The sequence below is a fragment of the Dama dama genome, chromosome 1, assembly GCF_033118175.1.
Source record: "Dama dama isolate Ldn47 chromosome 1, ASM3311817v1, whole genome shotgun sequence".
Lineage (NCBI taxonomy): Eukaryota > Metazoa > Chordata > Mammalia > Artiodactyla > Cervidae > Dama > Dama dama.
In genome coordinates, this window is record NC_083681.1 from 54,334,387 (window position 1) to 54,405,389 (window position 71,003).

Here is a 71,003-nt window from a genome sequence, read left to right on the forward strand (position 1 = left end):
AGAGGACATGATAGTCCAGAGTTGGCCACAGACTGAGCAAAGGTCACATGGCAAACAGGCCTACCCTTCCCTTCTCGGGTAAGTATTTTATAACCTGGCCTACTAGATTATCTTACTAAAATAAATGTGTAAATATTTCATATTGTCCCAAATAGATCCATATTGTTCAAATAGTATTGGAAGGAAACTTAGAGACTATCAAGAGTAATAGTAATGCTACTCTGGGTACAGTATCTCCACGACTACTGCTATTACTACTTTGCTCTACAGGTGATGATAATAGCTAATATCCTGTTCCAGGCATCATGATGCAAGTTTTATATGAGTTCATTAGTCTTCACATCATTCCTGTGAGGTAGGTTTATCATTATCCACATTGGACAGACGAGATAACTGAGGCATATAGACTTTGAGTAACTTGCCGAGGGTCACGCTGTCACATCGGGGAATCTGATCTGGAGCCCCCATCCTCACCCTTCTATGGGTCGCCCTGCACATCAGAGAGACTGAAGGAGTTGGTTCAAGGTCATAGAGGAGGAGTACCTGACTCAGGCCCTGACATTTAGCCCTGCAATCAGGAGTAAGCCACCATGGAACACCACTCACTTCTGCTCTACACGTGAGGCTTGAGGTCATCTGCTGGGACTTCATGTGCAAACTCTCCCAGAGAAGACACAGGAATGAGATCACCTCATCAGTGCCTAGAAGAAAGATGCCATTGTAGCAGTGGAAGAGAGGAAATCAGATTGTACTCAGTGAAGTCTTAAAGGTCTACTGGGCTCAGCATGTCAGGTGGGAGGAATTGAGAACTTCAGCTATGGGGGGAGTCACACTGACCTCAAGTTCTTTGCCACAGGCCTCCACCATTACTCCCTCCCAGGAAGATTGTATGGGGCACCACAGAGACCTGCTCTCCACCATTTTGCACAGTCAAAAAGCCCCAATCTTGACTTCCCTGGTGCTCTAATGGTTAAGAATTCTCCTGCCAATGCAGAGGACACAGGTTCAATACCTGTTCCAGGAAGATCCCACATGCCTGAGAGCAACTAAGCCCGTGTGCCACAGCTAGTGAGCCCAACCACTCTAGAGACTCTGCTCCACAAGAGAAACCATCTCATTGAGAAGCCTGTGGACCATAACTAGAGAGTAGCCCCACCTCGTTGCACCTAAAGAAAGCCTGTGAGCAGCAATGAAGACCTAGTGCACTCAAAAATAAATTATTTTTTTAAAAGCCCAATCTCTTGTTCTCACCCTTTCTACAAAGCAAAATCTTAAGCTTTTGGTGACAGACAGAAAAAAACTTTGTTCCAAGGACCTAGGCTAAATTACCTCGCCTCTGAGAGAGGAGTAAAAGCAAAATCATCTACTTCTTGGGAGAGAAGTAGGAAACTTTCTCACTGCCCCAGGACACAGTCCAAGACCCACTGTTGTCACAGAAAGGATAGAAAACCCTTCTCTCCCCTTGGGGTGGGGGGCTCAGGAAACTGTCTCCTGCCCAAGCAGCACCCACCAAGCAGAGATGGGTACTACTGGGGGAGGGGCAGGAAATTCTTTCCCACTCCAGACCAATCACAGATGTGTGTGAGTGCTCAATCACTGTTGTGTCCGACTCTTTGAGACCCCATGAACTGCAGCCCACCAGACTCCTCTGTCCTGGCATTTTTCAGGCAAGAATACTGGAGGGGGTTGTTATGCCCTCCTCCAGGGCATCTTCCCAGCCCAGGGATTAAAGCTGCACTTTGGCATCTCCTGCATTGGCAGGTGGATTCTTTACCACCGAGTCACCTAGGAAGCCCCAACCATAGACAGAAGATAGAAAATAGTTGCCACAGGAAAGAGGTTGAGGAAACTGAGAAACCCCTATGTACATGACCAAGATGTATAGGGCCCACCCAAGACTCAGCTAAACCCACAAACTGAGGATCCACTGTGCCTGCCATGACCCTATTACAGTATAATAAGCCAGCAACAGTCTACCACCCAGGGGAGAGACAACTATGTAGAGAGATGTCCCCTGTGACATAGAAGTACAGGGACTATGGAAAACTGAGAGAGTTGGGCAAAAGCCCTGGGAAAGACTTCATCAAAATTTTAAAATTTATGCTTGAAAGGACACTATCAAGAAATTGAAAAGACAACCCACAGAATATGAGAAAATATTTACAGAGCATATATCTGATAACAGGCTCATGTCTATATATGAATATAATATATATAAAGAATCTTACAACTCAGTAACAAAAAGAAAATACAATTAAAAGTGGGCCAAGAAGCAAAAGAGACATTTCTCCAAATAAGGTACAAAAATGGCCAATATGCATATTAAAATATGCCCAACATTATTAGTCATCAGGGAAATACAAATCAAAATCACAGTGACATAATACTTCACACCCACTAAAACAGGCACCCACTAAAATAAAAAAGTCGGAATGTAACAAGTGTTGACAAGGATGTAAAGAAACGAACTGTCAGAGACTGCTGGCAGGAATATAAAACGGTGCAGGCACTTTGAAAAACAGTCTGGCAGTACTTCAAAAAGTTAAACATAGAGTTACCATTTCACTTAGCAATTCCACTCCTAGATATAGACCAAAAGAAATGAAAACAAATGTTTATGTACAAAATTATACGTGAATGCTGATAATAGCATTATTTTTTATTTTATTTTTTTAAATAAGGGCATTTATTTAAAGCGGCTGCAGGTTGGTGATTCAGACCAAGCTCAAAACAAAGTTCAGTATCTAGAATGACTAACCTGCTGGGTCCCCACAAGTTTTGAGTAGTGTCCCAGACTGGGTGGCTTCTCGGGGGCCCCTCCACCCTGATTATTTTTTCCTTTTATTTTTATTAGTTGTAGGCTAATTACAATATTGTAGTGGTTTTTGTCATACATTGACATGAATCAGCCATGGAGTTACACGTATTCCCCATCCCGATCCCCCCTCCCACCTCCCTCTCCACCAGATTCCTCTGGGTCTTCCCAGTGCACCAGGCCTGAGCACTTGTCTCATGCATCCAGCCTGGGCTGGTGATCTGTTTCACCCTTGATAATACACATGTTTTGATGCTGTTCTCTTGAAACATCCCACCCTCGCCTTCTCCCATAGAGTCCAAAAGTCTGTTCTGTACATCTGTGTCTCTTTTTCTGTTTTGCATATAGGGTTATCATTACCATCTTTCTAAATTCCATATACATGCGTTAGTATACTGTAATGTTCTTTATCTTTCTGGCTTACTTCACTCTGTATAAGGGGCTCCAGTTTCATCCATCTCATTAGAACTGATTCAAATGAATTCTTTTTAATGGCTGAGTAATATTCCATGGTGTATATGTACCACAGCTTCCTTATCCATTCGTCTGCTGATGGGCATCTAGGTTGCTTCCATGTCCTGGCTATTATAAACAGTGCTGCGATGAACATTGGGGTACACTTGTCTCTTTCAGATCTGGTTTCCTTGGTGTGTATGATCAGGAGTGGGATTGCTGGGTCATATGGCAGTTCTATTTCCAGCTTTTAAGGAATCTCCACATTGTTCTCCATAGTGGCTGTCCTAGTTTGCATTCCCACCAACAGTGTAAGAGTGTTCCCTTTTATCCACACCCTCTCCAGCATTTATTGCTTGTAGACTTGGATAGCAGCCGTCCTGACTGGCATGTAATGGTACCTCATTGTGGTTTTGATTTGCATTTCTCTGATAATGAGTGATGTTGAGCATCTTTTCATGTGTTTGTTTGCCATCTGTATGTCTTCTTTGGAGAAATGTCTGTTCTTTGGCCCATTTTTTGATTGGGTCATTTATTTTTCTGGAATTGAGCTGCAGGAGTTGCTTGTATATTTTTGAGATTAATCCTTTGTCTGTTGCTTCGTTTGCTATTATTTTCTCCCAATCTGAGGGCAAAAATTATATTTTGGAAGAACTCACTAATAAGGTGACAGAATTCCAAAATCAAATTACATGAAAATACATCACAATTTCTTTGTCCAATAGGTGAGAAAACTCTGCAGTATTAGAAGAATAGAGGCAAAGAAATATGAAGGACCAAGGAGAAGGGATGAGGATAAACAGCATTTTTAATAGCAAACCCAGAAATTAAGTAGAAAGCCTGTATGCTTTATTCATCCATCCTTCACATTAGGCAACTGAGGGCAAAAAATAAAACCAAATCAGAGTTTTGTGTTGTTGGGAATAAATTTCAATCGTTTTAAATCTGAATTGAATTCAGAACTAACTCTTTTTAGTTCCTAGGGATGATGACTGAATTCAAGAGCTCGTAACGACAAAAAAAAAAAAAAAAAAAAATGTTATTGCTGTATCCAATCTGAGAGATGGGTGCAGGTACAATACAAAGGGACAAAGCATCTAGTGATACCCACTCCTCTGATGTCATCATTAAAAATCAAGTAGTTGCTTATTGAGTACTTTGGTATTTGAACTAAATGATTTGAAAACTTCCTGGCAGACAGAAGAGATAAAAGTAAAGGGGAGTGTGTGAAAACAAAGAAGATATAAAAGTTTAGTAAGTGGAAAGAGTTTAATGAAGCCTCAATGGTTTAAAGGAAATTAAATGGAAACTGTTAATCCTAATTGCTTTTTATCTGACATGCTTTTAAACCTGAAAAGAAACAATAATAGGGAAAGAAAATCTGCTTAAATTTTTTAGAATTTACACGATTCTTATTCCACTGCAGGAAAGTGTTATTTGGTATGAGGTGTATTTGTAGGTGTACGTGAACAGTATATATACTATCCGGATCATGCTGTGCTATGTACAGGTCTTTATAATTCTTCCCAAAGGGTTAAACAGTTCAAAATGCATAATCATCTGTAAGCTGGCATTTGTTAGGCTCTTGCCAGCATTGATACTGGCATGTTTTATTACAGTCCAGTTCCAGCCAGTGCTTGCCAGCTTGTTACAACAGAAGTCCAGAAATAGGTGGGTAGAGTGCAGGAAAAAGTGCCATGTTTCTCAATTGGAGACCCTAAAATAAGCGAAGTTACAGCTGTTGAATAAATGTCACTCAAAAGCAGGCTTTTGGCTTTTTCTTACACAGTGGGCAACTTTCCTCTTGACTTCTCCATTTCTGTCTTCCCTCTATTCCTTTGCAGCATCAACATTAGCAGGTGAGTCTCCATTGGGGTTTGCCAGCATAGAAATGACACTAATCATGATGATTTCCACTGTGTGAATAGGCAACCAGCATTCCTCTGGCTTTTCATAACCATATTTATCTTCCCCAGGTTCGTGAAGAATAGATAAGCATACACCACCATGTTTATTACCATTTGGATACTAGAGTTCAGTAATGAATTTCATTTTAGGAGGCCAAAGGCAATAATCTTTTGGGAAAGTGAGATGAGCTTTAAAAATACCACCTTTGTAAAGTGTATCTGGAAGAGCAATAATAAGAACTTTCCATTGGTAGAGATCATTTTCATCTATTAAACCTTCTGAAAATCCTTCCACTGGGTTTTTGTTGAGTTCTGCCAGGTGTCTTCACAATAGCAGTGCCAACTGCAGCTCAGTTATCCTTCCCCAGCAAGGGCCCAGGCTGGCACCAGGGCTTCCAAAGGACTGCACACAGGCTCCAGAGCTGGGGAAGCTGGGTGTGCTGGGGAACCCAGATCCCCACGATGGGAGCACTGAAGCCGAGGGAGGCTGGGCTGTGGCGGTGGCAGCGGTGCCTCACCACCAGTGCGAGTCCACTTGCCTTGATAATAGCATTATTCATGATAGCCAAGAGGTGGAAATAATCCATGTGCCCATCAATTGATGAATGGATAAACGAAATACAGTACCCATACAATGAAATGTTATTTGATCATAAAATCATACTGATACAAGACAATCCAACAAGGATTGTCTTAGTCTATTCAGGATGATATTAAAAATAAAAAAAAGAATCACAGACTGAGTAGCTTCTACACAACAGAAACTTATTTCTCATGGCTCTGGAGGCTGAAAATCCAAGATCAAGGTCCCAGCATGGTCAGGTTCTGGTGAGGGCCGTCTTCCAGGTTCCAGACTGCTGACTTCTTGCTGCATCCTCACAGCAAAGAACTCGTTCTCTGGGGTCTCTTTTATAAGGATGGGTTCAAAGGATGAACTAGTTCTCTGGGGTCTCTTTTATAAAGACACTAATCCCAATCATTAGTGTCAAGCTACCCTCTTGACCTAAGCATTTCCCAAAGGGAGCACCTTCTAACACTATCATCTTGGGCATATGAATCTTCAGCATATGAATTTTGAGAGTATACAAACATTCAATTTATAGCAAGAATGATCCCTATAAAGAAGCTAAGTGAAAGAAGCCAAACACAAAATGTCATGTAATATAAGATTCCATTCACATGAAATATGCAGAATAGGCACAAATATACATGTGAAAAGTAGAAAAGTGGCTACTTAGGGATTGGGGGGATAAGGTGGTTTGGGGAGGTACCGAGTTCCTTTAAAAGTTTTAATTGTGGTAAAAAATCAATAATAAAATTTACTATTGTTAACACTTTTAAGGTGCACAGTTCAGTGACATTAAATGCATTCATAATGTTGCACAACCAATACCAGTTCCTAGTTCCAGAAGTTCATTATCCCCCAAATAGAAATAGAATCTCTATAACTATTCCCTGGCAACCACAAGGCTTTTGTTTTTGAGGTGATGACATGTTCTAAAATGGACTGCGGTGATGGTTGTGAACTCTGTAAATAAACTAAAATCGGTTGAATTGTATACATTAAATGGTGAATTTTATGGTATAGGAATTATATATCAATAAAGCTATAGAAGTAAAGAAAGAAAAAGAAAGAAAGGAATGAAGGAAGGAGAGAAAGGAAGGGAGGGAGGAGACCGAGAAGAACCCTCTGACACTGTAGACTCCACTTGAGGCACAAACTAACACAAGTCAACTAACTGTCTAAGAGAAAAGGAGACAAGCCTACTTTCAGGCATAAATTCTATTTACTACATTTTCTTCTCTTTTTCTACACATAATGATTGGCATTCCACCAACAAATAGGAGAAGTTTATGAAAACCCTAGATCAACCACTAAAAATAGTTCAAAGAGGTATAATCAATAACCAAGTAATAGAATAAAATGGAACAATAATAAAATATTAAATCAATTCCAAATAAGGCATAAAAAGAGGAAAAAAAGGATAAAATATCAGATGGCAAAAAAGTTGCAAGTATAAGAGTAGTTTCAAATCCAGTCACATCTATGATTATATTAGCTGTGAAAGATCCAAGTTCAGTTCAGATCAGTCACTCAGTCACGCTCGACTCTTTGCAACCCCATGGACTGCAGCACACCAGGCCTCCCTATCCATCACTAACTCCTGGAGTTTACTCAAATTCATGCCCATTGAGTCAGTGATGCCATCCAACCATCTCATCCTTTGCTGTCCCCAAATTAAAAAAAAAAGATCCAAACCCCCAATTAAAAGACAGATTGTCAAACTAAAATTTTTAAAAACTAAGACCTATACACTGTCCATGAGAACCTCACTTTAAATATAAAAATATATGTATGTTGAAACAGAATGGAAAAAATTATATCACACAAACACTAATCAAAAGGAAGTTCGGGACTTCCCTGGTGGTCCACTGGCTAGGAATCTGCCTGCCAAGGCAGAGGACACAGGTTCGATCCCTTGTCTGGGAAGATCCCACATGCTGTAGGGGCAACTAAGCCCATGTGACACAACTGCTGAGCCCACAGTTTAGAGCCCATGAGCTGCAGCTAGAGGAAGCCAGTTCATGGCAGCGAAGAACCAGCACAGCCAAATAAATAAATAAATAAATAAATTAAAAAAAAAAAAAAAGGAAGTTCGGGTAGCCATATTAATATCAGACAAAATAGATTTAAGAACAAGGAATATTACCAAGAATAGGGAGAGATATTATATAATGATAAGGGAGAATTTATCAAAAATTTATCAAAAATACAAAATAATCTTAAATACATACACTAAGCTTATAGAATAATAGTTCATCAAAATATATGAAGCAAAATCTGCTATAATTGAAAGGAAAAATAGATGAATCCACAGTTATAATTGGAGATTTCTAATTTCTTCTCTTCATTCAGTAATTGATAAGACAAGTAGCCAGAAAATTGTAAGAAACAAGAAAACCCAAATAACAATATCAAAAGACCTACTCTAACTAACATTTCTAAAACACTGTACACAACGTCAACAGAATAAACAGTCTTTTCAAGTTCAGTTCAGTCCATATTAAATATTACATATAAATATATTTGCCAAGACAGACATATTACCACATTCTGCCCATGAAATAAACCTCAACAAATTTTTAAAAATTAAAATCACAAAATATATTTTTTAAACAAAATGGAATCAACTAGAAATTCCTAACAAAAAGATATCTGAAAAAAAAACCAAATATTTGGAAACAACACACTTCTAAAAAAAACTGAGTCAAAGAAATTGCAAATGAAATTTTTAAATATTTTGAACTCAGTGAAATTAAAAACACAATATATCAAATTTCATGGGATGCAGGTAGAGCAGTTTGTAGATGAAAATTTATACCATTAAAATGTTTATATTAGAAAATACAAACTTCCTCGGTGGCACTAGTGGTACAGAATCCACTTTCCAAGGCAGATGTAAGAGACAGGGAGGGATTTGATCCCTGGGTCAGGAAGATCTCCTGGAGAAGGAAATGGTACCCCACTCCAATATTCTTGTCTGGAGATCCCATGGACAGAGGGGCCTGGTGGTATGCAGTTCATGGAGTCACAACGAGTCAGACACAACTGAGCATCTGAACCTTAGAAAATAAGAAAGGCTATCTATAATAGAAATGAACACATCACTGCGAAGTAACTACACTCCAATAAAAATTACTTTTTAAAAAAGTGGAAGAAAAATGCGATGACAAAGGACTATTTATACTGTGATCCAGATTTTAAAAAATAAGATGTGTGTGAGTAGATACATACACAAAGGAAAAAAACAGTTATATATACATAAAGGAAAAAAAATCACTTTCACATGGGAGTGAAATAATGTGTGATTTTTTTTTCCTTTGTGCCTATCCATAGTTTTCTTTTTTTTTAATCCATTGTTTTCTAAACTCTGTCTTTTCTTATACTTTCTACCATAACTTTTGTAGTTAAAAAAATTAAAAAATAAACTTGTTGCTGCATGAAGGAAAAAAATAAGATGGTCTTACCCAATGCTCTAAGCTTAAGAAAAAGAACAGATTATAACTGACACAAACCAGTGAATGGAAATAACAAACATAACAGAAATAAATAAAATTATAAACAGAGAAAATCATTGAAACTAAAAATTGCTATTAGAAAAACAATAAAATTAATAAACCTCTAGTCAGACTGGTCAAGAGACTTGGGCAGACAAGAGGGAAAGCTTGGGTCACAGAGTGTTCAAACTGCTATAAAAAACAAGCCTTCAGACTCAAGGAGGTTGGCCCAAGAGAGGCCACGCTGGGCTAGTTGCTTGGCTTCAAATTCCTCTAAGTTTATTTCAGGTCTGAGTCTCTTTCCCAATAAGAGGTAGACAAGATGTAACAACTTTTACTGAATTCTGGGGATTGACCAATGGCAGTGTTGGAAAATTTTTAGATTTAGGTTTTCCTTCCTGCCCAAGGTACTGCCAGAGCATCATCCCAATACAGAACTGAAAGGGTGGTTAAAAAAAAAAAACAAAAACCTGTGTTCAGGTTCTCTTTCTCTCTCTCCCTCCCTCTCCCTCCCTCCCTCCTTTCCAACCAGACCCAGGTGAATCAGAACAAGCAAGGGCCTGGGCAGCAGACCAACTCGGATTCCAGTCCCAGCTCTTCCTCTAACTAGATATCATCGCTCCAAGCCTCAGTTTCTTCACACATATTTTAAGGTTGTTGTGAACTCATACCTCCAGGGTTATGAAGGTAAATAACAGGATGCATGTACCGTGTTGGGAGCAAGGTCAGTTAAATTTACATCAGTCTCTGGTCTCGTCCCTAAAGGAATGTGCTTCCTCTTCTCAATTTGACCTTGAACTACAAAAGCCGCAGAATGGCAGGAGCTGGGTCTCCTCACAGTTGTATCCCCAGTACTTACATAAGTTTTGGCAAAGAACATGTATGTGGTAAATGTACTGAATGAGTAGATGAATGAATGAATGATGACAACAATTATACTGGGTAACATGAGATGTAATACTGAATCCCACAATATATTTATCAAGTGCACATGACTGTAGGGGCAGGGAGTATACAGTGAAATGAATAAGATCCAGTCCTTGCCCTTGGGGAAATCAATACATTCTTTGTGATGTCTTCCCTGGTATCATGCTAGGTACTGGAACTTTTGGATCAGCCTTATCTCTGCCTGAGACAAGAGGATGAATCTAGATAGATAAACTACTCTATAAACTGTTTCTCCAAAATGTATGCTTCTCCAAACTATGTATTTCACAAGTTATAAACTTCTAGAAGGCAGGATCTGGCCCTATATACCTCCAAAATCCCAACTCAGGTCCGAGTGCTAGAGTTTAAGTGAAAGCTTTTTAAAAGTGGGTTTGTGGAACTTTTCTGCTGGTCCAGTTGTTAAGAATTCACCTTGCAATGCAGGAGACACAGGTTCGAACCCTAGTCAGGGAACTAAGATCCCACATGCCGTACAGCAACTAAATCCATGCACTACAACTAGAGAAATCCCAAGCATCACAACTACTGAGCTTGAACATCACAACTAGAGAGTATGTGCTCCCTAAGGAAAGATCCCGCATGCTGCAACTAAGATCAGATGCAGCCAAATAATCATAAACAAAATCTTTAAAAAATAAATAAATAAGAAGCAGGTTGGTAAAGACGGCATAGATAGGGAAGATGGGCAGGGTGTGGAAAAAGAGAGGCTGGGGGAAAGATACTTCGGCTCCAGAGCACAGTGTGAGCAAAGACACAGAGGTGGAAAAGTACATTCAAGGACACAGCAAGTGACCTGATGTAACCAGAGAGCTGGATCCATATCAGAGAGGGGCAGGGATAGGGGCGGGAGGAGAGAGGAGGGAGGCTAGAGACAGTGTCAAGGGCGGGAACATGTGAGGCCTTGCATACCAAGTTAAGGAGCTTGGGCCACATCCTAAGAGCTATGGGAGACAAAGGAGAGAATGGTTGGACAGTGTTTCCCAAAGATCATTTCAGGGGTTGATGTGGAGCTCAAGGCTGGAGGTGCAGGACCAGTGAAGAGTTCAATGTGGCCTAGGGCAGCAGGGAATGGAGAGAAAGGTGTCCTTTGTTTGTTGAGGATACAGGCATCTGTGTGTAGGATTCTAAACATGCTCATGAATATGTGCATCATTCCACACAGGGTCAGCCTAATCAGAAATCCCAACCCTACTCAGTTTCATGACCCACCAAACCCAAAAACCTGGGGAAGGCCATGAATACCAAAGAAAGAAGCTGAGATGCATTCAGCCAGTGCCTGACTATATTTCTTCCTCTTCAACATCATCCTGTCAGATTCAACCCTCTTCTGCTGGCTTTCAGGGTCTTCTAATATTGCTTTTCTTGTTTAGTCACCAAGTCGTGTCCCACTCTTTTGCAACCCTATGGATTGTAGCCCACCAAGCTCCTCTGTCCATGGGTTGTCTCAGGCAAGAATACTGGAGTGGGGTGCCCTTTCCTTCTCTAGGGAATCTTCCCGACCTACAGATTGAACCCACATCTCCTGAATTGGCAGGTGAATTCTTTACTACTGAGCCACCAGAGAAGCTGCTTATACCCTTCCTTGTCTCTTGCATGCTGTGTCAAAATCTTTGCACAGGTTGCTGATTTTAAAACCCCACAAGGCCAGCATGAGAGTGGAACTTGGAGCTTCCAGGAAACCTTGCCCAAGGCCTAGCTCTCATCTGGAACAGCTATTCCTGCCTGATCAGGCCCATGCTGGCATGCAAGTCATCCTGTGCTCATGAACTAGGCTGACACCCAAGGACCCAGGCCTAGGCCAACTTGGGACTCTAGTGAAGTCATCAGAGAGGAAACTGATGCAAATAATATCACTCCTTTTTGATGACTCAACCTCAGCACCTGATAACCAATGTTTCCTTCTCTCAAGGGTCACCCTTTAAAGTATGCAGTTTATACCACTGACCTCAGAACCAGTCGGGAATTGCACCTATTAAAGAACATGGGCTCTGAAGCCAGAACACCTGGACTTAAATCCTGGCTCTGCCACTAGCTTTGTGATTCTGGGCAAGTTTTTAAACCCTTTTGGCCTCCATTTCTTCAACTGTAAAATGGGACAAATTATAGTACTGTCTATTCCATAGGGTTGTTGTGAGGCTTTAATAAATCCACACATGTAATGTATCTAGAATCAGAACTGGCAGACAATAAAAACTCACTGAAGTTTAGCACATGTTACTATCTGTTATTTTCAGGAAATCAACCTTGAATATTCATTGCAAGGACTGATGCTGAAGCTGAAGCTCCAATACTTTGGCCACCTGATGTGAAGAGCTGATTCACTGGGAAAGACCCTGAGGCTGGGAAAGATTGAAGACAAAAGGAGAAGGGGGCAGCAGAGGATGAGATGGTTGGATGGCATCACCAACTCAACAGACATGAGTCTGAGCAAATTCCGGGAGACAGTGAAGGACAAGGAAAACTGGCGTGCTGCAGACATGTGGTCGCAAAGAGTCAGACACGACTTAGCAACTGAACAACAACAACTATGTGCTGTAGTTCATGAAATCTGCTGCTGCTTCTTTTGGAAAAATAAGGACTGGTCCACCTTACCTCCAGTCTCCTACTGCTTTCTCAGCTGAACATCACTTCCCATCACCTGCCAGAGAAGACAGATTCCTCCTGCAGTTTCTCTGAGATGCAGTCATCTCCTCAGTACAAAGTAGTTCAACAGGGATTCTGAGAGCAGGCTTCAAAGCAGCAGTGTTAGCATCTACTCAGGAACTTGATAGCAATGCAAACTCTACTGAATCAGGGCTCTGGGGGAGGTACCCAGCAAGCTGTGTTTGACCAAATCCTCCAGGTGATCCTGCTACACAGGCAAGTTTGAGAATCCCTGCAGCAGAATGTAGCATAGTGGTGTATTTAGGCAGATCCAGCCCAGTGCAACCACACCCTCCTCCAGGAAGTGTTCCTGATTCACCCAAACCCCCTTTCATTGATCCTCCAACTTCCTCCTTGGATTGCAGCTGTTTGTGCCAGAGTGACTTCCTAGATTACAGGTTCCCTGAGAGTGGGGTTGAGTCTCAACCATCTCTATGCCTGCACTGGGCTTTGCTTAGAAAAGTAAGTCACGCACTAGCTAAGTAAGTGAAGTGAAGTCGCCAGCTAAGTAAAGCACACCACATTTCCAGGCTTCTCTGACTAAGGCTGCTGTTACTGGGCCTCTGCCATCTGGGACTCTTGGTCACATTGTGGTTTTCCTCTGGAGGTGTTTTCATCTCCATGCTGGGATGCCTGTCTCTTTGTCATTCCTCGAGTCCTCATCCAGATCCACTGGTTTCTCAGGGCATTTTACACTTTACCCCTCCAGTATGTTTGCTCAAAGCCTTTTGGACAGATTGCTCCATCTCCAGGCAAATCTGTCCTCCCAATCCATGTTTTCAATCATAACACTTCTATTTGATAACATTTGTAAAATACTAGATGCTTGACCCTGTGCTGGGCACTGTGTTCATTCTTTCAGTCCTTACAACAACCCCAGGAAGGAGATACTTTGCTTATTCCCATCTGGATGGACCACAGGGAAACTGAAGCCTGAACACAATATGTAACAATCACATGTCATCTGTGTCACCTTCGGAACAAGGCTGCATTTGAAGAAAGGATTTCACTGCTATGGAAAGCTGGGAAAACTACTGCTGAGAAGCAATTGCCTTTTAAAAAAATATAATTGACATATAACATACTTGTTTCAGGTACACAACACGATTCGATAATAAATATGTGTATACTGTGAAATAATCACCACAGTGAGTCTAGTTATCATCCATCACTACGCAGGGTAATTGTCTTTTAATGTGTCTATTTCTTCCCTAAGAACGCATGCTCCCAGAGAGCAAGGACTGTACCTCCCAGATCAGCACAAGGCCTAGGAGGGTCTCCAGAAAGGTGGACCAGACAAAGGGATGGATGGAAAAGCATTCACGAGGAACTCTCAGTGTGGGGGAAGATTTACCTCCCGCCCCTTCCCTGCAGGGGAAAAATGGTCCTGGGAGAGTTGAGTAAGGAACTTACAGACAGAATGATGCAAGGGGCATTTCTGTACATATTGCAACAAGCGTGCTAAAATGGGGCAGGAGCTATTCTGAAGGCTGGTTCCCAAGGGTCTCAGGCCTATTCCTCTCTAGTTGGCTAGACTTGTCCCACAAGACAGGGCCAAAGGCCACTCCTGAGCCCCCTCCACCAGGCCTTCCATTAGAGTGGAGGTCAGTGTTCCCAGGATCTGGTCTGAAACCTAAAGTTATCGTCAAGCATCTCTTTGTGCTTTGGCCCTACCTCCATGTCACCAAGCCCTAGAGATTCTAAGGGCTCACCATCTCCCCAGCCTTCCCTTCTAACAGCTCATCCACCACTACTTTAGCTCTGCCTGCATCCCTATCACCTCTCCATTCCCCTCCCTCTCTCCTTTCCTCCCTTCTTCCTTCCAACCTTAGTCAAGTCTCTCCTGTGGGCCAGGACACAGAGAGCCCACCAATTCCATCTTTTCCCTCAAGTAGCATCTCCTGGGCAGGACAGGTATGTAGACACTAAGAGTTACAGATGCTCTGAGAGAAAGAAGCTAGGGGCCTGATGGGGACACATGTGGAGAGGGTCCTCCTAGGGCCAGTAAACTCCAGACCAAGCCTCCACCTTTCTCTACTCTGAACTCTGCCCAGATTCTCTGCATAGACTGCATCATTGGGCTCATTCACCTTCTGCCCATTAGGAAGTCCTGGCAGCAGATGGGAGGGAGGAAGGGACAGAGAGTGACCTTGCTAGATCACTATGGGTTGTCTATGCTGCAGCTTCCATCAGGAAGCCCTCTTCACCTGGCCTCCCCACCTTTGCCCTTCAGGCCACATGCTCCCACAACATCACTGACCTTGGGGTGCCTCACAACGCCTGGATTTTTCCCTATATCTTGGCTACATCTTTGAAAACAGTTTTTGTATTAAAATTTCCTCAAATTGCCCAATTACAGATATGCTGTTTCCCATGGGGACCCTGACCGATACAGGGCAGAGGTAATCAGGAAGGGTACCATGGAGGTTACACAGTGGGTGTTCTTACCCAAACACTGATCCTTCTAAAGCCCAAACTGACCATATGTCATCCCTGCTAAAACACTTTATGGCTCCCCATTTCTCTGAGTACAAAGTGCAGACTCCTTAGCCTGGTACCAGAGACTGTACACCATCTGGCCCCTGAAGACCAAGCAGCATGTGGTGAAAATCACACAGATGGGGCATGATAGGGGTTTAGAAGGGGAAGGAGAGAGTCCCAGGAGGGAAGGAGCTCCATGCCCCAAAGCAGTCTTGCCTGGAAAATTCCTGGATGGGGAAGGAGGAGGAGGGTGGCATGTGGCACAGACCACAGGGCCATGCCAGGCCCCCTCCCCTTGCCATCACCTCTGTCCTTCAACCTTCCAAGTGAGCCCAGCACTGGAAATGAGTTTGACCCAGACAAGCGCTAGCCTTGGGCTATGAGAACTGGCACAAATCCCAGCCCCAGCTCTGACATTGGTATACTCTTGGAGTCTCTGAGCCTGAGTTTTCCCAACTGTAAAATGGAGTCAACCTCACAGGGCTATGAGAGCTTTAAGGAGGAAAAATTTGGGAATTTCCTTTCATCAAACAGTTCCGGGGTTAGGGGTAGTTCCTCGCCACCTCCCCCACCCCACCCGAGCCTTGTGAAGCCGAGAAAGCACGTGGGCTTGCAGATCAGGAAGTCTTGGATGTGAATCCCAGCTTTGCTATTTACTCTCTGTCTCATCCTGGAAAAGTCCCTTTACCTCCCTGCACCTCATTCACAAAGTGGGGTGATAATCACCCCTGGCAGGGATGCTCCTCACATGGACTGGGTGAACTCCCACAGGCTAGGGCCTGCCTGGAGCAGAGCGCTTATAAGCATTTGTTTCTGCCTTTCGCCCTGTGCCTCTCTTAGGACAGGTGTCCTCTCTGCCTTACAGACCAGCCACTCACCTCCTCTGTGCAATGGAGGGGCTGAGGCTGCCATCACCGCTAAGGGTCTCAGAGGTGCCCATATCCATCCCCTCACAAACCATAAAGCTGCATCCATAATTTCTAATGGCAGCACAGCCTTGGTGACTGAAGAGGGTGGTGGGACTTATTACCTTTGGGGAAGCCCACCCTGGTCACATGGTTCGATAGCATCACTGACTCAATGGACATGAATCTGCACAAATTCTGGGGGAGAGAGTGAACAGAGGAGCCTGGCATGCTGCAGTGCAAAGAGTTGGACGTGACTTAGCGACTGAAGAACAACAACAACCCTCGTCAAACTGGGATCTGTGGCTTGATTTGACCTCTCCATCTGGGGTTTGGCCAAAGCGCCAAGGGAAAATCACTGGGATGGGAAATGGTGAAGGAAAGGTGACCCCGGTCCTGGAGCCACCCTGCCCACACATCGGCAGGAGAAGCAGGGCAGGCCATGAAGACAGGACTGGAGGGAGGCTAGGATGTGTGGGGAGGGGATGGGGGAAGTCAGTGCCTGGTACGAGGCCCCCATACTCACCTGGTGCAGCAAAGATTAGTCCCAGGACACAGAAAGCTGCCAAGAAACATCCTCTCTGGCTACTCTAATGCTGGGTCTGGTTTTCTATCCAAGTCAAAGTGGACCAAGCTGCTTACGCAGATGCCTTGGGCATGGCAGTTGGGGGCCATTGGGAAGGAGTTGTCACTCTGTGAGATGACCCAGAAGGAAGCGACTGCCCCTCTCGGCCCTCAGACTTGCCTTAACATCCTTTGGTGAACATTCCCATGTGTGCGAAGGGCCCAAACTGGACCTGGTTTTATTGCCTCATCTCAAGCCCCCACACCATCCACCTACCTGATCTTCCTAACCTTCCAGTCTAATCCAGGTGGCTCTGCTCATAGCCCTCCTTTGATCTGGTCCCAAGGATGAAGTCCAGGTGGGATTATAAGACCCCTCAAATCTGGTCCAGTCAATCTCTCCAGCCTTATCTCCTACTCCTCCCTGCCTGCATCCCCTTTCCAGCATCCTTCCTCCAGCCAATCAGGATGCTCATGATTCCCACCTCCAGGCCTCTGTCAAGGCTGCAGCCTCTGCCTGAAGACCTTCTCCTTCCTCTCCGCTAGGCAGAATTGTCCTCCTCAACTCAGGTCCAGCACCAAATGTCATCTCTCAACATTCTTAATTACCATTCCCTCCTTCGACACAACCCCCACCCCACTCATAGCACTTCATCTATGACTCTGTTGTACTCACTCCCTGGCCAGTCCACTGCTGACTGAGCCACAAACCTGAGCCAGGCCTGCACTGGGCGCAGAGTGATGATACTCCTGATGACCCTGGGAAAGCTCCTGGCTCAAGGAGATGGTGACAGCGCAGGAGAAAGGAGTGAACATGGCACAGCCTCCCACCTGTCCCTGCACCACAGCCTGGCCATCTTGCTGCAACCATTGGTTTTGGGACATATCTCTGGGCTAGGGCTCCTCGAAGGCAAGGACTGTGTCTGATTACCTTCTGTGTCCCAGTGACAGCCAGGCCCAGGAAAGTGCATAGGAAAAAATGTGCTGAAGCAGATGAACTTGGGATCTGAAGGAGCTTTCATCTTGATCCAAAGTCTTGCCACTTCAGTAAGCTTACTTTCATAACATAGTGGTGACACCATTTTACATGCTGTGATTTCATTTGATCCTCAAATACTCAAGGGCAGTCAGCCAGCTAAGAAACGCCACCTCCATTTCAGGATGTAGAAACTACCGGGGCTGACAAGGTGACTTGCCCAAGGAATTGCTGCCAGTTGGTGGGACAAGAAAGGCCAGCATGCATGCCTCCTTCCTCCCAGCCCATGCTCTGCACCTCAGACTATACTATGAGGGAGCTGGTTGGGCCATGTGTTCCAGCCCAACGCCTCCTCCACAGGAGACTTTTCTGGAGCACGCACAAGCCACACACTGACTTGGGGTACCTCCAGGCCAGTAGGAGTCTTGCCTCCAAGGGGACCCAAAACACCACTGGGGAGAGGACTGAAGGATTCATAGCACCTTCAGCATCCACCTCGCTGCACTGCTGTTTCCCCAGAAATCCATCACATCTGATCCAACATCCCAGACTTTGCTGACCCCTATGTCTCCCACAAACCTGAAAACTGCTAGCATTCCCTCATCTCCCCAAAAGGCACCAAGCTCTTCTCAGCATCAGAGCCTCACCACCTGCTTGCTCTACCTGGGATGCTTTTCCTTCTATTCTTAGCCAACTCAAGCCTTAGCGTTCCATGACTTTTTTCTCAGGGTTTACTCCTGTAACCTTGAATAGGTTGAACAAATGGCAGGGTTTCTAGGTCCCATCAGTGCCATTTGTCGCATGCTGTGCTGGCACTGTGACTTCTGACAAGAGATGGTAAAGACCTTAGCAGCAGAGACTCCCTCTCATCTTATACCGTGAGCCCACACCTAGCTTCCTCAAGCTGACCCCAAGGAAGCCGTCTTTTCACTGACAGGCTTGTTGCCCTCACACCTGCTCTTACCATCCACGTCCAGTAAGTCATTCCACCACATTCCAGTCGATCTCCCCTCCTTCTGCACTTCTCTCCAGACCAGGCCTTCCCTCCATCCTTCCACCACCATCCGAGCTCAGGAATGGTTCTCTCTCACCTGGGTCCCTCCTGCAGCTTCCTCACTGCCCTCCTGGCCTCCAGTCTCTCCCCACACTATGGCTGGAAGACTCTTAAAAACATGCAACCACTTGCATTTCCCCACTCAAAGCTATCCCCACCCTGATGTCCCAAGTGTGGCAGTCAAGAACCATCCTAAGATCTAGCCCCAGCATCATTTCCCATAGCTGTCTGAGCTCCAGCCACTCCAGGTACCCTAACCCTGCCCCAAACATGCTGCCTTTTCTAAGAGTTTAGGCCTTACCCTCACACCCTCCATCTACAAAACTACTCATCAAAGGACATCAAAAATAATTTTGGAAAACTTTCTATGTGCCTTGTACTATACTTGTCTATTTTTTACCTTTTAAAATTTTACCTCATTTAGTTCTCAAAGCACCTCACAAAATAAGTGTTAGTCTTCCTATTGTACAGATGTGGAAACTGAGGTTCAAGAAAGGGAGGGCCAGAACTGGCTCCGGGTCTATCTGATTCCATCTCTGTTGTGCAATAATCTCTCTGGGAAGTGCACCCAGCCTCCAGTCCCCAGCCCCCATCCCAAGGAAAGGACCTCTCTCCTCTGGCCAGAGATTTCTCTCGTGGCCTAGCATTGCTGCCGGCTTGTGTGTGTGATTGCCTCTTACCAACGAGAGCACCTCCCAGGGCAGGGCCAGGATTGACTGGTTTGGGTCCCCAGCACGCAGCAGTATACAGTATAGAGGTTTAGACGGAAAGGTAGAGACAACTTAAGAGGTTTAGGAGCCCGGCCCTACCTAACTCCGACCCAACCACTAATCAGAGGCGGGACCGTAGCATCTGTAGCCAAAGCGAAGCCCTGCGGAACGGAAAACACAAACCCCCGCCTGCCCCAGCCAGGCCCGCACGTGCCGGGCCTCCCGGCCCACCTTCCTGCTGCCGGGCTGCACCAACGCCGCGGGGGAGCAGCTAGGGGCGGGCACGGGGAGCAGCAGGAATAACCAGGCAGCCCCTCGCCAGGAGGACCCCGGGCCGCGGGCGGCGCAGCCGTGAGGATCAGGGTGACCCGCTACAGCCCTCCCACGCCCGGCCGAGCCGGGCGCTCAGCCACCCCCACGGAGCTACAGCTGCAGTGGTTGGAACGGCCGGCCCCGCCCCTGCCGCGTCGGCCCCGCCCCCTTATGAGGTTACAAAGTGCCGCGCTCGGAGTCGCGGGCTCAGTGGCCGTGGCCGTGGCCGAGGCCCGTTTTGCGCTGGTGCTCCGGCCCGTCTGGCTGCCCGCCCGGTGGCCCGCCCCTCCGCACTCCCGGCGGTAGCGATCCCCGCGCTCCCCCGCTCGGCGCGAAGCCCTGGCCCCGGCGGCCGGGGCATGGGCCAGGGGCGCGGGGTCAGGAGGCTTCCCGCGGGGCCCCGACCTGTACTGGCTTCGTCATGAAGACCCTCATAGCCGCCTACTCCGGGGTCCTACGAGGTGAGCATCGGGCCCGGCTGCCCGGAGCGAGGGCCTTGACTAAGGAGCCGTGCTGCCCCCTGAAGCCTCTGGGAGCAGGACTTAGGGTCTGGGAGATGAACTGTCACAGCCCAGGGTCTGCAGGGCTTTGCCAAGTCTTCCTCCTGGGGCCATGCAGCTGCGAGAGGGCTTTCAGGAAAGGAGGTGATGAAGGGCTCCAAGATAGGCAGGAGTGTGTTGGTATAATGGGAGTTTGTTGCTGGAGGGCAGGCCGCTCTGGGGGCTGAGGTCCCAACCTCTTTCTTTTCTTTTGGGAAGGCTTGCGGCCCGACCACCACCTCCATTCCCCCCTGCTCATCTGGGTCTGGAATGAGTTTAGAATAATGGTCTGATCCAGGCCACCTGGCATGGTAGTCATGTGGGCGCATTCTCCACCTTAGCACTCATCAATTTGGGGGACCTCTGTTACATTACTTCTTTTCTTCCAGCCTGTGAGATAGCGTGTTATCTGAGAACTCCTCTCCAGCCCCCTGGCAATTCCCTCCATCCCTCCTAACCTGGTGGATCAAGCTGTGAGGCACTGGATGGGGCAGCCCATCCAGACCGGGAACATGCCTGGCTGGGACAGGTGTGCCCACACTGTCCTCTGCCCCCTGCCCAGCCCAGGCTTGGGAGCCCACTCAACAGCGACTGTGAGCCTGGAATGCTTAGAAGATAGGACAAGAGGACTCTGGGTGCCCTTCAGTGTGATCTGTGCTGCTGTTCCACCAGGAAGAATTGAAGTCCTCTCTGAAATCAGGGGCAGAGTTGAGATCAAACCCCACAGCTTTTCCCGCACAAGGAAGAGCATCCCTTCCATGTCCCGCACCTCTCACCTATACTTGGAGAAACTGAGGTGAGAGGACACATGACCTGTCCAAGGTTTCCCTAACAGGGCCTTGGCCAGTGGATTAAGTACAAATCCAGGAGACCCTGGGACATCCTCACAGCTGCCCTGGTCTGTCTTGCTTGAATCCTCCCTCCCTCCACCTAAAGTCTTTATTCAGCTTGCTGAACCTCTCCTACTTAGGATTTTTCTTTAGTAACTAACAATAGCCTACCCAACCCCTTCATTATAAAAATAAAACATACAAATTATTGGATTTCGAAAAATAGGGAAAAACAGGAAGAAAATGAAAAGTTCCTGGTTAATTGACTATCCAAAGATAGCTTCCTAATAGCATTTCAGAATATTTCATTATAATTTTATTTGTACACATCATTTAGGTAAGATTGGGGGCATGATGTGGATATAGTTCTAAATCCTGTTTTCTCCCTCTTGATGTTAAATCGTGAGTATTTCCTTCTGTTACTCCAAATCACTTACAATATTCTAGTGGCTGCTGGGTAACCACCCTGAGCTGTACCACAGTTTAACTGTGTCCTAGGCATTGGCCTTTTTCCCTGTGTGGCTGTTGCTGTGGTTATCTGCCCCTCTTGGTCTGAGTGCCACTCACTGCCCTTGGAGAGGTACCTAGCTGCTGTTGCCATCTTGGGGACATGCAGCCTGAGCTATCTCATGCACCCGGCCCGATAGCCTCTGACAATCTCTGCTGTCACTTAAAAGTGCTTGTCCATTCACTGTGCCATTTAATACCCGTAACGGGGAAGGAAGGGCCCTACCCATGTTCATGCTTTTAAAAGTGCTTTTGTCTCCAGGCAATGAGATAGGGATGCTCTCTCTGGGGATGGTCCTTCCTGGAGATACCCTTCCCTCATCTCTGCTATTGGCAGAGGTGAGTTGTATCTTCCAGGAGCAGGTGACCCTGACTTCCTCATTTTTTACCTAGAATTTGTTATTCAGGAGGACTTCCAGTGAGTGATTTTGACCAAGTCACTTACTATCCTTTCAGGAGCATGTCTCCATGTTTTAATCAGGTCTTGAAAACATTAAAAAAAAAAAAAAAAAAAAAAAAAACTGGCTACAAACAATCCATCATGGAATGTAGCAAGAGTTGGCATGAAATGCAAACCAATCACTTTAGCTGTCTGGGATTCTCTTTGGTGAAAGACTGGGTGGGGAAGGGAGGAGATTTGCTGAAGCAAATCTTGTGTTATCTAGCATCTCCATTAGACCTGCTTTCTACATCCTTGGTCTTTGAAGACACTCCCCAGTGGCCTGGTTTTTACCAATAAAGTCTCATTGTTGGGAGGTGATGAACACTCTGTCAGTGGTGATATTTAAGGGGAGACCATGGCTTCTGTGAAGGGAAGACCTGTGATGGGTGAGATTGAAATAGATACCTTGGTGTCTGGTTTCCTGGGCAAAAAAAAAAAAAAGCCAGCTGTGGGGGCAGGTGGGTGTGCGCTGCGTGTGTGCTGGGAGTTTGTGGGGGAGACAGGAGTCTCTGTTGGTATTTTCTAATATCTGAAGGATTTACCTGTGCCAATGGTGGAAGATGCAGAGTTATTCATGTTTGCATCCTTGCCTTTCCCCCTGGTTTTAAGGCCCTTCCGATCAGAGCCCTCTGATGCCTGCCTGAATACCCAGGGTTCACCACAGGACCCAGCATGAAATGGTGGCAGCTTCAGTAAAATTCTGAACTGATTTGTTCTGCATGGCCCCCCCAAAAGCAAGGCCAGGAACAGGGCTTGAATTTGGGGAGGTGGGGGGGTGCAGATTTGATATAATGGAGGAATGCTTTCTGACAGCCACTGCAACAGGTTTGGTGTGGGTGGAGTGGAGCTCCCCATCACTGGGAGTGTGCAAGCAGGAGCTTAGTAGGAGGTGAAACTAAGAGGCTGGATTGTTGGAGAGTTGACACCTAACTCAGTTCTAAATCATAGGATGAGAACCTGGTTTTCATATTCCCCTTCCCCCAATTCTATATAGCTTTCCCCGCTCCCCTATACCACTTCCCCAAATGGACAAATGCCACTTTGGGGTTATCTGTGCTACTGAGGGCTCTTCTGGGCTGGGAAAGAAGGGCCAAGAGTAGTATTTTATTAGCAGACTCGGTGACTCAGTGGCCAGTGTGGCAATCCTGCCCCACCCCCATCCTCCCATCCCTGAGTTCTGCAGCAGGTACTTGAGTCATAAAATCACAGCTCCCAAAAAAAAAAAAAAAAAAAAATCACAGCTCCCTGGCAGTGCTGGCTCAGGGGCAGCTCTCACATTACAGAGGGAACACTGAGGGCCCTGCAGAGAAGAGACTAGACCAGGATTATCAAAGCCAGGGTTAGAACCCAGATCCATCTCCCAGTCACTGGCTGCCTTAAACTAAGAGAGAAGTGTGGTGAAGCCGTGAAGGGCCAAGTGCAGGGCTCTGACCACTGCAGGTGCTCATTTCCTGATTGAGTGAAGGTTTTTCCGGAACCATGATGGGGCTGGCAGATCACCCCTTCTCGTACATTTTCAAGATGTCCCAACTTGCCTTGATGAGTAGATGCACCGTGAACCCTGGAACTCAGGCCAGGGGAACAGCCAGTTGCCCTTCGTTGTATTCCAAACTCCTCCTCGTGGCTGTGGAACCCCCTGTGAGCAGCCCTCACTCCTCTGCTTCCATGTCCTGCTCCAGAACGGCTGGGGTCTTCCTGTTCCCCCGGGAGTCCCATCAGTTCAGTCCTACCTCAGGGCCTTTGCACTGGCTGTCTTCTGCCCAGGTCACTGCATGACTGTCTTTCAACTATTCAGTCTCCTCTCGGAGGCCTTTTCTGACCATACCATCTGGAGAACTTTCCTGTCCTGTTGTATTTTTTATAGCCCTTCTCATTAGCTAAATTCTCAGATGTACTTTTCTGTTTAGGTGATGGTCTGCCCCAGAAGAATGTCAGACCCTTGGGAACAGGAACTCTGTCTATCTTCCTCAGTGTTTGTCCCAGCATTGAGCACAGTGCCTGGAGTGTAGTAGGTGCTCAGTAAATATTTGTTGAATGAATGAATCATTAATGGGATTTCAGCCCTCCCGAGCTCTGCTCCTTCCTCTTGGCAAGAAGCCCTGCTTTTTTGCTTCACTGTGAGTCCTCAGTGCTTCCTCAGGCCTCCTCTGTGCCCACCTGTGCTAAGTGCAGCTATTCCCTGCTCTGGAGGCTCCGTGGTCTCGAGGAGCTGGCTCCAGGGCTGATCGCCGGGGGCAGGGGATGCTCACCACAGTCCCCCTCGTTACTTCCAGGGCTTGGGAGCCAGAGACTGAGGATTTCAGCCCTGGATCCCCTCAAGGACCTGGCTGGGTGTCTCTCTTCTCTTCTGAAGATCTTATTCCCACTCAGTGGAAAATAGGATCAGAAACTCTCAGACTGTCAAGGATGCAAGGGTTTAAGTTAACACAGATTGAAAGTGCTTTGTAAACTAACTTGTGACTTGCCTGTTAGTCCTTGTCACTCATTTTATGTGACACATGCAACAGTTGCCAACACCGTGATATGTGGCAGACTGCTCTGGGGCATCCAGGAAGGCTTCTTACAGTGGGGACTTGGCTTCAGTTTATTGGTGGATCACCTGTGTGTGTCAGACTCTGCCACACACGTGTCAATCCCTGGTCCCTGCCTTTGAGGAAATGAGACTAGGGGGATGACAGTGCACAGTGATCCACACAGTGACGGGGGAGGAAGCATGGGGAACTGAGGAGGCCTGGAAGTGAGGGTGTGAGGGTTTGGCAGCTAAATCATCCTGGTGTCAGGGAAGGCTTCGTGGAAGGGGTGACAGTCAATTTGGATATTGAAAGATGAACTGGTGTTACTGAGTCCATCAGGAACCTTCAGGTACAGGGACCAGCATAGAGGCATGAGATTTGGGTGGGAGGGAAAGTCTGACAGCAGGACCTCTGGGCTACTAACCTGCGTTCAGGTCCCAGTGTGCTGAGAGATGAGGGAGACAGAAAATGCTGTATCCAGGCAGGGAGGGACTGGCTTGCCTATGCCCTTTACAGGGGTTGTTGGTGGAGATTTGAGAGTTGGGAAAGGAGCCTGGTGCAGGCAGTTTCTTGGCCTGTACCACTTCTGGAACCTCCTGGGTGTGGAGCTGCTGCTGGCAGTTTCGAGGGGTTGGGGCTAGGAGTCTCAGTCTCCTCATCTGTAAAATGAGCAAATGCATGATGACAATATCTGCCCAGGTTATGGTACAGACTCAAGGAAGCTGAAGCCGCACACCCTTTGGACAAATTGACAGAAGCAAGGAATGTGAATTCATTTTACTATTAGAGCAGATCTAGAGGCCAGAAGGCTCACTCTGCATCTGCTTCCTATGTGACCTTGGGCATGACTCTCCCTCTTAGGGCCTCAGCCTCATCTGTACAGTAAGGAGGGCTGCATAAGGCAGCCCACCTGGGTTCATTCCAGCTCTGCTGCAGAAGTGTGATTCTGATCATGCCCCGGACTGCTGTGAGATCCAGGGGCCAGCCTCCTCCTCATTCATGTCCTCAACTTGTCCTTGTGAAAATGGGCACCTGTCCTGCTTGGGGCCCAGGTACATGCCTGAGAAAACCTAGCTCCCCACACTTGCTCATGTACCGTGATAAGGGCCTATTTTGAGGACTCCTTGGTGGTGACATACCCGCAAGCTAGTGGTGTTGCCATGGCAACCCCTCCCACTTCAGTAGCTATTCTTTTAAAGTGTCAGAAGATGGGGGTAATGAAAGCAGAGCTTTGGGGTCCTCAGCAGTCACCTCCAGGGTCCTAGTTGCAGTTTCAAAGTCTCAGGAACATGGCGTTCTAAGAGCCCCACTTCCTTGACCTCACTTCCCAGGACCCTACCCTACTGCATGAAAACCAATACTTGAAAATCCAGGCCTCTGGAGTGGCCCAAGGAGGGGCTTGTAGTCTCTTTAGGGGGATCTTCTGTGGATAAAAATTCATTAGTCAATCTAAGTTGTCAAGACCTCAGATTTCAACTAATCTAACCCAAACCCTTAATTAATGCCATTGGGAAACAGACCTAGAGAGGAGAGGAGGAGAAGGCGCAAAGTTCCAGTATATCTGTGGACACTTAGGATGCCTGGCTTCCTGCCACGATGCTCTGTGGGGGGCCCTGAGGACCAACTGAGGAATCCAGAGTCCGTGCAGGTCCTGATGGGCCAGCCAGGAGCTTCCCAGCCGGTATACCCACCACAGCAGTGTGTGTCTGCTTCCGATTTGGGTCAGATGTCCCAGTGGGCCCTGATTTAAGGACTCTTAATTTTCTTTAAGGTTACCTGATTAAACACCTAACCCTTAAAGGGGAGATTATTAGTCTTTCCAGAGAAGAAATCACCAGCATATTGGGATCAGGTGGACTGCTGGTGCGTTGCCTCAGAGCCCTTACACCGACTGAAGTTGGTGAAGGGCATGGGATGAGTGGACAGCAGTCTCCCCTGCTGTCAGGGTGGAGCCTGGTCAGTCATCTGTGTTCTTGGGACTCCTCGGCCTGGCATTTCCAGCCCTCTGTGGCTCCCCCTGCACTAGCCTCACCCATTCACATGGCCTGCTTGAACTACTTGCAGTGAAGTCCTTAATCTTGTGCACGTTCTCCCTTCCAGTCCTTTGCCAGTGCTGTCTGCTGGACTCCAGGACCTGGGTTCCCGGCCCTGTGCCTCCCTTCTGTCAGCCTGGCAAACTCACTCATCCTCTACCTCTCACCGGACGCATCGCTGAGGGCACCCTGCAGGCCAGTTGGGTACCTCTCGTGGGCTCCTCAGCCATGACCTACCCTCTATGCCTGATTGTTCACAGCCCTGTCTCCCCCCAGCCATAGCTGAGGTGGGCAGCCCCAGGGCAGAGCTCTGCCCCCCACAGAAGCCCAAGAAGCAGAGGAGAGGCAGGGTCTGGCAGTTCCTGTCCTAGGGCAGCACCTAGCCTGGCCTGTAAAGGCTACTTGGAAAGTACTTGCTGAATGAATGTTAATGTTCAGCCTCCACCCTTCTCTCTGCCTCCCTCTAGAATCTTGCACTTTTGCCCCTGGCCTTGAAGATGTGGCATTTATATGGCACTTTGCCTGGCTTCCTGGACCTCAAGGGGTCTCCTGGGAGTCAGAATGTCCATCTCTCAGCCTCGATGCAGACTCTTGCCCAGCCCTTTGCAGAAGCTTGGGACAACTTCCTCACTGTCCACTTGGAGGCTGCTGGACCAGGGCAGAGCTTTGGTTTGGCTGGGCCCGCGTGTGGCATGCTTGAAGCTGGGGAATGTGAGCAGGATGATGTCCCGACTCAGTAGCCCCTAGCAGCTGTCCACATCTCTGCGACCTCTCTGGCACCTTTCTAGCTCTCTAACAGACATGCCACATGCTGTTTGTCCATTGTCCGTAGGTTGTTTGGATTCCTCCCAACAACTGCTACATCCCAGCAAAGGAGGATGCTGAGTCTTATATGGGGAAATGACTTTCAGGGTCTCACCATAAATGATAGAGCCAGGGTTTGAATCCTAAGTGTACTGACGCCAGTGCCTCTGCTCCAAGACAGGACAGGGGTTATTATACCCATTTGTCAGGCGAGGAAACCCAGGCTTACTTGGTAATTATCCCACATTCACACAGGTCTTGACTTTTATGACGCTTCTGTCTATTGTTTAATTCTCACAAGAATCTAGCGAGGTGGGTATTAGCCCCGCTGTACAGATGAGGAAACTGAGACTTGCATAGGAAGTGAATCACCAAGGCTACAACTCCTACAAGTTGGAGGCCAGGTTCTCTGGATGGCCATCCTCCTGTCTTCCTTAGTTTCTCTAGGCTGGTGAGCCCCTTCCCAGGATGCCAGTAGCAAAGGAGAGTAGGGGAGGCAGTGTGGGCCACCCAGAGGCCTGACCTGGGAATGTCCTGTGTGCTACTACCTCCATGTGGAGGGAAGTCAGCCTTGCTCAGGGCTCCCTCTCCTCAGGGCTGAGGATCGTCTTGTCTCTCCCTCTAGCTTATTGCCCCAAATTTTGTTTCCTCATAGCTCTCATCACTGCCTGACATTACATCCTACATTTATGTGTGGGTGCCTTGTCTCTCCCTCAGCAGAATCTCAGCCCCCCAACAGGTGAGACTCGACCTGCTGTGTTCTCTGCTATTTCCCCAGGGGCTGATAACAGTAGTGGGCACCTCATACATGCTCCGTGCTCATCCCTCCCCACCCACCTCCTCCAGGAAGCCACTTTTGGCCACTTGAGCCCTGTCCTCATTGTCTGTTTTGGGTTAATGTGAACCCCGGTTCCTGGGTCGTTGAACATTCTGGCCTCTGGCCTGCCTCTCTGTAACTCCCTCTGAGTCTCTGTTCTGGCCAGTGCCCCCACCCCAGTGCCCACTTTGCTCCTTTTTGCCTCCCAGATCTTGTCTTCTGGGCCCTGCTGAGGCCTCACCACCTCCTTGGAGCCTCCCCTGCTGCTGCCCCCGCTCTGTTCCCTCTGCTCTAAACACACAACCTCGTGGTCAGACACGTCTTGAAACATTGTGGTTGCTCATCAGTCCCCTCTCACTCTGGTCAGCGGTAGATGCCATGATGAGAGCTAATCACCTAACAGGTGTCAGTCACACAACAGGTGCCAAATGGACCTTATATGCATTTTTTTTTAATCTTCCCAACCACCCTGAGAGGTATTCTTATCCTCACTTTATGTATTTTGTTTTGTTTGGCTGCACTGGGTGTTCACTGTGGCATGTGAGCTTTCTCTAATTGTGGCATGCAGGCTTAGTTGCCCTGTGGCAGGTGGAATCTCAGTTCTCCGACCTATGCCCTTGCATTGGAAGGCAGATTCTTAGCCACTGGACCTCCAGGGAAGTCCCCTTATCCTCACTTTAGAGATGAGAAACTAAAGCTGAGAGAAGTGAAGTGACTTGCCCCTGGTCACAGAGCCATGCAGGGGCAGGGCTGGCCCAACGCCCTTTCTCAGATTATGGGGACTAGGGCTCAGACCCTGCCCTCTCAGACCAGTATGAGAGGAAACCCTGGTTTCATCAGTCCTGGGTGCGGCCTGGTCAATTTGCTATCAGATGTTGGGCAAAGAAGCGTTCCACACCCAGCCTGGGCCAGGGACCAGGGGTGTTTGGCTCTACTGCTGTGGGTAGCTTCAGCTTAGCTCTTGTAGTAGCTTCTCAATCTGTGGGAGCATGTGGGTGGGGGTTCACATTGCTTGCATAGCCAGTCTACAGGAGAATGGCCCCATGAAACTTGGGACATGGTTGAGGCAGAGAGGCAGCCCTCCCTTCCCCGGGGTGTATTCCTGAGATCGGGATGTGGACTGGCTGGTGTAGTGAGGACCAGCCCTCAGGAGCTTGGCATCATGGAAATGGTGAGGGACTCAAAGCTAGGACACCTGCCTTGAGTCCTGCCTCTCTCCTCTAGACCATGACCTCAAAGCAAGTGGTTTAACATCTTTTGGCCTCACTTTGCCTCAGTTTCCATCTCTGTGAAATGAGGCTACCCCTCCCTACCTGTCTACCTTCCCAGAGAATGCTGTGGGACAGGGAAGCCCCATATAGACATGGGGACAGGGGGCTTTTCTCTGGAGGTAAGAGAGCTTCTCTGGGCTTCTCTCTCACAGCTGCACTCCCTCTGCCCTCCCAAATCCAGGAACAAAGGAGCTGTGTAAAATAAATGGTGAAATCAGTGGTGCCCTGGAGCACTATTTGGATTGGTTACTGAAAACTTCTCTTCAGAGAACAAGTCAGGTTACTCTATCGCCGTCTCATCTTCCTTCATGAAAAAAAGACATCTGTAGGAAATGGGTTCTGTTCTTATGGCGAGGTTAGGGGGGGACTCATGCTCAGAGAAGGAAAGAAAGGCTCACTCCACCACCCGTTACTCCATCTCTGGGGTCCTCAGTGATAAGCCTGGAGGCCTTCCTGTCTGGCAACTCAGTTGCAACTTGAGTATCCTGGCCTTCAGCTGCCTCTGGGACTTATAGGTTTGTTCATTCATGCAATCAACCTCTATGAGCTCCTCTCGTCAGTGTGACTGGGCTCTGGGCACATGAATGAATCAAGTACCCACCTTGGAACTTAAGAGATGCTGCCTGAGGAGGATGGCCAAGGAAGCAGATACTGGCTTCAATGGATTGGTGCTGAGAGAGCGTGCAGAGTGCAGTGTGCCGGCAGAGGCTGGGGAGGGGTAGCAAGGGAGCAGGTTGGAGCTGAGATTTGGCCAAATGTTGAGGCTCCCTGCCAGCCCCACCTAGACTGTGGGACAGTTGGGCTGGGTATGAAGGTGGTGGCAGTGGTGGCATCTGATTGCAGCATTGGCATCCACACCAGCCACCACTGAGGCAGAAGAAATTCTGACAGCTGAGTGGTGAGGGCTGGACCTGGGGATGCCCGGCTGAAGCCTTGCTTCCCATTTGCCAAGCAACTGTACCAGGGCTATTGCAAGGTGGTGAGCATCTAGGTGGTGTCTTCAGGAGGGTGGGCACTGGGTTCCAAGCAGTCAAAGAGATCATAGAAGTCATCCTCCCCACCACCATTTTATATATGGGGAAACCAAAGCCCAGAGAGGTAAAGCAACTTGGCCAAGAGGACACAGGAGTCAGTGATGCAACCGGGACCAGAACCCCCAGGCCTGCCACCACTTAATTTACTGCACAAGATGCCTGCCCCTCACCTGCCCCTCTGGAGGAAAATAAGCCATGCATTTTCTCCTTTCCCCTCCCAGCCTTCCCCCACTTTCTTTTGGGGAGAAGAGAGAAGGAACTTGGGGAGACCAGCACAGGAGCAGAATGCTGGCTTAGAAGTTAGACTTGAATTGAATCCAACTTTGCCACCCTCTGGTCAAGTGACCTTGGCTATATCACTTCCTCAAGTCTTTCTCACCATCAAAATGGCAATGATGATGCCAAACTCACAGGGCTGGTGAGAAACCAGAGTTCCTGAGGAAGTACATTGGAGGCTCTGAAGCTGCCTGTCACCCAGCCCTGCAGAGAGAGCCGAGGTGGAGGATGGGGGCCTGAGGAATAGCCAGAGCAGAGATCTGCTCTTCCTTTTGCTCAGCAAACCTTGCTGAGTGTTGACTCTGGGCCAGACTCTGAGAGGCCATGGGCTGGATCAGACTCAGGCCCTTGGGCAGCTCCTAATGTGATGAGAGTGGGCTTGTAATCAGCAGTTGGTACAAGGTGAGGGGCTGTGGGAGCCTAAAAGGAAGACTGCCTTCCTCTCTTATTTCTCTCTTTTACTGGCCTCTCCCACCTTCATCTGCTGACAGGTTCTCTCCAAGATGGGTGGGGGCTGGTGAGACGGCTCCAGACAGTTCCACGCTTGCATGGGCCTTAGAGTCAGTAATCCCAGAGAAGGAAAGCCCACCTCTCTGAAGGCTTACCTATATGGGTTTTGAAGGACAAGCTGCTTTATTTCATTGTCAGGGGGTCATCATGTGGACAAGGCAGGCAGCAGCTTTCTAGGCAAGGGAGCAATGACTGGATACTCCTTAGATCCACAGGGGCTTCCACTGGGCCTATGGTTCAGCATCATGGAGGGGCCAGCTCCTGGGGCTGGGCTCTGTGGTCAACCAGGTCGGGATGGTCTGGCCAAGAGGCAGCCGAGTGGTCTCGGGCCTGAGGGACTCAGGATGGCCTCCCGGCCTCCCCGCTCACCAGGCAGCCCCATGCTGTGCCACCCAAGGAACATCAGCCCGTCCTCAGTGGACTTTGCATTTCCTACTTGGTTGCAGAGCGGGCTGCGGGCAGTAGTTGGGATGGGGCAGGGAGGATAGATTGAGGAGGCTGGAACAAGCCTGGCTCTGGGGCTGTGGGAACCTTTCAGGCCTCTTTTCTGTGTGGATAATCCACTGGACAAAATGTTTTGCATTTTCTGCACCCTGACTTTATCTAATTGCAAGAGACCTGCAATAGCAGATGGATTTGGATTCGGAAACAAGGAAGAATTTCTCAGTTGTTTCAGTGGGGGATATGTAACCAACATGGACTTACTGTGTGCACCCCACCCCAAAGCAGGAGAGCTCCGTGTCGTGAGTGCAGCCAGTTGGTTGGCCCTGACCCAACAGCAGAGGCTAGACAATGAGTCCTTTCCTCAAGCACTCGTCACGGTCCTGTTCACAGTAGGAAGTGGTCAAATGAGATTATGTCTGATGCCCTTTTTTCCATCCCCCTTTTTTTCCAGCCCAGTAGAAAGTGGAGACCCCCAGCTCCTCCTTGCACACTCCCTACCCCAAACTTACCCTACCTGAGACTTTGGACTGAGCAGATCTCAGTTCAGTAAATCCACGCTGGGGCCCTGCATTTCTAAACAGCTCCCAGGGTGCACTCTGAGGTGCTGGAGAACATTCTATCCTCTCTGCAGCCAAGGCGCCTTGCCTGCTGCAGACCAAGGGCAAGGACTCACCTGCCATGACCCCTGCTTGCCTTCATTCCACACAGCTTAGGAGGGAGAGCCAGCAGCTAGGGGTCCCTTGGACAGAGGATTCAGGCCTGTGCTTGGCCTCACTTCCCTCCCTCCTGTACTCACCCAGGACCCTCTCCTCACTTCTGAGCACAGACCAGCCTTGGACTTGCTGTGTCCCATGGGTAGAGCCCTTTGTATTTGGCATCTGCTGTGCCCTGAATCCAGGTCCCAGCCCTGGCTGGGTAGCCCTGGGCAACTCAGTGCTCCTCTTCTCAGCCTCTCCAGGGGTCCAGATGGGCTGTACCAGAGGACCCCAGAGGGCTCTCAGGCTCCAGGATGGGGTGCTGAGAAAGGGTGGAGGTGGAAAGGGCTGTGATGGTGGGTCTATATGTTGAGGGCAGAGGAAGTCATGGCCAGACCTCTGGAGTTCCTGTGTGGCCCAGCCTCTTCATTTGTTTTGGTGAGTTCACACACCGCCACCTCCACCCTGGGTATGGCTGCTCCTGAGTACCCAGTATGTGCCGTGTCTTGGATATGACAGTACACCCTTGAGGTCATGCCTACATAGTGAGTGGAACCAGGGTCTGCACTGGGATCTTACTCTTCTGCCATACCCCTGGCTTCCTTCTCCCTGTGCTCCATGAGACCAGGGGAGGGGAACAGGACTGCGGAGTCTGCCTTGAGTCCTGCTGGTTCTCTGTGCCTCCTAAAAGTCAGAGTGATTGTTAACTTTCAGCAGATGAGTGCCATGTCCCTTTCTAAACCCCACTGTGACTTTGTTGCTCTGCAGATTTTAAAGAAATACAAAGGCTTGCGTGTAAACCCCTAAACCCTTCTCCCTCCCACTTCTGCTATAGGCCAGGGTGAAAGGTCATGAGACCCTCCAGGACAAGATTGTGGCTCAGTCAGGGGCCTTGCAGAGTGGGTCGTGTGAAGGAATTTGACCAGCACAGTCAGTGAAGATGTGTTGAGCAAAGAGCATGCAGTTGGGACTCAGCACATGTAGGGTTTGAAGGGGCGCAGTCCTCTGGCCCAGCTTCCAGAAGGAGAGAGTGTGTGTCAGGAATCTCACCCATACTCCTCCAGAGCGCTGCCTCTCCTGTAGTCACCAGGCTTTCTCGTCCCTCTGTCCATTAGCCACTGGAATCCAGGGCATCACCCTGGGGGCACAGCCACAGAACCAGTTAACTGGGTACATCCTGTCTGAACTTATAGGCTTGGCACTTGTTTGGTAGCAAACATAATTACAGCTTTCAGTGTCCCAGGTTGCCCAAAACTCAGTGGCCACTGGGTCCTCTAGGAAAGCAGAGGTTCCTGCCCAGTTCATCTCTGAGCCCTGGGCTTTGGGCGCTGAGGTGAAGCTCAAAGTGTGAATTCCCCTGAAGGTGGTATTGATGGTGTTGGGGTAGGGCAAGAGGGCTCAGTTCCCAGAGAGGGTATTAGTCCTGGAGATAAAGCGGGGAGGGGTGGGTCAAGGATTGGGGGTGCTCAAAGTACACTTGGAGAAAAAAAAACATTGCAAACTGGATGTTGGCCCTCTGTCCCTGGCCTCACAGACCCAGATAGCAAAGGTTAAATATTTGTACTAGATCCAGATAAAGGAAAAGATAGGGGTTTGACCGGAGTAGAGGTGAGGAATGAGAATTGGAAACTATGGCAAGCCTCCCCCTCACCTCTTTGGATACCCTATTCAGTCTCCAAAATGACTGTTTGTTGGAGGGGACATCATTCCCACTGGGTATATATAGAAACTGGGGCAGAGGGAAGTGCAGCATGTAAGCAGCCCAGAATTACAAAACTGTGACAGGGCCGGGATGTAAGCCCAGATCGGTCTGATTCTTTGATCGTGCCCCTCTCATGACTAGGAAGATGTCTGTGGGGAGGTGGGCTGGTGTGGGGTACTCTGCAGCTGCAGGGAAGGGCGGACAGGCTGACATCTGTCTTATGTCTGTCACAGGCACTGGCTCCAGCATCCTCTCCGCCCTCCAGGACCTGTTTTCTGTCACTTGGCTCAATAGGTCCAAGGTAGAGAAGCAACTCCAAGTCATCTCGGTGCTACAGTGGGTCCTGTCTTTCCTCGTGCTGGGTAAGCTGGGGCTTAGAGGGTTAGGGCAGGCGGGGATGTTAGAGAGCTGAGGGGTCCTTTTTGGTTCCCTATCAAGTGCTGTACCCCAGGCAGGCTTGGGGACTCAGTGAGATTCAGTGGGAGGTGGTGGTATGGTTCCCATTTCACAGATAGAAAGCTGAAGCCTCAGAGAAGGTGAGTAACTTGTCCAAAGTCACACAGATTTGAGTCCAGGTCTACAAGAAACCCCCTCTGCCCCGCCCCCCCCACCACAAAGCATGTGCTGTTCCCACATGCCACCCTGCCTCCCAACAAACATTTTCCTATAGGTATGTTGCATTGTCTTAGGTTGGTCTGGTCCTGGGATTAATCCCAACTCGACTACACATAAGCTCTGTGACTTTACACAGGTTCCTTGAACCCCTTAAAAATCAGTTTACTCACTTTGGATATGAGGAAAAGGCTGCCACACAAGCCATACAGGGCCTGGGCCGGAGGGGGGTGGTCCCCAACCTACGGGAGCTGCTAGTGGGACATACCCTCCAAGCTCCCCCACCCCACCCTCACCCACCCTCTGTTGAACACCTCCCCCAGCTGCTTCCGCAGCCCGCTCAAAGCGTCTCCTTTCCTATCTTGACACTGCCCACGTTAGTGCTTGAGTTGCTTCTTCTGCAGGTCCAGGTTGGTGCCCCTGTCCCCTGGGTTGCCATCCAGACCAGGGTCAGGGCACCATGGGTTGTCCAGGAGGAGGAAGGGCCCCTGTCTGAGCCAGGCCCTGCTCCCCAAGCAGTCTCGCCTCTTCCCCAGGGCCAGGTGTCCCCAGTGTAATAAGTGGCTTCCCCAACATGTCAGGACAGACACACCTGCTGCTGAGCCTCACAGAGTACATTCCAGTGCCTGAATGAGTCCCTCTGGGTGGCCCACTCTTTGGGGTTGTTCAGGTCGATGGGGATTATCAGGAGTTATCATGTCAGTGCTGAGCCGTCCTCCCAGGAGGCTTGGGGGCCTCTGAGACCACGTTTCCAGGGCAGCAACTGCCCCTCCCTCCCTTGGCAGGGCAGAGGGATGGAATGGGGGTGCTAGTTATTGAGCCCCTTCAGTAGATGTGAGCTCAGTCCTTGGGTCAGGAAGATCCCTTGGAGAAGGAAATAGCAACCCACTCCAATATTCTTTCCTGAAAAATCCCAAGGACAGAGGAGACTCTCAGGCTACAGTCCAAGGGGTTGCAAAGAGTCAGACATGACTGAGTGTGTGCACATTCACACACACGCATGCATGTGTGCACACACACACAGTGGACCAGGCACTTTCCTCGACTTTCCACTTCATAGGTGAGAAAATGGAGACTCATAGAGGCTCAATGACACTCAGAGATGGTGAAGCTCATTAAGTGGCAGAGTTAAAAATTAAACAGAAGCCTGGAGTGCTCACCAGGGAGCTCGAAATCAGCGTGCCTAATCTGAAATGGCTAGTCTTCACCTTAAGGCCCAAGAGTGGGCTTTGGGGGGCTATGAGCCCCTAAAACTAGGTACAAAATTACATGTGAGAGTATATTCACATTTTTCTGGATGAAGGGCAGTTGCTGTCCTCAGATTATTACAGAGACATATGGACCACTATCTCCTGGAGTTTGCTCAAATTCATGTCCGTTGAGCCGCTGATGCTGTCGCATCCTCTGCTGCCCTCTTCTCTTTTTGCCTTCAGTCTTTCCCAGCATCAGGTCTTTTCCAGTGAGTCAGCTCTTTGAATCAGGTGGCCTTAAAGTATTGGAGCTTCAGCATCAGTCTTTCCAATGACTATTCAGAGCCGATTTCCTTTAGGATTGACTGATTTGATCTCCTTGCATTCCAAGGGACCCTCAAGAGAGTCTTCTCCAGCACCACAATTCAGAAGCACCAGTTCTTTGGCATTCAGCCTTTTTTATGGTCCAAGGTTAGATAGGTTAGATAGCATCACTGATTCAATGGACATGAATTTGAGAAAACTCCAAGAGATAGTGGAGGACAGAGGAACCTGGTGTGCTACAGTCCACAGGGTCACAGAGTCAGACCCAGCTTAGCGACTGAACAACAGTAACAATGGGCCTTAACAAGATAAAGGAACAGTGGTCTAGGGAACAGAGCAGATTAAACTGGCTCCCTCAGGGCTCAAACTTCCAACTTAGCCTGCCTGGGCAATTTTTAGAATCCTGGAGCGGAGAGCACCCCTCTGTTCTCAGATAAGAATCAGGCACCCAGCGAGGGCAGAGCCTTGCCCAGAATCACATAAGAAGGAAGTGACAGGACCAGAGCAAGACCCCATGGACTCCAGCCTCTAGGCCCCCGCCCAGTCTGCTGTACCAGCTCCCTTCACCATCATCTGCACCCAGAAGCCACCACTGTCCTACTGTCTTAGTGGGTCAGAGCTTGGCTGATGAGATGCTGAGCAGCTTATAGAAAGAACCCCAGACTCCGGTAGCATGTGGCAGGGGCTGCCTCGCGCTGTAGGTTAATAATTGATCAAGTCTAACCACGGCCCAGAAACCGGCCCAGCATCTTCCCAAAACCCTTGTGTAGGCGGGAGCCAAGCCTGCGTGGACGGGCAGGTCTGCCGAGCCGCTGCCAATTATTGCCCTGAGCAGCCCAGCCACTCCTTCCCACTGCCACCCACATCTGCTGGCAGAGGCTCACCCGGCATTGCAGAGGATGCTGTGGCCCCATCAGCCTCCCTCTGGAACAATGGAGTGACTCTGAGCCACCATTCCTGTGCCACGGGTCCCCCTGGTCTTCTGGTTAAGGCTCTAAACCTTATTCATTGCGAGTTTTTAAATGCATAATACAAAACACACTGGATTTCAAAGGAAGCCAATGGTATTACAATATAGATACACAAGTATTAAATCAGATTCCACATATAGTGACACATTATTTTTTGTTACTGTGTTAAATAAAAAGATCTAGCAGCAGGCATAAAGATTACTATAATTCTTTAGTGATGAGAATAAATTATTTTTCAAAATATCCCCAGTTACCATACATGTGATATGGATGTTTTCTATGAGTGTCACTGCCAACAGGGTCTGCTAATACTACTGCAGTCTGGTACATTCATAAATGAAGGGAACATTGCATTTCTATAAGAGATGAAGGAACATTAAGATTTTTTCCCCCCATCCAAGTCCATGGATCTCCAAATTGGACACTTAAGTCGTCTTCCTACATTATCTCATGTAATCTTCCCAACACCCTGTTGGAAATGGAGATTCAAGGATGGGCCATGGCCAGTGAGCCAGCAGGGCCCCAGTTTCATAGAAGAGCGTGTCCATGCTCTTCATGGGCCTGACTGCTGCCTCCCTGCATTGGGCAGCCATAGGCTGCCTGCTCACAGGCTTTGCGGAGCAGTTTGAATCACAAGCTTGACTATGTTCTGTGGGGAGGGGTGATTGTAAAGGTGGGTCCTGAACCTTCTGCATATGGAGCCAAAAATTGTTTACATCTCCTGGACCTGAGGGAACTGGGTGGGGGTGGGGTGGTTCCTGCTGCAGTCCCTTGCCCTACAAGAATGGACCAGGGAGCCCCGTATTCAGAGGACTGGGCTTAGTCTCTGAGAAAGGCAACTTGTATGATGGGTTTAACTCATTTTTGCTCAATAAACCTTTCCCGTGTTGGTTGCTGTAGCTGGAGAAGTTCATCTCACCTGGTTCCAGCTCCCAGGGAGCCCAGGGACTGAAGAGCCTTCTGATGGAAGGAGTCTGCTGGGGGAGGCAGATACCAATAAGACGGCTGTGGACACACAGGGCTTAGAGGGAGCAGGGTCCTCCAGCTGAGAAAGTCTGGAACTAGAATGCAGTCTCCGGACTCTCCATCTGTTCTCTTTTCCTCCTCCCAGGCTGCCTCAGCACCAGATTAAGGACAGTGGACAGGGACTTCCAGCTTCCCAGAGAGCCCAGACATTTAGGCAGTGCAGCCTAGGGCTCCACCTGCTCTGGTCCTGGTGCCCCTCAGCAGAGTTAGGGCTTTGACAGCAGCTAGGTTTCCAGGCTGCTCAGATCCTAACCTGAATCTCGCAACCCTGCCCAGGCCCGCCTGGAGCCTCTATCTAGCCTCTGAAGGCACTTGGATACCTGTGGAGTCTAGGGGGCTTGTGACCCTTTTTCTAGGCCTAAGAAAGGGGACCAGGGGCAAACCACTCAACAAGGTGAGTGACTGTGTAAGTGGCCCTAACTTAAACATCGCCATTCACCAAGCTGCCTCAAGTACTTCTCAGCTGGCCTTTAACAGGGTTTTGTTGGCTCCAGATACTTCCCTAGAGACTCATCTTCCCCATCTATGACATCACACTCCTAAGGTGGTCTGAAAACCTGGATACCTGGCCACTCTATGTTCACTGCCGGTCCCAAGATAGTTGTACCACTTTTAGCTCCCTTGGCAAGAGGCTAGCTCAGGAGCTTAGAACAGGACTGGGTTGCGGGTGACAAGGGATCACCATTTTCCTGCCCTTAGGCTCATGGAGTGCGTGTCTGGCCCTCCCCTCTCCCTGAGAAACCGGAGGGGACTGAGCATGGTGGGAAGACGCGAGCATGGAATCTAAAACCTGGCGCCCGTGACCAGTGCAGTGCCCAGCAGAGGGGGGCCTGCAACAGGGGTTGGCTCCCTTCCAGCAGTGGAGGGGATGTTGGCCAGAGACCATCCTTCTCCCAAGCATGAGTACCTGATGCCCCTGGCCCTGTGCTAAGTGACAGGGGCAAAGATGTAGAGAACATCTACACCCCCAATGTAGAGAATTCAGAGGTGAGAGATCCGTGTAGGAGGGTGGTATGAGGTTGGAGATGAGGTCTGAGCTTTGCTTTGACGCCTTGGTAAAATTGGAAAAATGGAAGCCCTGATGAGGGCTTTCTGTGCCAGGTTATTCAGTCTAATGGCCAGCAGGCCCAGAATAAAGGGACCACTGGAAGCTGGCCCCAGCAGTCTTCCAGTGTGCTGCTGGGGATTTCGAGAGAGAGGCTGATGGGCTCCGGGCTTTGGCTGGGGACTGCCTGGTGCTCAGTTATGTGGGAAGGGGGCCAGCTCGCCTCCTGGGGCGGGAATCCCACTCTCTTGGGTCCCTCCAGTGGCAGTCTGGGCCCTCTAGTTTGGGGTAAATTCCTAAAGTCTGGTACAGATTTTGGACTTAATAGTCAGACTTGAGTTTGAGTCCTGGCTCTGCCTCCGTCCTGGCAGGTGACCTTGGACTAGTTCCCTCCCCCTAGAGCCTCAGTGTTCTCATCTCTAAAATGGGGTAAAAGTCACCCTGCCTCACACTCAAGACAGTAATTCAGCCCAAGTCCTGAGATACAGAGGCACTTGGCAGGTCCCTCCCCTCATCCACAGCTACTCTGGTGGGCACTCAGGTGGGGAAAACACGCAAGGAGGGGCAGAAAGGACAACTCTAAGGCTCTAAGTTAATGTCCATCACCTATGGTGCTGCTGCCCAGACAACCTGGAACCCACATGCCTCCTGATGCTAGGACAGCCCATCAGAATCTAGAAGATGAGGCTCGTGTCCCTGTGAGCCTGCTACTCTCAGGAACATCTTCACCCCCCTCCCCACCCCACCCTCCCCATGGCCCTCTGCCCAGGGCCCCGGCTGTGCCTAGCTTAGGGCCACAGTAAACGCTCAGTCACCAGTGACCCTTGTCCATAGGGTACTAAAGCCCGTGCTGGGAGCACAGGCCTGATCTGGGACCATCTGCCTTCCCCCAGGAGTGGCCTGCAGCGTCATCCTCGTGTACACATTCTGCACCGATTGCTGGCTCATCGCGGTGCTCTACTTCACCTGGCTGGTGTTTGACTGGAACACACCCAAGAAAGGTAGGAGCGCAGGTCACCCTGCCTGACTCCCTTGCCCTCGGGACACTCCCTCCTGCACAAGCTGAAGTTCCTTGTCATGGGTACTGCCCCTTCTTTAGTTAGCACCTACTATGTGAATAGTGTTGGACTAAGCCTGGGCATGGTTCTGAAGGCAGGGGAGTCTCTAAGGTCACCATCATGCTTCTCACTGGAGCTTACATCAGTCCCGGGTGTCCGTAACGTGAGGGAATGAACATGGAAAGGGGCTTGAGGGGAGGATGCTGCCTAGGGTGCTGGTCACCTAGGTCAGGGGTTCACACTGGCTCTTCCTGAATGTCACCCTCCCCCACCTCCTACTCCTTCTCAACACTATGTTTTGTTCCATGGAAGGTGGCAGGAGGTCACAGTGGGTCCGAAACTGGGCTGTGTGGCGCTACTTTCGAGACTACTTTCCCATTCAGGTAAAAACTTGCAGGTGTTATCTTGGGAGGGTGGGAGTGGATGGGAAATCTGAAGTCAAGCCTTAACTTACCCATCCACAGCGACCATGTGTGCAGGGCTGAACTATGTGACATCTCCCACTATGAGCATCTGTCAATATTCTACCCCACTTTATGTAGGATTTGAGGCAATTTAGGATACATACATATAATTCTATACCAGGTAAAAAGAAAAATCAAGATTTAGAGGAAAACATACTAGTAATTCATCCATAAGTGTCAACAGAGTTGCAGTGATTGAACTTCATGGTCACCTCTGAGCTTCCTGGCAGCCAAGGTAAAAAGGGAAGCATGCTAGTTATTGATACTCATTTTCAGAAAGAAAGAAGCTTCTTTGTTCCTTGGGTAAACAAGACTTCTTCTAGCATTTGGATCTAAAAGCTGTTTCAGATACTGAGATCCTGGGTGATGTAAGGAGCAGAAATAATAGCAGATATTATGGCCATTGCTTGTCTGCTTTCAGTGAACATTAAAGTCATAACTTAAAATGGAAGTGACTGGGAATTCCCTGGTAGTCCAGTGGTTAGGACTCAGCACTTTCACTGTTGTGCCCCAGTTCATTCGCTGGTCGGCAAGTTAAGATCGTGCAAACTGCATGACAGAGCCAAAAAGTATAAAAAAGGAAGTGATTTATCAAGAGCAATACTAAGGTAGTCCAAGTTTATCTGGTCTCAACCAAGGTTAGCAATAGGTGTGAGGGGCTTTCTTTCCTTCTGAAGCTCTTACAGAAATTTCACCTCTCAGCCAGTCGTGGGTGGGTCACCAGGGGTCCTGGTTATGGGAATAAGGGGCCAGAAAATTTGGTGTGCAGTGAATGAAGAGTGAGAACCTCACTGCTGAAGTGCTTGGGAAAGGCTTCTGAAGGTGCTGCTCCTAGAACCCCATCCTGAAGAGAAGCAGCACTGAAGGGGCAGGGAAAATCCTGACCACGCAGGCACCTGACCTTGAGAAAGAAGCCTGGGATGTGGAGGATGGGGAGAAGGTGGAGGGGGAGGGAGGACTTCTATTTCCTGGGACTTGTCAGGGCCAGCGCCTTTCCCCAAGAAGTCTCCTTTAACCCTCGCAGCGGGTTATAATAACCCTGTGTGGCGGGTATTCATTTTATCCCATTTTTGCAGAAGAGGAAACTGAAGGTCAGAGAGCTACACAGCTGAATGAGGCTAACAGGGAACTGAGCCAAGACTCCAGCTGTTGTCTTGCTTCAAGTCTGGACACTTCCCACCACAGCACACTACCCCCCTATGCAGCAGAGCTCTGGGAGATACGCTTGGGCAGATCCTCAAGCTTCCCTCAGGCTTGGAGGACAGAGGCAGGAGAAGCAGCCCAGTCTGACCCTGGGTGAGGCTGGGGTGCCGTCTCCCCACAGGCAGCCAGTTTAGACCAAGCTGACCTCTGGGTTTCCTTCCTCCTGTGCCACTGGCTGCCCCGGGTCTCCCACACTAGTCTTCTGAGCACCTGTCTCCTCTGGGGCCAAACTCAAGGTCCTGACGAGATAAAAAGTGGCTTGGTCTGACTTTCAGTGCCATTCTGTCAGGCGCCCTGCTGGTGGTCTGCAAGCCAGGTTGGTAAGGCCAGGTGCACGTGGGTGATGCTGGTGGATGGTAGAGAACTCTGGCAGAATCCCGAAGGTTTTCCCTGCAGGGGAGAGACCTGTCTAGGCAGCTCACTTGGCACCCCAGCCCTGGCACACTCTTGGTGCTGCGGTAACCGAGCAGACATCAGTGGGGTCTGAAGAGTGAAGAAAGCATATGTGAATGTGGAAGTGTCCATGACACAGGGTGGTGGATGTTTGCTGTTGTGAGTCAACGATTGAGACATCCTGGCCTGCTGCCTGGGGGAGGTGGCCAGGTAACCCTGCATTTCCTGCTGCACTCAGTATTGTAGGGACGGCACCCTGGGCTGGCTCCCTCTGCCCATCCCAGCCTGAGCCCGGTTTCCCCAGGACCTTTGGAGTCAAGATTTCTACTCCTCCCTTTTCTTGACCCTGTCTCTCTGGCTGCAAAGAAACCAAGGCTGTTGTTGCTAGGAGGATGTTGCCTCATAGGACCCAACCCCCTCATTTTGGAGGTGAGAAAACTGAGTCCCAAAGAGGGGCAAGGACTGGTCCAAGTTGTGCAGTGACTCCGTGCCAGGGCTAGTATTAGAATCCGGGCCCCACAGTCTTTCCCACTGAATTCCTACTGCCTCTTTCTCTGGGAGAGATGCAATCCAGGTTTGCCCCCCTGGATTGAGCCTCACTTCATGGGTCTCCCTCCCTCTGCTTTGCTGTTGGAGATCCAGGTTGAGGTCCTGCCCTGTCACTCTATTCACTGGCCATGCTATTAGGGTACTCTATTTCCTGTGCACTGCTGGGCTCTGCTGGACATGGGGATGCAGAAGAGTGTGCCTGGTCCCTGCCCTTGCCCTTCTAGTGGATCCTGCTGGACTTTGTCACTTTCTGCGCATGGGACCATAAGCATGCTTTCTCAAGCCCACCAAGCCTCATTTTCCCTGTCTGTAAAATGGAGCTCTTCACATGCTAGAAAAGTGGTAAATTATGGTTCGTTGTGAGGGATTATGGACTCTTTCTCTCTTCTGGGGCTCTTTCCTTGGGGGCCCCAGAGTAGCCTGCCCCCCAGGAAACCTCCTCAAGGCTGATAGCTCCCTCCATCCGGAACAGGATGACCTGATGACTGTTGGTCCAAGCTGGGACAGACAGGTACCCTTTCCCACTGATCTCTACCCTCCCTGAAGAACCAAAACAAAACCCATGTCCCTTGTCTCACCTCTGTTCCAACAAGTCATCTGGGAGTTGGATCCACATGACCCAGGTGAGCTGGCCCTGGGAGGGTCCCTAGGTCCTGCCAGAACCAAAGCCAAGCTGAGCCTGAGGCCTCATGCCTCATCCTGGGCTCTGCCCTTGCTTGGTGGTGGTCTTGGCAGAGTCCCTGACCCTCGGGACCTCAGGCTCCTCTTCTGTGCAGGAAGGTTTGGCCTTTGTGAACTGATGCCAGGATTGATGGAGTCGTGTATGACCCTTCTGTTCCACACCCTTTTCCTGGCCTCTTGCCAATGGTTGGGGAATGATCTCTAACTGTGCCCACCTACCTATACCTCCCCATTCCCTTGTTGTTGAAGGTCTTTGCCACCAGAGCTGCTCAGCTGGCCCAGAGAGCATCCTTTCTCCCAGCAGAGGTGGGCTTATGTGTTCACTGCAGCCACCAGGACCACCGGCTACCTGGAAGAGGCGTGGGCAGTGCCCACGTCACGACCTCTCCCAGTGGTGATGGGCAGGATCTTTGGAGAAGAGACCAGGAAAGACTCTATGAGCTTACAGTCACTTATCTGTCCATCTGCCTGATTTCACAGATGGACCTACTGAGGCCCAGAGAGGAGGAATTGTCCCAAGGTGCAAGGCTGGTATAGAAACCAAGGCAGTGTCTGTCTCAGGGCCCCTGTTCTCATTCCTTCATTCCTCTGCCCCAGTGCCCCACTGTGTGAGCTTAGGCGAGTCTCTGCTCCTCTCTGGTTCTGAGTTTCCTCCTCTATAAGGTGCCAGGCTGGGACAAAGCTATCTGACCACCTTGGCTGCCAGGGGGACAGGGTGTGAGAGGTGACTTGCTAGGAACGTGTTGTAGGCTTGTGTTGGCCAGCAGGCCTGGCCTGGCCAGCACCTTGGGCTGAGACTTTGTCATTAGAAACAGTCAGCGGACACAAGATCAGGTGTGTCAACAGAGCCTTCATCAGCAGTGCCCTTCATCCTCCCTCTTGAGTGGACACTCTGTCCACCCCACGGTAGGAGTGTGGCATGAAGTCAGATCAAAGCCATATCAGATGCCTGCACTTTTCTCGGTGCTGCGTCAGGGACAAAGAATCTGCCCTATGCTGCAGGACACCTCATTTAACCAGATAGAGGCTTGGGGTGCAGGGAGGAAATGATTTAAGGGACCAGCTAGGGTTCCGCCAAGTGGCCCATCTGTATCTCAGGACCAGGGAAAGCACAGCTGGGTGGCCAAGTCTAGAGGTAGGGAAGAATCCGCCGGCAAGCAGCAACTCCTTTCTCTCGGCCTCAATCTCTACCTCATAAATGAAGGAATGGCCCAGATCAGGGCTCTTCCAGCCCACACTGTCCAGCAGGTTCTGAGCCTGGCCCTCACCTCAGCTCAGGAGCAGGTTGCCATCCCAGTGCGGGCCGCCTCAGCTCTCTCCTCCATGCCTTCCTCCTCTGTGAGACTGGCTCAAGGTGCTTTTTCATTCTGGCTTTCCCAAAAGCTGAAGTGGTGGGTGCAGCTGCCCTCAGGGGCAAAACTCCAGAACCACCACCTCGCGGAGCTCATGTCAAGCTGCATCCCCACTGGCCGTGGATGCAGCTGCTGCTGCTCCCCTTTTATGTGGTGGGCAGCTGGAGATCACTTGGGGTTTGAGCAGTTTTAATCTGCTCGACAAAGGCAAAGAAGGAAGAAGGAGTACAAATGTCCCGAGCATCCAGGCACACAGCACAGGGGGTCTGGGTCACGCTTACATGTCCTGGTATGTACAGAGCTGGGAGGTGTGCCAGCTACCTTCACTCCCATCCCCTTCTGGCCTCCATCACCTGCAGATTCAGATTTCAGTTTCCTGGAGACCAGTCACCAGCACCCCACCCCCTCAAGCTGAGCACGAGGTCCTTCCCTCAGCCAGGCAGTTTCCAAATCCAGAGTCATAGAAACCCCGGCCCTTGCTCTTCTGCTGGTAGCCAGGGACTCTGCCTCCAGTTGGCCCCAGCCCTGGGCAGGGGGAACCCTGAAGCACTGCTGGTAGGAATGTCACCAGCACCATGTCTCCAGAGGCAGGGCAGCCCACCAGATCAAAGTGGTCATCCCCTCTGACCCGGGAGCTGTATTTCTAGAAGTTTGTCTTAAGAATGCAAACAGACATGAAGACAAAAATAAGTTATCTGTGGAAGCATTATTTCTGAGGGAAATTTTAGAAGCTTTTCAAAGCTTTTTATCAGTCTGGGTTTGATAACAATCCTATTCATGTAGCATAGCTGTGAGAAGACATGGTACTGAGGGATTCTGATAAGAAAAAAATAGCTTTGATATGCTTGGGAGGTAGTTCTATAAAGGTCATATCAACCATATGACCTCAGTGTGGGGATTTTTAAAAAAGAACATGTGTATCTGAGTAGAAAAAAAACTGAACACGTCAGAGTGGTTTTTCTGGAGAGGGAGGTATGACAGGTGCTTTTGATTTTCTTCTGACTTTCCTGTGTTTTTAAAATTCTCTGATTATTTACTATTTTTCTAGCTGGGAAAAAAGTGATGTTTTCTGAACAAAATGCCCATCCTCTCCATCCCTCTCAGCACCTTCCACCCCACTGGGTAGTGCTGGGTGGGTGTCTCTTATGCTCAGGGATTAGGGAAACTTTGTACCACCCACCCCACTGTCCAGGCCACCAGCCCCAGGGCAGGGGGTGGGCCCCGAGGAAGCCAATCACCCTCGAGACCATCCCAGGACAGCTTTGTTGATAGCACCGCAGGTCAGCTACCCAGCTGGACAGCTGACCTCCCCACCCCCACTGTGGCTGGCACCAGGACTGTGACTTGTCCTTGTCCTTCCTGCATCGGAGCCTGACCTGAGTCTGGCTGCCTGGGAGGAAGTTTCTGTTCAGGCCAGACGCTCTGTCCCTTCTCTGGCCACAGTTAGGGACTTGGACTTTACCCCAATGGGAGCTGGACTTCCCTCTTTATCTAAGAGTGACAGAGATTTCACTGGGCTTTTAGAGCAGTCACTGGCTGTGGTGAAGGGGCTGGGCCCAGAGGGAGGGAATGCAGGAGGTTGGCAGAGTGCAATTAAGAGGACCTGGTGTTTGGCTGGAGAAACAGGGGGAATGAGGAAGTGTCTTACTCCCTTCCAGGGACTCGAAGTCCAAATGGTGACTTTCAAGTCCCCAGCACTGAGGCCCCAGTGATGAGAGTCTGAGGTCTAGGGGGAGTCACTCCAGTCCTTCAGACCCAGGCTCCGGGGAGCAGGGCACACCCAGTGCTTCCCTTACCTCTGGGTGTCCCCGGTACCCCTTCCTGGCCAGTTTGCTCTGACCCAAGGTCTTCCCTGCAGCTGGTGAAGACACATAACTTATTGACCAGCAGGAACTACATCTTTGGGTACCATCCCCATGGCATCATGGGCCTGGGTGCCTTCTGCAACTTCAGCACAGAGGCCACAGGAGTGAGCAAGAAGTTCCCTGGCATAAGGCCCTACCTGGCCACGCTGGCCGGCAACTTCCGGATGCCAGTGCTGCGGGAGTACCTGATGTCTGGAGGTGAGAATCTACCTCTGAGTGCCCCTGTCTGAGCCTCTCCATTGGCCAGGAAGCCAACCCACTGTGCTCTAGCACCTGGTCCTGTGAGACGTGGCCAGCCACGGCCTGGTGTGTCAGGTCTGAGCCAGAGAACTGTTCATATGATCTTCTGGATTCAACTAGCATAATGGTGTCCCTAGGAAACCTTCTCTCTCCCTTTCTGGGCATTCCCAGCCCCTGTGCCACCCTTTGCACAATCTAATCATTGTCCAGGACTCTCATGTTCTATCCACCTTGATTCCCACCAGCCTGACTTACTGGGGTTTCCTGGTACCAGCTCAGCAGAGTTAGGACCCCAGGGAATGTTTGCTAAATGAATGCATTCCCTAAACAACCCCGTGTCATCCCCATTTTACAGATAAGTAAGCTGAGACTCAGAAAATAGAATGACTTAACATGGGGCTGTTCTTCTAAGTGGCTGGGCTAGGCCTGGGAACCAAATCCAGGGCTCTGTCTATATTTGACCATGTGCAGAAGGTAGGAAGTCCATCCCTGACTGTGTGCCCCCGCTCCACTCCCCAGGCATCTGCCCAGTGAACCGGGACACCATAGACTACTTGCTTTCAAAGAATGGGAGCGGCAATGCCATCATCATCGTGGTGGGGGGTGCGGCTGAGTCCCTGAGCTCCATGCCCGGCAAGAATGCAGTCACCCTGCGCAATCGCAAGGGCTTTGTGAAACTGGCCCTGCGCCATGGGTGAGTGCATCTCAGAACATGTGTGTGCACACGCATGCTCACACCCCGCCACAGCTCTGCTCAGACCAGGGCAGCAGCTCCTTGCCTCCTGGAGGCAGGACCCAGACTCTAGGAAGGCAGAGAAAGGAGTTAACCATCCATGGGGAAGGGGATGTTGGAGACCAGAGGTTCAGGCCAAGGGCGGCTGGGTGGACAAAAATGCAGCCTGAGTCTCCTGGGCCCGGGCAGGTGGGGTGAGAGGCCCGCCAGGCCCAGAGGCAGGACTGTGCCCCATGCCAAAGCCTGTCACACAGCTAGGAGAGCAAAAGGCCAGGAAGGAGAGTGGTGTGTGGCTGGAAATATCAAGGAAGGCTTCTTGGAGCGGTAACCCTGAGGACAGGCAGAGAGGAACAGGGCAGCTTGAGTTTCTGTGACCTTTTCTAGAAAACCAGGGGCACAGTCTGTGTAGCCACCTATTCAGCACATTTCATTAGACAGAACACATTTACTTCTACCGCTCCGTTGGATTGTCCTGCAAAATCCTGCAGGAATGCCACCCCCATTTTCCATTTGAGAAAACTGAGTGAGGCTAAGGGGCCTGGTCAGGGCCACGTTGTAAAACCCTGACATGATCCCCACCCACTAACAGGGGCAGAGGGCCTGTTCTCATTTGGCCCTGAGGGGACATGTGGTTTGGGGTCCCCCAGGTGACTCTTGTACACACTGCTGAGGCAGGGCAGTTTGGCTGGTGTCTGGGGCCTCTGGGGCTGCCAGGAGGGACTGAAGCCAGTGATTGGGCTAAGACAGACTCTGGCCTCTCTCTTCCAGAGCTGACCTGGTTCCCATCTACTCCTTTGGGGAGAATGAGGTGTACAAGCAGGTGATCTTTGAGGAGGGCTCCTGGGGCCGATGGGTGCAGAAGAAGTTCCAGAAGTACATTGGCTTCGCCCCATGCATCTTCCATGGTCGAGGCCTCTTCTCCTCCGACACCTGGGGGCTGGTGCCCTACTCCAAGCCCATCACCACTGTCGGTAAGCTTCCTAAACTCGAGTGCCACAGCTAGTTTAGTGGCAGAGTTAGGATTCAAATCCAGGCCCCTGGCTCTGATGTCCATGCTATAAACCATGAGGATGTGGACCTGTTTGGGTGCTGAGAGCAATGATGGGTGTGGGTGGGAGATGGGAGATAGTTCCATTACCATGAGCTAAACTGTCTGGATGAGAAAGCAGGACTCAGCAGTTCTGTGTTTGCAGAGCATGAGTCTATCAGGGAAGATCCCCTTACAGTAAAGACCGACAGGGGGTGTGAGAAGAATGTGCTCTGGATGGGCCTAGTGGATCTCAGGGAGGAGTGGCTCTTACACTCTTGGCCGAATAGGAATTATCCTGACAAAAAGAAGACGAAGAGTCTTTTAGTCAGAAACAACAGTCTAAATGAAGTTTTCACAGCAGAACTGCATAGATTTTTGAGGGACAGAAGGAAGTCAATATGATTGGAGCAGAAGTCTATGAGAAGTGGAGCAAAAAACTGGCTGCACTTCGCCCCCAGCCATGTTGTTTTGCTTTTATATGAGACAATTTAGAGGATTCCAAGGAATTATCTATTGTAGGAGTGTGTGTGTGTCTGTTAATGGTTCACAATCTAGAACTCACACAAGAGCATGGAGGCCATAAGCCATGGACTTCAGGGGCCAAAGCTCACATAAATACTTAGAGTTGTTATCAGGGCCAGAAGTTTTGCTTTGTACTTTTTCCGAAGAGATTAACTTCCTGCATTTTAAATCCCATGACCCAGACTCACCCTTGACTCTTGTTATACATCATACCAGGTCTGATGTCTGTGAGGCAGCAGAAACATTTCCATGCACAGGGTGGCTGGAGAAGGACAGGGTCTGGTGCCCAGGGTGAAGGAGTTTGCTCTTCACCTTAAGAATTGAAAATTGCTTGAGGATTTGGGGGAGGGGAGACTCAGATTTGCATTTTAAAGTGATCCTTGGGACTCCTGAATAGAAAAGGAGTTATAAAAGGCCTGTTTGCTCAGTCTTGTCCGACTCTGCGACCCCATGGACTGTAGCCGACCAGGCTCGTCTGTCCATGGAATTTTCCAGGCAAGAATACTGGAGTAGGTTGCTATTTCCTTCTCCAGGGCATCTTCCCGACTCAGGGATCAAACCCAAGTCTCTTGCATCTCCTGCATTGACAGGGAGATTCTTTACCAGCTGAGTCACCAGGGAAGCCCTAGAAAAATGAGTTGGAAGGGACAAAAATGGAATCCACAAGAGCAGTCCAAAGTCTTTTATAGTAGCCATTGACTTGGACAGAGGGAATGACAGCAGAGATGGAAGAAAAGTGCATGAACTTGGAAGAAATTTCAGGAATAGCATTGATAGGACTTCAGGATGAGCTGGGTATGGAGAGGAAGCAGGAGGATGAGAAAAATAAAATTATGCACGGATTTGTGAAAGTTGTCCCCTTCTCCTTCTCCTGCCCTTACCACACTTCTCATAGCATATCACATTATTGCACAGAATCCTCAGCAAAGCCCTGTAAGGAAGGGTCCCCCTGTGATCAGTGAGGAAACTAAGGCTCAGAGAGGCAGTGACATGCCAAGAGCAGGCGAAAGCAAAGCCATTACTGGTCTCACAGGAGCTCCCAACTGAGTAGTGTGAGCAGTGAGTGCAGCTGGACTTGATCCCACCTGCTTAGTGGCTAGGTGGCCTTGGGCAGGTCCCTTCCCATCACCCTGGGCCCCAGTCTTCTCACCTGTGAAAGGGACAACCTGAAATGGTGCACTCCCAGCACAATTCCTGGCACGTGACTGGCTCGTAACACAAGGTCACCACCGAGAGCATCGTGGTGAATGCCCAGGGAGGTTGGGGCAAACGGCACTGACTTACCAGAGGCCTCTGCCCCCTCCCTGCAGTGGGTGAGCCCATTACCATCCCCAAGCTGGAGCACCCGACCCAGCAGGACATCGACCTGTACCACGCCATGTACATGGAAGCCCTGGTGAAGCTCTTCGACCAGCATAAGACCAAGTTTGGCCTCCCGGAGACCGAGGTCCTGGAGGTGAACTGAGCCTGTCCGCAGGGGCCAGCTTCTGGGAGGAACCAGCTGCAAATCGTTTTCTACCAAGTTCTCAAGTGCTTTTTGTTCTGTAAATTTGGAAGCGTCATGGGTGTCTGTGGGTTATTTAAAAGAAATTATAATAATTTTGTTAAACCATTACAATGTTAGGTCTTTTTTAAGGAGGAGAAAGGGAATATTTCAAGCTCTCTCACTTCCAGTTTGCCCTGTTCCAGGTGGGGGCTGCCACATGTGGGTCTTTATGGTTTCACAACCCCTCTTCTCTCCTTCCCCAAATTACAGAGAAAACTCAGTCCTAGTTAACTGGGGAAGAAGGACAGTCATTAGTGACTCGGGCCATAGATTATTTGCCCTTTGGCCCTGAGGGATGAGGGGCAGAAGCCTCCTCTAATACAAACATCTCTATGCCCAGCTACCCAATGCTTGACTGCAGGACTAAACCCTCTTGCCAAGGGAAGACTCAGGAAACAGGTGTTCCCATGTTGAAGAGCGCAAGGATAAGCACCTGGAATATTCAAGCCCGATTCTCCTTTCAGCCACCCCCTATGGCCCCAGTCTCTGAAATCTGAGCCTGGACTGGTCTCCAAAGAGAGGATCAGGGTGGTAATGTTCCTGTGCTGGAGAACACAGCTGTCCAGATGAACCATCTCTTGGGTTATCAGGCCCCATCACGTTCTGGTTGGAGTGACTGGTTTTCCTCAGGGGGCTGGTGACATGGACCCAGTGCAGACCCTGCATTGGCCTAAATCACAAACTTCTCAGTGGCCTCGCTTTGTTTAAATCACATTGTCGGTAGTGGATGCGAGGAAGGGGTCCCCTTTCCTGTTTACAGAGGGACCTAAGCAGTAGACTGGTACCAGAACAGAAGTTCCCTGAGCCCAAACCTCATATATTTGTGTTTTTCCTGAGAGAGGGGGCCAGGGAGAAAAAGTAGTCCTCTGTGTACTCTGTTTTCTTTTGATGAGATCATTATACTATGTCAGACTTTTGTATATTCCTAAATGAATAAATGAAAACAAGTGCCCTCCATGAGTTATTGTTGGGGCCACATCAGCATCTTCCTGCTGATGTTTGGGGAGACCACCGCCCCAGCCGGGCTGCCTGCTGAGCCCTCTCCTGCTCTCCCCTTCAGTCCACATGGCCCTTGGTGGTATATTCGTTATCAATTGCTGTGTAATAAATTACTCCAAAACTTGGTGGCTGCAAATAACATTGTCTACAGTTTCTAAGGGTCAGTAGTCAAGGTACAGCCTAGCTGGATCTGCTTCAAGGTCTCATACAAGGCTGCAGTCAAGGTATCAGCTGGGCTGTCGTCATCCCAAGGCTTAACCTGGGGAGGATCCACTTCCAAGGTCATACTTTTGACGGCTGGTGGGATTCACTTCTCACTGGCTTTGACCCAAGGCCACTCCCAGTTCCTTGCCACATGGGCCTTTTGGTAGAGTAGCTCACAGCATGGCAGTTGGCTGCATCAGAGAGAGTAAGCAAGAAGAACCAGAGTGCAAACAGAAATATCAGTTCATTTCAGTTCAGTCGCTCAGTCGTGTCTGACTCTTTGCGACCCCATGAACTGCAGCACGCCAGGCTTCCCTGTCCGTCACCAACTCCCGGAGCTTACTCAAACTCATATCCATCGTGTCGGTAATGCCATCCAACCATCTCATCCTCTGTCGCCCCCTTCTCCTCCCACCTTCAATCTTTCCCAGCATCAGGGTCTTTTCCTTTGAGTGGGTTCTTCGCATCAGGTGGCCAAAGTATTGGAGTTTCAGCTTCAGCATCACAGAAACCATAGTCTTCTATAATCTAATCTCAGCAGTGACAACCTATCACTTTTGCCATATTCTTCTTTAGATGGAAGTCACTACATCCAGCTCATACTCGTGAGGATTACACAACAGACAGTGAACACCAGGGGGCTGGGCTCACTGGAGCCCCCTTCACAGCTGCCTTCCTCCTGTGGGAAAGGCTACTCTCCTGCAGTAAAGGTCCTGGAATAGCTGTGCTAGAAAGGTCCATATGGATCACTCAACCATGCTCCTCACTTCTGGCCTTAGGTATACCACAACTAAGGCCTGGCCTGCTGGCATCTAGTGATTTCATGCTACACCTGGATCTCACAAGATGCTGTCTCTCTGTTCTAATTCCATTCAGTTCAAAGAGTACCAAATACTTGGGAATCTTTCCCATTTGAGCTAAAGGAACTTCCCATTTTCCACTGCCTAACGCCTGTCCTGGGGCTTTCTGGATGGCACTAATAAAGAACCTGCCTGTCAATGCAGGAGACGTGGGTTCGATCCCTGGGTCTGGAAGATCTCCTGGAGGAGGGACTGGCAGCCCACTCCAGTATTCTTGCCTGGAAAATCCCAGGGACAGAGGAGCCTGGAAGCTTATGGTCCATAGGGTCACACAGAGTCTGACATGACTGAAGCAACTTAGAATGCACACATGCAATGCCTGTCCCAACCATTTACCTCAGGGACCATTTCTCTTTGTCAGAAGCTGTGAGCTTGGGAGCAGAAACAAACAGCTGGAAACAGCTGAGGATACTCAGAGTGGTCAGAGCTGTGACAGAGAGGCCCCTAGTCCAACACTGGTGGTCCTTGGTGAGCTGGGGCCCCAGCCTGAGCTGGGACTTAATGGGTGACTGGAAATTTGCCAGGAAGGGCAAAGTAGCAAAGTGCAGACCAGAGAGGCTGCTAATCTGAACCACAGAGTGGTAAAGGTAGAGAGGTCTGCAAGGGGCTTCCCATGGAAGGGCAGGGAGCTGGCTTCTCCAGAGTTTTTCTGTGGGGAGGCGGGCAGGGCAGAGAGGAGGTGCCCTGGAGGGGCCGACAGAGACTGGATTCTGTGGCTCCAGGCAGGTCTTAGGCCTCAGGACACTGAGCCTGGGTTAGAGAACAGACATTTCCTTTAGGATCGGGGAAAGGCCCGTTTTCTGATTCAACTCCTGTACCAGCCCCAGCCTGAGGCTAGCTATGACCCTCAGCATCTGACTTCAGACTAAGCTAGGCTACCCCTATAAACACAGCCCAGTGTTCTCAGCATTAATTTTGTGAAGATTAAATACCTACTCTGCATCAAGAAACTCCATCATCTCTACTTAAGAACATGAACAATAAGGAGGCTGCAAATGTTGGAGGGGCCATCTTCACCTGGGGCAATGTATAGTCAGCCCTCCATATCCATGGATCCTGCATCTGCAGATATGTAGGGCCAGCTGTACTACTGTATTTTTTATGAGGGATTTGAGCATTCTCAAATGTTGTTATTCATTTGGGGGAGGGATTGGAGTAGGGGTGGCAGATCCTATAATCAATCCCCTGTAAATAACAAGGGTGTCTGTCTAGCAGTCACCTGTGCAGAGCAGAGGCTAGCCTCACTCTAAGCTGTGTGTTGAGTACTCTAGGTAAATGCTATGAACATTGTCTTGGGCTGGGAGTTGTTACCTTAAAAGAGAGAACTGGAATCTCCTTTTCCAGAAGACCCACTGCCTGTGGACGGCGGGAGTGGGGGTGTCGTCTCAGTTGTTGTTCAGTTGCTCAGTTGTGTCTGACTCTTTGCAACTTCATGGACTGCAGCACTCCAGGCTTCCCTGTCCTTCACCAGCTCCTGGAGTTTGCTCAAACTCAGGTCCATTGAGTCAGTGATGCCCTCTGCCTGAAGGTCAATTCCAAAGGTCTGCTTGTTGTTCCCAGATATGGCCACTAGGGGGCACTGAGGCTAGGTCTGAGGCAAATGCTGCCCAGCTTCCTTCCTTCTTTTTGAAGTTTCACACTTAATCTAGCTCCAACCTGGGGCTAAAAGCCATAGATAAGTAAAATCACAGACTCTCCAAAGCTCAAAGATAGCAATTTAGCATTCATCATGAGCAATTCCTCCTAACCTGAGAAACTGGGACCAGAAAGGCCAACAGTCTTGCCCCTTATCACTCAGCAAATCAACATTTTGAGAAATGCCTCCCAGCAGAAAATAAGCAGCTTCCACATTGAATGTCCCCTGTTCTTAGGTGCTTGTAATATAATAAGGGAGGCAGAGATATACGTGAAGCACTTATCTTTTAAAAAACCTTTGCCTCCTTTTATATTCCCTGTCTAGGTTCTACATGTCTGTACTGCCCACTGTCAGCAGAAACAGCCTCTGGACCTAGTGAGCTCTCCTCCCCCTTCCCTGCCCCATTCCAATACTGCCTGCTGATGCTGAAGGCCACATTTTTGTCTCTCAAACCATCCCCTCCTTTCTCCTCCCTAATAACATACATGAGAGCAGCACCCACCCTGTGACACTGCCCTTACCAGCTGCGTTATCATGTCACTTAACCTTTCTGAACCTCAGCTTCCTCATCTGTAAATGGGAATAATCTATATTACTGAATGAGTGAGATAATATGTATCTAAATATGTGATACATAAATAAAAAGTATTCATCCTTCTCCATCAACAGGAAATATTAGCTGTGATTGTCTTCATCATCATACCCTTACTGGGTCTCCCAAACCTATTAAACTGAACTCTCTGTTTCCAGGCCTCTCTCCACTTCACTGTTCCTGCAGCAAAGTGGCCAGCCTTCCTTATTTTTTTTTTTTTAATAAAAGCTTTTTTGAGATATAATTCACATATCATAAAGCCCATCCTTTTCACAAAGTTATGCATCGAACACCACTCTAATTTCAGAACAATTTGATCACCACCAAAAGAAACCCCATATTAATTAGCAGTCACTTCCTTGCCACCGCTCCTGTCAGGCCCTGGCCAATGACTAGTCACTAACTTACTGTCTGTCTATATGAATTTGCCTACTTGAAACATTTTATGTCAATGGAATTATTCAGTAGGTGGCCTTTCATGTCTGACTTCCTTGATTTAGCATAATGTTTTCAAAGTACGTCTGTGATGCAGCATGTTTCATGAATCAGATGTACCACTTGTCCTTTGGAGCATGAAAGTTAATTTAATGTATCTAGTGTTTTTTTCTGTTTATTTTTGGTTTTGTTTTTTCTACTGTGTGCTTTTGTATCAAAGAAGCCACAGCCTAATCTAAGATTACAAAGATTTACTCCTATGTTTTCTTCTAAATATTTTAGAGTCCTTAGGTATTATATTTAGATCTCTGATCTATTTTGAGTTAATTTTTGTGTATGGTTGAGGTAGGGTCCCACTTCATTTTTTTGCATGTGGATATCCAGTTATCCTGGGACTGCTTGTTAGAAAGACCATTCTTTCCTCATAAAACTGTTGGCACTTTTGTCCAAAATCAATTGATCATAAATGTAAGGGTTTATTTCTGGATTCTCAGCTCTATTCCACTGATCTATTTTTGTTTATTTACTCTAGTAGCACATTGTCTTGATTAGCTTTGTAATAAATTTTGGAATCAGGAAATGTGAGTCCTACCTTTGATCTTTTTTAGATTGTTTTGATTATTCTTGCATTTCTATATGAATTTGGAAAGTGAAAGTGTTGGTTGCTCAGTCCTGTCTAACTCTTTGCAACCCAATGGACTGTATAGCCCACCAGGCTCCTCTGCCCATGGGATTTACCAGGCAAGAATACTCGAGTGGGTTGCCATTCCCTTCTTCAAGGGATCTTCCTGACTCAGGGACTGAACCTTCATCTCGTGCATTACAGTCAGATTCTTTACCTTCTGAGCCACCTGGGAAGCCCACATGAATTTTTGGATCAGCTTATTAATGTCTGCAAAAAATGCAGCCAGGATTTTGATAGTGATTGCCTTTGAAGGGACAGATCAAGTTGGTAAATGTTGCCATTTTAACAGTATTAAATGTTCTGGATGTTTTCCTATTCATTTAAGTTTTCTTTAGCTTCTTTTAATGGTGTTCAGAGTTTTCTTAAAATCTGTTTTGTGTAGCTTGTATTAGTATAATATAGGCCTAGGTCTCTTTTGGTTATTATTTGCATGGAATATCTTTTATCCTTTCCCTTTCAACCTGTCTGTGTCTTTAACTATGAATTGTGTTTTCGTAGACATAATAATGTTGGACTTTTTAAAATACACACTTCTACTTTTTGCCTTCTGGAATGTTAATTACATTTCATGTAATTACTAAGGTAGGTTTTACATCTGTCATTTTGCTATTTTCACTCTCCTTCTATTCCTGCCTTTGTTTGTGTTAAACATGTATTTTCTAATACATTATTTTAATTCTCTTGTCTCTTTTACTGTATATTTTTGAGTTATTTTCTTAGTGGTTACTCTGGAGATTACAATTAACATCTTGATTTAAGACAATCTAGTTTAAATTAATACCAACTTAATTTCTCCATCTTTTGGGCAGGCTGGCCTGAGAGAAAAGCGGGGCAGGCTTTACATAGGAATGGTGTGGTGGGTTAAATACTGGCCCACAAAAGAATATGGACATGCCCTATTCCCTGGAACTTGTGAATATGACTTTATTTGGAAAAAAAAATCTTTGCAGATATAATTAAGTTAAAGATCTCAAGATGAAATCATCTTGGATTATCTAGAAGGGTTCTCAATCCTATGAGAATTAAAAGAATTTAAAAGGAAATTAAAAGTCTTTAAAAGTAAAAGAAAGAGGAGGCACAGGGAAAAGGAGAGAGGCCATGTGATGGAAGCGGAGACTGGAGTTAAGTAGCTACAAGCCAAGGAACACCCGGAGCCACCACAGGCTCGAGGAGGGGAGAGATTGTTGTCCTGAGGGAACATAGCCCTTCCAACACCTCAGTTTTGAATTTCCAGGCTCCAGACCTGTGCGAGAATAAATTTCTGCTGTTTTAAGCCAGCCAGTTTATGGCTTAAACTAACACAGTGACCTTCAATGTATTAGAGGTCGCTCACCAGTGGATGGCAGAGTCTGGTCCTCTCATCAGTAAAATATTCCACTTTTCTTTACATGGAGTGGGCTGCAACTGACACTTTTATCTAATTCTTCTGAGAAGGTGGAAGAAATTCTCACTTAATAGATTATAATGGGGTCACTAAGAGGAGAAAAATAAGATCTTCCTCTACCCCCTTATGGGCTTCCCTGGTAGCTCAGCTGGTAAAGAGTTTGCCTGCAATACAGGAGACCCCAATTTGATTCCTGGGTCAGGAAGATCCCCTGGAGAAGGAATAGACTACCCACTCCAGTATTCCTGGGCTTCCCTTGTGGCTCAGCTAGTAAAGACCTGGGTTTGATCCCTGGGTTGGGACGATCCCCTGGAGAAGAGAATGGCCACCCACTCCAGTATTCTGGCTTGAGAATTCCATGGACTATATAGTCTATGGGGTTGCAAAGGGTCAGACATGACTGAGTGACTTTCACTTTTCAGTTTTATACACCCTTGTTTGGGCAGAGATGTTCAAGTTGGTTTTAGAAAAGGCAGAGAAACCAGAGATCAAATTGCCAACATCTGCTGTATCATGGAAAAAGCAAGAGAGTTCCAGAAAAACACCTATTTCTGCTTTATTGACTATGCCAAAGCCTTTGACTGTGTGAATCAACAATAAACTGTGGAAAATTCTGAGAAAGATGGGAATACCAGACCACCTGACCTGCCTCTTGAGAAACCTGTATGCAGGTCAGAAAGCAACAGTTAGAACTGGACATGGAACAGCAGACTGGTTCCAAATAGGAAAAGGAGTACATCAAGGCTGTATATTGTCACCCTGCTTATTTAACTTATATGCAGAGTACATCATGAGAAACACTGGGCTGGAGGAAGCACAAGCTGGAATCAAGATTACTGGGAGAAATATCAATAACCTCAGATACGTAGATGATACCACCCTCATGGCAGAAAGTGAAGAACTAAAGAGTCTCTTGATGAAAGTGAAAGAGGAGAGTGAAAAAGTTGGCTTAAAGCTCAACATTCAGAAAACTAAGATCATGGTATCCAGTCCCATCACTTCATGGCAAATAGATGGGGAAACAGTGGAAACAGTGGCTGACTTTATTTTTCTGGGCTCCAAAATCACTGCAGATGGTGACTGCAGCCATCAAATTAAAAGACACTTACTCTTAGAAGGAAAGTTATGACCAACCTAGACAGCATATTAAAAAGCAGAGACATTACTTTGCCAACACAGGTCCATCTAGTCAAGGCTATGGTTTTTCCAGTGGTCATGTATGGATGTGAGAGTTGGACTGTGAAGAAAACTGAGCGCTGAAGAATTGATGCTTTTGACCTGTGGTGTTGGAGAAGACTCTTGAGAGTTCCTTGGGCTGCAAGGAGATCCAACCAGTCCATCCTAAAGGAGATCAGGGTTGGGTGTTCATTGGAAGAACTGATGTTGAAGCTGAAACTCCAATACTTTGTCCACCTGATGAGAAGAGCTGACTCGTTTGAAAAGACCCTGATGCCAGGAAAGATTGAGGACAGGAGGAGAATGGGACGACAGAGGATGAATGGTTGGATGGCATCACTGACTCAATGGGCATGGGTTTGAGTGGACTCTGGGAGTTGGTGATGGACAGGGAGGCCTGGCGTGCTGCAGTTCATGGGGTCGCACGGAGTTGGATATGACTGAGCGACTGAACTGAACTGAATTGGTTTTCATCAAAAGTAATTTGAAATCTCAAAAATCATATGGCATTTTAGAGCTGTGAAAAGGTGCTTTTTAAATGTGCCTACATCCAATGTAATATTATGTTTAAAAAGTAGGAGATACAATTGTAAGTATGCATGATAAAAATATGAGATGAAGATACCCAAAACTCTTTAAGCAGTAAGTGGTGAAAAATAGCTTGAGAAAGAGTTTACAAGGAAGAGAACAGGATTATGTAAAAGAAATTTGGTATGTGTACTGGGCAGAAGTTTGTTATAAAAACTGATCGAAACAAGGGTGTCAGTTCAGTTCAGTCGCTCAGTCGTGTCCAACTCTTTGCGACCCCATGAACCGCAGCATGCCAGGCCTCCCTGTCCATCACCAACTCCCAGAGTCCACTCAAACCCATGCCCATTGAGTCAGTGATGCCATCCAACCATTCATCCTCTGTCGTCCCATTCTCCTCCTGTCCTCAATCTTTCCTGGCATCAGGGTCTTTTCAAACGAGTCAGCTCTTCGCATCAGGTGGACAAAGTATTGGAGTTTCAGCTTCAACATCAGTTCTTCCAATGAACACCCAGGACCGAGCTCCTTTAGGATGGACTGGTTGGATCTCCTTGCAGCCCAAGGAACTCTCAAGAGTCTTCTCCAACACCACAAGTCAAAAGCATCAATTCTTCAGCGCTCAGTTTTCTTCACAGTCCAACTCTCACATCCATACATGACCACTGGAAAAACCATAGCCTTGACTAGACGGACCTGTGTTGGCAAAGTAATGTCTCTGCTTTTTAATATGCTGTCTAGGTTGGTCATAACTTTCCTTCCAAGAGTAAGTGTCTTTTAATTTGATGGCTGCAGTCACCATCTGCAGTGATTTTGGAGACCAGAAAAATAAAGTCAGCCACTGTTTTCACTGTTTCCCCATCTGTTTGCCATGAAGTGATGGGACTGGATACCATGATCTTAGTTTTCTGAATGTTGAGCTTTAAGCCAACTTTTTCACTCTCCTCTTTCACTTTCATCAAAACCAATTCAAAGTATTTTTTCCTCTGATTAAACACACACACACACATATATACATATATATATATATTTTTAATATTCATTTATTTATTTGGTTGTTCTGAGTCTTGGGCTTCCCAGGTGCCAGTAGTGGTAAAGAAGCTGCTAATGCAGGAGACATAAGAGATGCCCATTCGATCCCTGGGTCGGGAAGATCCCCTACAAGAGGGCATGGCAACCCACTCCAGTATTTTTCCCTGGAGAATGCCATGGGCAGAGGAGCAGGCAGAGTCGGACACCACTGAAGTGACTTAGCACGCATGCTGGGTCTAAGTTGCACCATTCAGCATCTTTAGTTGCTACATGAGAACTCTTACTTGGCAGCATGAGGGAGATATTGTAATACTCTTTTATTGAGGTAGAAAAATGTAGGATTAATAACACTGGTGTTAGACTGCTTTCAAATCCCAGTTCAAAACTCAAAACATGTGACCTTAGGCAGGTGACAGAACTCTTGCCTTACCTCTGTAATCTCTAGCACTGTGGTAAGGGTACACACATACTGCTTACAGCAATGCCTGGCATATATCAAACTTTCAATAAGTTATTAAATTTTTTAAAATATAAACTTTAATGAACAAAATATTGTGAAAAATCATTTTCCCTTTCATTTTGTTTATGGAAAGTAGTTACTATGCAAGGAACATCACAAAATTTTCTTTATCACTTTATGGTAAACAGTCTCACAAAAAAGTTGCAAGTACAATTAAAAAAAAATTTCCAGAAACATTCAAAAAAAATTTTCTCCCCAAACCACTTGAGAGTAAGTTGCAGACATGATGCCACATCATACCAAACAAGAACATTATCCTATAGACAAATACCACAGTGAAATCATGAAGGCCGTTAAATTAATCCAGAAACACAATCCTCATACATTAGTCAAGGACATCACCATTTGTCTTAATATGCCCATTTTAGCAAAAGAATCAAGTTCAGACTTACATGTTATTTAAATTTCATTCTACAGGAAAAATGCAATCCTGTGTTTCTCCTCTACTCTCAACACTGCGTCACTACTTCACTTCTGACACCATAGTGTATGAGGATTTTCCCCACAATTATCTGATAACAGCTGGTTGTCCTACAATTTAACTCAATTCTGACCTTATCTACCTGGAGATAGCATCGGCTCCCACAGGTTAAGGGCTCAGTCCCATAGGATTGCACCCTTCTCAACCCTCCACCTCTACACACACACACACACACACACCCACCGCCACCTCCCCACCCCACCTCCACATACTTTAGATACCAATAGCAAGCATAGGTTGTTACCTATGTTTCTGACCAACTGGATATAAATTGAAGGTTCCCACAAATGCTTCCTTGAGGTCCATTAGTTTGCTGGAGCAGCTCACAGAACTCAACAAAACATTTGCTCACTAGATTAGCAGTTTATTGTAAAAGAATATCACTCAGGAATAGCAGATGGAAGAGCTACATAGAGCAAGGTATGTGGGAAGGAATGCAGAACTTCCAACCTCTGTGTGTCTCCGTCCCAGCACTTCCTTGTGTTCCCTCTACACCCCATTCTTTCAGGTTTTTAAGGAGGCTTCATTACACAGGCAGGATTGATTAAATCATTGGCCATTGTTGATTGAAGTCACTGTTTAGTGCCTTTCCCCTCCCCAGATGTCTGGAGTGGGAGGGGTCTAAAAATCCCCTCTAACCAGGTTTGTTTCCCCTGGCAACTGCCAACCTCAGGTTATCTAAGGGCTTTCCAAAAGCTATTTTATTAACATAAACTCCCATGTGGTGAATGGGGTTTGTTATGGAAACAAAATATCTCCATTTCACTTGTATATATTCTGAGGCTATTTCAGGAACTGAGGACAAAACTAAATATTATAACCAAAGATGACCCTGTGGGGCATTAAAGATTCCCTGGAGAAGGGAATGGCTACTCACTGCAGTATTCTTGCCTGGAGAATTCCATGGAGAGAGGAGCCTAGTGGGCTATCATCCAAGGGGTCACAAACGGTCAGACACAACAGAGCAACTAACAGTTTCACTTTCATAAGAGTTTTAGGAGGTATATGCCAGGAATAGTGAACAAAGATCAAATATATATTTCTTCTTGTAAGTCACAGTGAAAGTGAAAGTCGCTCAGTTGTGTCCAACTCTTTGCAACCCTATATAGTCCGTGGAATTCTCTAGGCCAGAATACTGGAGTGGGTAGCCTTTCCCTTCTCAAGGCGATCTTCCTAACCCAGGGATCAAACCCTGATCTCCTGCACTGCAGGCAGATTCTTTACCAGCTGAGCTGCAAGGAAAGCCCATAAATCACAGTATCACACTCCTTTTATGCGAAACAGTTCCCCAATCTTTCCTTGACTATCATGACCTTGACAATCTTAAAGATTACAGGCCAGATATTCTATAAAACATTATTTAGTTTTGTTATGTCTCAAGTTTCTTCATGACTAATTCAGATTATCCATTTTTAGCAGAAATATCACATAAGTGATGATGAATTTTTCTCACTACATCCCATCTGGTGGTACATGATTTCAATTTCATGATACTCCCTTTGATCATTTGATTAAGGTGGACTGTCAGGCTTTTACACTGTAAAGTTACTCTTTTTCCATACTTTGAGACTATCATTGATGAAAAAATTGAACAATCTAAGAAGGAAATGGAAAATTTAATTTGAGACAGTTAAAAGGATTGGCTTTATCCAATTATAAATTGGATTATAGGATTATAATCTGGGAAGTGAAGTGAAGTGAAGTTGCTCAGTCTGTCCAACTCTTTGCAACCCTATGGACTGTAGCCCACCAGGCTCCTCAGTCCATGGAATTCTCCAGGCAAGAATACTGGAGTGGGTTGCCATTTCCTTCTCCAGGGGATCTTCCTGACCCAGGGATTGAACCCGGGTCTCTGCATTGTATACAGACACTTTACCATCTGAGCTACCCTGTCTCCTAAAAACCTTTGAGAACTGTTCCATCTATTAGAGGTCAAATTTAGAGGGCTATACATTAAATAATGTGTTATGACAGCTTATACAATCCAGATCTAAGCAAGTTCACAGGCCTTCATGGCCCCTTACAAGATTAAGAAGAAAGGTTATCTTCTAAGGAGTTGTGACCCTTGATTAAGTCAAGAGGAATTGTTATCTCCTAAAGAGACAACAATTAATATAAGTGCAAAATACACTTTAAAAGGGGGAGGGAGGAGGCCTACACAGCCAAAGAACATTTTGTTTAAATTTTTCTTGTCTTGCTATTAAAAAAAAAAAAAGAAAAAAAAAAGGCTTCCCTGGTTGCTCGGACGATAAAGAATCTGCCTGCAATTTGGGAGCCTGGGTTGGGAAGATTCCCCCAGAGAAAGGAATGGTTACCCACTCCAGTATCCTTGCCATGGACAGAGGAACCTGGTGGGCTCAACTAGTGACTAACACTTTCACTTTATCATAAAATAGACATTTTATTTCATCACCATGTAAATATCTTTTTCCTAATGAGACATTTATTATACCATTAAAAACTCATGAATCCCTATGTTTTATTTAGTGGGCTATCAGCCATTCTATCATTCATTTTGATGTTCAAGTTCCCCCAGATTGAGCCAGCCAGAGTCCTTTCAAATTGGCTTCTGTATCCCTTTGACATCTCTCTTCCATTTTTCTTTTCTTTTTTTTTTTTGAGTACTTCTTTACTTTCTGGCACAGCTAAAGGTCCTAGGATCATCCTGTACTTTTTCCAGCCCAATCCTGATCAGTCACTTAGCCAAAGAATCCTGATGAACCCATGGTTTTTCCATTGAGATCACACACCTGGTCTCAGGGTTAAATGAAGTTCAGGTTCTTGATGTCTTATCATAGAAAATTCAAAGAGAGACAAAGTGATAGGTAGGAAGTGGATTTATTTAGAGAGAAACACACTCCGCGGACAAGAGTGTGGGCCATCTCAGAAGGTGAGAGAGGCCCTAAGGTATGGGGTTGTCAGTTTTTAGGCATGCATGCTCAGTTGTGTCCAACTCTTTTGCAATCCCATGGTCTGTAGCCCACCAGGTTCCTCTGTCCATGGGATTTTTCAGGCAAGAATACTGGAGTGGGTTGCCATTTCTTATTCCAGGGGATCTTCCTGACCCAGGGATCAAACCTGGGTTTCCTGCATTGCAGACAGATCCTTTACCACTGAGTCACATGGAAAGCCCCTGTCAGCTTTTATAGGCGTGGGTGATTTCATAGGCTAATGAGTGGGAAGAGTATTCCAGCTGTTTGGGGAGACAAGATGCGGATTTCCAGGAACTGGGCCACTGTCCACTTTTTGACCTTTGTGGTTGGTCTTGGAACCCTCATGGTACTTGTGGGTATGTCATTTAGTTTGCTGATGTTTTATGATGAGTGTATACTGAGGCTCAAGGTCTATCGGAAGTTGGACGTTCTACCATCTTGGACCTAGTTAGTCCTAACCAGTTTATGTCGTATCCTCAAGGGTTATGTCATTCTTTTAAAGGTTGTGCCCTGCCCCTTTCCCTCCTGTTTCATAATCACCTCACATTTCCAGGCTTCTTGACCTGTGAGATGATCTACACATTGTCTGTGGAGTGCTTCTCCCAGGGCCGCTCTTGCCTTTTGAGTCAAACTGCATTCTGTCTATGGCATGTTTATCTCTAAATAAATCCACTTCTTACCTATCACTTTGTCTCTCCTTGAATTCCTTCTGCACAGAGATGCAAAGAACCTGAGCTTCATTAAGTCTTGAGATCAGGTGTTTTCAAGTCCCAACCTGGGTTGCAGTTGGGTTAGTCCTATCTAAGTTATGCAGTTTTCAAATTTGCTCTTGAGCTGGCAGCAAGAGCAGCATTTCTAAAACATAAATCAGATTATGTCACTCCCCTTGCTTAGCTCCTTCAGTCTATGTGCCTCAAGCAAAGTCAGACTCCACTGGGGCTACAACACCTGGCAGGTCTGGCCCCTGACAGAATCTCCAGCTTCATTCTGTGCCATTAAGGCTGGATTAAAACTCCAGAAACTCTGAGCACCTAAAAAATAATGCCACTTCTGCCATATGAAATTACACATAAAAGCAACACGAAATTATAAAAGAAATTAAAGGACGTCTTTGATTTTCTTTTATTTTTGAAATAACAATTTCTTTCCAAAAGTGTTCTCCTCCTCCTCCACACTGGCTGCCTCTCTCTGCCTACTCCCACCTGGCCTTCCTTATAGCTCCTTCAGGCTGTTCCTTCTGTCCAAATTGCTCCTCTTACTCTCACTAGCCTCTTTTGCCCAGTTAACTCCTACTCATACTTCAGACCTCACTGAAGAAGTCATTTCCCAAAGAAAGCTTTCTCTGGGGACTTTGGCTAAATCAGCCCCCTGGGTTAGATTCACTTGGATCCAGTGTGTGTCACCCCGGGCTGGCCTGTAAATTCACCAACTCATGTGCTCTCAATTGGTACAAATATAGTCTGTGACACTGTGAAAACCACTGGGACCTAGGAAGAAGCGCTAGTCTCAGGGGCAAGAGGTTTGAGTCTTTGTCTCAGCTTTGCTACAAATTTCGAGTGACCTTGGACAAGCTCATTTCCTCTCCCTAGGGCTGTGTCCAGTGTGGGGGGTATGAGGTCCCATGTCATCCAAACATTCACTTCCTCAAGCATTCAGGCATTCAATGATTTTATTCAGGCAGTCATTTGCTCACTGAAGCTGATGGAGCCTCTGTGTCAGGATGCTGGGGTTGTAGAATGAAATCAAGAACAAAAGTCCAGAGTGGAATGGGCTAGACAAATATAAACCTCTCAGTATATGACAAGGCACATGAACACCTGCCCTAAGAGAGATCAGGCAGCTGCTGTGGGAACCTAGAGGAGGTAGTCACTATTAGCTTACATCTAGGAAGCCTCTTTGGAGAAAATGACCTTGAAGGGTTGAGAAAGGAGGAGAAATGCTGCCTGGGGACTTGCCTTTCGGTGTACACACACTTGTTGGGTGTGTACAGGCTCTTTGGGGAACGGCCTCTTTGTTTTACAATTCTCCCCTGACTTTCTGCAAGAGTCTTGCTCTTCTAGTCCTGCCCCTTCAAAGCTGCATCTCCAAGGCAGCCTGAGGATCTTTCTAAACAACTTCCTGTTGCCTAAGATGAAACTCAAGTTCTTTAGCCTGGTGGTCAGGTTCTTTTCACCTGCCCCACCTTCCTTTTCTAGCCTGTCGCTCCTCCAGGCAGTTTTGGCTTCAGCCCTGTTTGACTATGCAAATACTGTGTCTTCTGCCTCCATGCCTTTGCTCATGCTGTTCCTTCTGCCTAGAATACTCTTTCTCCTCTAGAAAGCCTTCCTGCACAACACATTGCAGTTAGCAATGTCTTCTTCTGTGCTTCCATTATGCTTTATCATCTCAGTGACAGCACTTGCCATGTTGTGCTGAAGCTATCTGTAAACTCCCTGCAGTCAGGGATTCTATTTGCATGGTTTCTGTCAATGTAGTAACAAGGCTGGCCACCTGGTAGAGGTTTGGTCCTTGACTAAATAAGTAAGTGAATGGGAGAGAGAGAGGACTCTCTCTTATTGAAAGGAAGGGGGTAGATTTAATTTAATTAGATTCAAGACATAGAAATGCCAATCTGCTCTGCCTTGCACTTATTTACCTAATGCATCACACCCAGGAGATCTGGAGAATGAAGAGGGTGGAGGAAGAGGATGCAAAGTGTATTGGGACAAGTTTGGCTTTTTGGTTCTACAAACTGACATTTTGATTTTAGTACCCAACATGGTACTAATTAGTTGTTAAAACAGGAGCCATCCCTGAACCAAATGGCTCTAACCATCTGTTGTTTACCTATCAAGCTTCTAATCAACCTTTAAGATCTTTGTGAAGCCTGCTCTGACCTTGCCCACCAGCCCCTGTAGAGCCTGTTAGTCCATTACCACTTGACCTTGATGTTTCTTCTACCATAGCATGTATACTGTATTTGGCCACCTTTTAAATTCATGCTCCTTATACTTGAATACTTGTTTTTCTAGTATATAACACTATAAATAACACTCTATAAAATATTGTAATAACTTGATTCTAAGTGAGTAAAAATATTTAAATGTTGAAACAAGTACAGCCATATGATGGAGTAAGACCCAAAATAATACAAGAGTCTTTAGAATGAAATAGTCCACATAAAAGTAATGATAGGCAGCATTTATTGAACACATACTCAGCAGGCTATTTCAGTTTTCTGCCATGTCCCTAGGGGTGAGTGCCAGCTCTCCTAGGGTTTGTGGCATGTAGGTGGAAAAGTCTGTGAAGGATTATTTACTTCAGTTCTGTATTTCCGGTATCCAGTAATTTGCCTCATGCAGAGTCAAGGCTTGTGGAAAATCACTCCTGCTCTCTCTGCTGAAACATCCTTTCATCCCTCCCTGCTTGTGAACTCTTATTGGTCCTCCAATACCCAGGTTAAATGTCATCTCACCTGTGAAATCTGAGTGTCTTCTCTGGCTCCCACATTCCCTGTTCAGACCCAGGACTAAGCCCCTTGATTTGGGGCTTCTGGCTTCTAGAACTGTGAAAGAATAACTTACTGTCTTTTTCAGGTACCCAGTTTGTAGTAATTTGATACATCAGCTTCAGGAAACTAATATAGCTTAGAAACAGACAAATGTCTTCTATGAAATTCCAGCAGATGGTGGAACCTGATGAGATTTGGGATTTCTCAATTACTACCTTCTCAACAAACACCTGACTGCATACCCTAGGCTCTAGCCATGAACAGGAGACAGTGTGACATATATTAGCCATCTCTGGGGTCAGATCCAAAGTGTCTTCAGGCAACATTACCATACATTCTACCTTGAAAAATAGCATGCTTATCTTATTAAATATTTTTAGTGCAATTATTATATTCCAGGTCCCGCACTGGGCACTATGTCTACAATGGCTTATTTACTCCTCAAAGCAACCTTGTTACTATTTTACAAATAGGAAAACTAAAGTTGAGAAGGGGAACTGGCTTACCTAGGAACATACAGCTGGGAGAGCCAGGATTCTAAGTTTCTGATTCCTGTTGTGTCTGAGCCTAAAATACTCTGTTCTTTCTGCTGATCAGTCAGGGTGTTGGCGAAATTAGCAAAGGAGGTAAAAGATCATTATTCTGAAGAATGACTCAATATTTATTATAGAAGCAATTCTATAGATGCTATCATTATAATCCAAGGAGGTCTTCACAGAAGAGGTGTCATTTAAATTGTGCCTTCGCTTCAAAAACACGTCCTGATTCTCTGCGAGGTACTGGGAATCCAGAAAAGAATCAGATAAAAGTTCTTTTGCTTGAGAAATTAACAGTGTGTGCTTGCGGGAAGGGTATGTGTGACTGTCCAAGTGTGTTACACACTTATTAAAATACAATTGAATGCAATAGAATAATCAGGAATGTGGTAGAGGCAAGTTTTCTAACGCAGGGTCCCACAGTGAGTCTGAGAAGCCTTTTGGGATCGCAACACAACATGAAATTTGATGGCTAAGTAAGCATTAGTCAGGAGGAGCAAAGTACCTAGCAAAGGCTTTCCAGGGAAAGCATAAAAAACCCACTCAAATAAATGAAACAGCATCCCGAGTGCCTGGCTCATCCTACCCATTGGAGTATGCGGAGGGGCGGGGACTTATGGGTTGGAATTGATCGTGGGTGGAGCTGGCGACATTGCCCGACAAGTTTCTGGTCTCAGGGCATCCTGCATGGTGGCTTTCTGCCGAACCATAAAGTATTCCTTTTCAATCCTCACACGTTGGCGGAAGCCCCTAGGAAAAGATTGTTCAGGGAATCTGCAACTACAGACAGACACACCATCGCGCCCCAGCTGGAGCCAAATGGGTCCCCGCCCTCCAAGGGAGGCCGGTTACCATGGCAACTTGGTTAGGGCGGAAGTGGCTCCCAAAACTGACTCTCACTAATCAGGTGACTCTCCTGCCTCCTGCACGTGACACCGGAGCCCAGCCGCCGGTCTACCTAGTCGGACTCCGCCCCTCTTTTCCTTTACTGACAACTGACGGCGACCTCGAGCAATGGTCCTTGCGGTTCTTCCAGGAGACCCCGCCCTGTGGTAGTGAAAGAGCCAATTAGACTGGGGAAAAAAGAAGCAACGCCCCAGGTTTCACCCCGGTTTGACAGACGCAATTTAGGCCATCCCTGGGTCCCTCCGCCCCTGCCTATTTCTGCTGGCGACGGACAAATCTTCTGCCCAATAACGCGTCCTCTTTTTGTCGTTTGGTCCCGCCCCCATGGAAGCCGAACCAATGGGCAAGCCAGGTCTCAGCGGGTGGTGGGGGTTGCACTGCGGTAATATGGCTCTTCCTTAGCCAGCGGCGGCGGCTGGAGGTGGGGTAGAACGGTCCTGCCTCTAGGTTGGTTGGTTTCTGGGCTGCAGGGTCTCGGCGGGTCGTGACTCGGCGGTTGTGGCGGATGCCGGAGGAGCGTCGGTCCCGCCGCTTGGCGGCCCCTGGGTCAAGATGAACGCTTCAGCGTCAGTCGGGGGCCCACTCCCCCCGCCGTCCACGGGCCCGGCCGCCGCGCTGCCTCCAGGTTCTACCGCGCGGGCCCTGCATGTGGAGCTGCCGTCTCAGCAGGTAACCCCGCGGGCTCGCGGCGCTCTGGAGGGACCGGGAGGAGGCCCGTGAGGGATCTCCGTGGGCCGCGGGCTGACCCAGTGCCAGCCGGGAGACCGGGAGAATTGGCCTGGGAGAACTCCGAGGACTGAGGAGGGCTGTCTGGAGGTCTTGGGAGGGGAGGGATCCAGGGATGGCCGAATCTCTGGGGGATATTCGAGTCCCAGGAGACATCCCGTTACAGGAGATGGGTTGGAAAGAGATGGGAAGGGACCCACTGAAACTCCCCGGGCCCCGCCTCTCCCCCGGTAGGGAGCTGGGGATTCCCTGGCGCAGACCCTCCGCTTTATCCCTCTTGGGAAGGGACCCGGGGAAGCCCTGGTGTCCCAGGAGAGATGGGGAAAGCGCTTTTTCATTTTTAACTCGTTCGTTTGCTCACAAACCGATTGGTGCTCCCTGCTGCCGGAGAAATGAGGTTTCCCGCATTTGCTTTTAATCTCTCCTTATTATGAAGTACTCCTATAAACTTCTCAAGAAAAATCCTTTGGGACTTCGGATTTCCTTCCTATTCTCCCACCCCCCAGAGAAGGCACTTTAGCAATTTGAGGGGTGCTTCTACATTCCTTCAAAAGAGTAACAGTGGAAGAAAGAACATTTAATGTACAGTACATATTCACGTTTCCCCCATCCTTTAGCAAGGTGTGCAGAGCTTCTTGGATCCAACTTGGATGCACACTGTAAGCAGATAATAAAGAGAGAACACCGAGTTTTGGGACCTGACAAAGCTCTTTGTATCACAGACTTAATTGTAGAGTACGTCTTTCCTTCTTTCCCCTGCCTTCTTGCTATCCCCCAGGAAGAGACTTTGCAGGAAGTTTGGCATTTAATTGACTGAACGAAAGTACCTTTCATC

General features: G+C 47.9%; 2 protein-coding genes and 1 pseudogene across 3 annotated transcripts in view; 2 read left to right on the top strand and 1 right to left on the bottom strand.

The window, feature by feature from the left end:
* Positions 1-5,020: 5,020 nt before the first annotated feature.
* LOC133060721 (ubiquitin-conjugating enzyme E2 G1-like) lies at positions 5,021-16,218 on the bottom strand (annotated as a pseudogene).
* A 3,882-nt stretch (positions 16,219-20,100) lies between these two features.
* Positions 20,101-54,237, top strand: DGAT2 (diacylglycerol O-acyltransferase 2). Its single transcript, XM_061150633.1, has 8 exons — positions 20,101-20,288; positions 34,478-34,606; positions 40,306-40,413; positions 40,783-40,853; positions 46,971-47,175; positions 47,737-47,911; positions 48,719-48,921; positions 50,813-54,237. Exons 1-8 carry the CDS (start codon positions 20,249-20,251, stop codon positions 50,965-50,967), a joined length of 1,086 nt encoding a protein of 361 aa, XP_061006616.1. The 5' UTR covers positions 20,101-20,248; the 3' UTR covers positions 50,968-54,237.
* Positions 54,238-69,793: 15,556 nt separating this feature from the next.
* The window catches only part of UVRAG (UV radiation resistance associated), a 316,126-nt gene continuing 314,916 nt past the window's right edge, over positions 69,794-71,003 (top strand). The window contains exon 1 of one of the 2 annotated variants that reach the window (XM_061150663.1): positions 69,794-70,111. In XM_061150663.1, coding sequence (XP_061006646.1) covers positions 70,089-70,111 — 23 coding nt within the window. In that variant the 5' untranslated portion in view covers positions 69,794-70,088. The remainder of the gene's footprint in view (positions 70,112-71,003) is intronic. The other variant, XM_061150645.1, reaches the window with a different exon arrangement.

What these genes read in the sequence shown, in the direction of transcription:
- DGAT2 (XM_061150633.1), top strand. Translation starts at nt 20,249, where the DNA reads ATGAAGACCCTCATAGCCGCCTACTCCGGGGTCCTACGAG. An exon ending in CCTGTCTTTCCTCGTGCTGG is followed by an intron (nt 34,607 to 40,305) that starts GTAAGCTGGGGC and finishes GCCTTCCCCCAG; the next exon opens with GAGTGGCCTGCAGCGTCATC. An exon ending in CTGGAACACACCCAAGAAAG is followed by an intron (nt 40,414 to 40,782) that starts GTAGGAGCGCAG and finishes GTTCCATGGAAG; the next exon opens with GTGGCAGGAGGTCACAGTGG.